At 40.0% G+C, this 72,089-nt stretch overlaps 3 protein-coding genes across 7 annotated transcripts in view; 2 read left to right on the plus strand and 1 right to left on the minus strand.

Annotated features, from left to right (window-relative positions):
* Nucleotides 1-8,415: 8,415 nt before the first annotated feature.
* Nucleotides 8,416-37,926, minus strand: LOC111864764 (mediator of RNA polymerase II transcription subunit 16). Of its 2 annotated transcripts, none has more exons than XM_023852273.2 (15): nucleotides 37,669-37,926; nucleotides 36,438-36,584; nucleotides 34,087-34,285; nucleotides 31,446-31,701; nucleotides 30,349-30,504; nucleotides 28,247-28,428; nucleotides 27,635-27,793; nucleotides 24,683-24,860; nucleotides 22,722-22,929; nucleotides 20,944-21,083; nucleotides 18,932-19,113; nucleotides 18,457-18,652; nucleotides 12,101-12,210; nucleotides 9,599-9,744; nucleotides 8,416-8,687 (listed from the first exon to the last, which is right to left on the minus strand). In XM_023852273.2, exons 1-15 carry the CDS (start codon nucleotides 37,737-37,739, stop codon nucleotides 8,567-8,569), a joined length of 2,451 nt encoding a protein of 816 aa, XP_023708041.1. In that variant the 5' UTR covers nucleotides 37,740-37,926; the 3' UTR covers nucleotides 8,416-8,566. The 2 variants fall into 2 exon arrangements, with proteins under 2 accessions (XP_023708041.1, XP_023708040.1); XM_023852272.2 differs by having other exon boundaries at nucleotides 37,663-37,926.
* A 180-nt stretch (nucleotides 37,927-38,106) lies between these two features.
* Nucleotides 38,107-57,866, plus strand: LOC111864766 (ATP-dependent zinc metalloprotease YME1L). Of its 2 annotated transcripts, none has more exons than XM_023852277.2 (14): nucleotides 38,107-38,311; nucleotides 38,464-38,622; nucleotides 38,698-38,998; nucleotides 41,760-41,963; nucleotides 43,126-43,305; nucleotides 45,098-45,192; nucleotides 46,057-46,300; nucleotides 50,002-50,134; nucleotides 50,502-50,604; nucleotides 51,240-51,465; nucleotides 52,132-52,283; nucleotides 53,764-53,910; nucleotides 55,978-56,139; nucleotides 57,589-57,866. In XM_023852277.2, the coding sequence occupies exons 1-14, from the start codon at nucleotides 38,285-38,287 to the stop codon at nucleotides 57,742-57,744; spliced, it is 2,289 nt and encodes a 762-aa protein (XP_023708045.1). In that variant the 5' UTR covers nucleotides 38,107-38,284; the 3' UTR covers nucleotides 57,745-57,866. The 2 variants fall into 2 exon arrangements, with proteins under 2 accessions (XP_023708045.1, XP_023708046.1); XM_023852278.2 differs by having other exon boundaries at nucleotides 43,138-43,305.
* Nucleotides 57,867-65,577: 7,711 nt separating this feature from the next.
* LOC111864762 (bone morphogenetic protein receptor type-2) overlaps nucleotides 65,578-72,089 on the plus strand; it is a 45,213-nt gene continuing 38,701 nt past the window's right edge. The window contains exons 1-3 of one of the 3 annotated variants that reach the window (XM_033751572.1): nucleotides 65,578-65,847; nucleotides 66,844-67,075; nucleotides 71,297-71,450. In XM_033751572.1, coding sequence (XP_033607463.1) covers nucleotides 71,399-71,450 — 52 coding nt within the window. In that variant the 5' untranslated portion in view covers nucleotides 65,578-65,847; nucleotides 66,844-67,075; nucleotides 71,297-71,398. The remainder of the gene's footprint in view (nucleotides 65,848-66,843; nucleotides 67,076-71,296; nucleotides 71,451-72,089) is intronic. The other 2 variants (XM_023852265.2, XM_023852266.2) reach the window with 2 other exon arrangements.

Genomic DNA, 72,089 nt, shown 5'->3' on the forward strand with positions numbered 1-72,089 from the left:
TTCATGCCTTAGAAAGCGCGGCCATTGTGATCGGCTGGAAGAGGCAGTAGTGCCCCTTAATTGTTGGTCTTTATATGATCCAGAGTGACAGATGCAGCTTTTGTTAAGGCATTTGCTTAAATGTAGGAAGATAAAGCTATCCTTATACTAGGCTCTGAAGGTCCATAGGGTTGTGAGACATCGAGGTTCCCACATTTTTGCTAGACAATAGGTTCACAGATGGCGATAAGTTTGTCAGCCCTATGCGCCGGCCGCCCTTTACCCCCTGGAAGATTCCTGGTACTCATTTCTGTTAGAGGCTGAATCTGCCCCAGGGCCATAGTGCGGCTGGAAGTATTAGGTCAATTGTAAATCCAATGACCTCATGGGGAATCGAATCTGCGAACTTCCGGCTTGTAGCACGATGCCTCAACCAACTACGCTACCGACTGGCGTATGTTTCATGAACAAGAAATTATAAACTCACGAGCAAATCGGTGGTCCAGATGTAGTCATCTGCCTAATTCAAGGAAAAGGTGACTAAGGACACACAGATACTGCGAATTTGGTGGCTCCAAAGCATTGACTTTCCCCTTCCATGAACTGTTTAAGATTGAAAGGTGTACCGCAATTTGGAGTATTCCTATTTCACAGAAGCCTTCACTGACCTTAATTTTTACTTATTACAAAATGGCGTTCTCTCAGCGGGACAAAAGTTTTCTGCGCCTCCTCCTCCTTGTTCTTATTCGTCTTCTTCAAGGCTATGAAATGCTCAACCTCGCCGATTCAAGTCTAGCTAAGAATATATCTCGGAAATACAGATGTGATTTGGCATTGAATTAACTCTTTAAATCACTAATGTTGCTATATATACTATGTGTTTTAACGTTAAAGAATATCTATACTTTTATCACAGAATATTACGTGGCTTTTATAGTTTTCTATAATAAATAACTACAATTTTTCTAGTCAAAAGTAACCACTTCTGTTTTTGTAAGAAGGAGCAGTGTTTTTTTCAGTCTGCTGTCAAAAATCATAAAGATTAGAATATACAAAACTATAATTTTTCCCGTGATTCTGTATGGGTGTGAAACTTGGTCTCTGATATTAAGGGAGGAACATATTGAGAATAGGGTGTTGAGGAGAATTTTTGGACGGAAGAGAGATGAAGTGACACGAGGTTGGAGAAAACTGCATAATTATAGCTTCATAACTTGTACTCTTCTCCAAGAATAATTAGAATGATCGAGTCAAGGAGGATGAGGTGGGCAGGGCATGTAGCACGAATGGGGAGACAAGGAATGTGTATAGGATATTGGTAGGAAAGCCAGAAGGAAAGACACCACTGGGAAGACCAAGGCGTAGAAGGGTGGACAATATTAAAATGGATCATAAAGGGATAGGATGGGATGGTATGGATTAGATTGACCTGGCTCAGGATAGGGAGCAGTGGAGGGCTCTTGTGAACACGGTAATGAACATTCAGGTTCTATAAAATGCTTGAAAATTCTTGAGTAGCTGCAGATTTGGCTCCTCCTCAAGAAGGGCTCAGCCCCATAAGTAAGTAAGTAAGTAAGTAGGGATCGAATTAAAGAACAAATTCTGGGAAAGACAAGCCACCTGCTGTCCATGTTTCTATCTTGCCCGTTATCAGCAGAATGCGCAGTGAAGTTGGCCGTGGCTACTAAGGTGTGTATGGGCTATAACAGGGGCTTAGTTACGGTGCGTCACCCTCTATCCCTCCCACAATATCTGTGCAACCACTGCCCCGCTACTTCTTGCGATAATTCTCTCGTGGAACCAACAGACCAAGTATGAAAATACAGCCCATATCCCGCGAATATATTTCAATTTAAATAGAGCGCTGAGCACTGAGTCGTATAATTAGGCAGTTACGTAACACGGCAATCTTCGTACAAACTTACAAACTTTAAACACGCGAACTTGGCCAAACATAACACTAGCTGCCTTGACTTCTAAATATTATTTAACGTGATATTCTTGCTTCAGAGCTAAAAACAGGGACATCTGTATATATGTAAGTGTACATATAAAACGTAACAAACACACTAGACCATCATTTTCCACATTTTAAAGGGAGGACGGCTTTCATATGCGTTTTATCGAAATTCGTGCATGGATCCTCACGCATTTCACGGTCTGGAAGCGTAGGCAACTCATTTCACACCACGNTTTTGTTCCTCATAGCATGTTGAAAATTGAATCTAGGAAGTTTCTGAAGATGACTAAACAATCTACGCCAATATGTAATGATGACGCAACCACGAAGGTGTTTTAGACTCACAATATGAGATCACCACGCTGTCACCCCATTTTAATTTTTGAACAAACTAAACGATTTTAATGAAATTTTGTATGAACTTTGTACCATTAGACACCAGACTAATGTCATACTTTTTGATAGCCTGCAATCAGCAATAACATGACGAAGGCATACAATTTTGAGGTAGAAGCGGAACTAAATTAAGGGCCCAAAATGATATTTGTTAACAGACATTCGCAAAATATGCAAATTTATTAAGATAATATTTTGCAGAGCGTGAAATTTTAAATTTATTTCCCTTTGGTGGACCACGCAGTTCAAAGGCTGGCTTGTGCTGCAGAGGCCCGAGTGATTTCAAGTGAGATTCGTGGAGGACCAAGCGGTACTTGAGTGGGTCCTACCCTGCTACCATCACTACGCCGTTTTTACATACTTATCTGTCACCGTCCGCTGAACAGTGCACTGAAGTGGCAGCACGTTATCAAAACTTGATTCAGGAGGAAATTAAGAGGAGACTGAACACGGGTAATGCTTGCTACTATTCAGTCCAGAACCTTTTGTCTTCTCCTCTGCTGTCCAAGAACATAAAAAGTAGAATATACAAAACTATAATTTTGCCTGCGGTTTTGTATGGGTGTAAAATTTGGTCTCTGACATTAATGGAGAAACATAGACTGAGGGTGTTTGATACTGAGGAGAATATTTGGACCGAAGAGAGATGAAGTGAGAGGAGGTTGGAGAAAACTGCATAATGAGGAGCTTCATAACTTGTACTCGTCTCCAAGTATAATTAGAATGATCAAGTCAAGGAGGATGAGGTTCACAGGGCATGTAGCACGAATAGGAGAGAAGAGGAATGCATATAGGGTATTGGTGGGAAAGCCAGAAGGAAAGAGACCACTGGGATGACCAAGGCATAGGTGGGTGAACAATATTAAAATAGATCTTACATAGGACGGGATGGTATGAATTGGATTGATGTGGCTCAGGATAGGTATCATGGCTCTTGTGAACACGGTAATGAACCTTCTGGTTCCATAAAATGCTGGGAAATTCTTGAGTACCTACACAATTGGCGGCTTCTCAAGAAGGTCTCAGCTTCATGAGTGATTGATTGAGTGATTGATTCGCTTTTGACCTGACCTTTGGCTGGTACAGGATGAGGAAGCTGGTATATTTTTGAAAGCATTAACTAATGCACCACTGAAGTTCACATGTGAAATTTAATACAGACATATATCAGGCAGCCACCTCTAAACTCCATACAAGCACTCTCATGTGTCGGTGTTTATAAAAACCACAACAGTATTGAGCTAGGAAACAGCCTGACAAATTTAACACTGTGAGGCTCTATTGGAAACTATGCACAAAGATTAATCACTAAATGACAGTAATTGATATTATTATACCTTGACCCCCAGAACTGGAAGCATCTTCACTGGTGATGTTAATCATATTGCATTTCGGCCTCACATGACAAATCCTCTTGATTGTTACATATTCATAAGAAGTTATGGGGAGCACCATGCTCCAAGCCGGAAGGTCGCGGGTTCGAGTTCCGATGAGGTGAATTTCTTCAATTGACGTAATCCTTCCAGCCGAACTATGGCCCTGGGGTCGACTCAGCCTTTAACAGAAATGAGTACCAGGAATCTTCGTGGGGACAAAGGGCGGCCGGCGCTTAAGGCTAACATCCTTACCGCCATCTGTGAGACGATTGTCTAGAAAATGTGGGAGCCTCAACATCTCACAACCCTATGGGCCTCCATGGCCTGTTACAGGGATACTTTTACCTGTACCTTTTTTTTACGAGAAGTTATTGAAAAGGAAATGGGTGTATTTACCTATGGTTAAAAAGCTGTTATTTCCTCTTACTGTATTTCTCTTGAATTGATTACCATTCAGTTGAATAGAAACTGAAAAAAAGTCAGTTCTCGTGAATTCCTGTGCCATCTGTCGGCCTGTGAGCGTATATACGACACACGTAGCTTCAGGTACTAGTAGAGTCATGAACTGCGTAACTCATTTTTATTGGATCTGAGTTTCTCACAGCAGTGACTATGAAGAGTACTGCCACATAGTTCAGAGAAATTCTGACGTTTCAGAGGAACATAGTGCCTCCAGCTTCAGGGTCAAAGATTAAGCGAAGCATAAAACCAGTGGGAAGCAGGCGGTAAGCTGATCTCGTTATTTGCTCGGTCTGATCTTCAATCCTGAAGACGGAGGCAATCCTATTCCTCCAGAATGTCAGGTTGTGGACTATACGGTGCCACACATTTATGAATGTGCCCATACTGACACACGTATTTAGCTTTGGCAGTGTGACTAGGCTAAGGGCTGAATGACCAAGGAATCATGGTTTGATTCCTGATAGGTGGAAGATTTTTCTCTTCTCCACAGCTTTGAGGCCAGCTCTGGGGCTCAACAATTCTCTTATCAAAGGGATACCAGGGGCTATTGCCCTGGGGATAAAGTGACCAAGGCATGAAGCTAACCACTTACTCCCATATAGTGCTAAGGTTAAAAATTCATGGAGCTGTACATCCACTCCCTCATACATCTTTATGTGATGGTGCTTAATTAAGCTTACTCACTCACTCCTGGAGCTGAGTCCTTCTGGAGGATATGCCAATTCTGCAGCTACTCAAGAACTTCTGAACATTTTATGGAACCCTAAGGTCCATTACCGTGTTCACTCCACCGGTCCCTATCCTGAGCCAGATCAATCCAATCAATACCATCCAATCCTATCTCTCTAAGATCCATTTTAAGTGCTAAATTAAGCACAGAGATAAATTTACTTCACTTTACTAGTATCACCAAACATTAGCACAATAGACCACATATCTAGCAGTACAACGCACAGAGTCACAAGGGAAGGACACAACACAGCACACAATATATACAAGAATATAGGAAGAGTACTCCCATAGGAGAAGATCAACATAACTTGTGAATTTTAAGTGCGACATATAGATGATAAATCTAATTTTATATAGGAGACATGATGGCATACAGTGCAATGGTTTGACGTAAATAAAACCACACCTTAAGATGGCACATTAGTGCCGAAACATGTAGTGAGGAGAAAAGTGAAATTGTGTGCACTGTAAGATGGTTGGTACAAATACACATCATGGACCACTGTAGGTGGTGGTGCAAGGGCCGAGAAGGCCTACCCCTTGTACATTCATTCATTCATTCATTCATCATCACTTAACAAAATTTAAATGAAGCAAATGCACACTGTAATAGGAGTAGCTGGGAAGCTGTATGTAGTTACATGAATGGAGAAGTCCCAATGAAATTCAACGGGAGAAACATTTCCTCTGTTTTCTCCTGCCCTCTCTCTCCTTTCATAACTCTAATCTGTGTTATGTTCAATTCTTTTATAGACCATCAAAACACAACAAATAGAAAAAGCCAGGGCTTCGCTACATGTTTCAGCCACTAACAGCCATCATCAGGCAAACACATATCAACTAACATACACTATTGAACTGCTGTACAATAGATTGGATACAATGTTAAAATACTTTGTGTAAAAATACAATAAGTCAGATTATATAAAAAACTGAAAGTTATTGTATAAAACAAGATAAAACTTAATTAATGTTATACAACATTGAATCCGTCATTGATTTTTTACTTTCCACATGTTTCTATGGACCAATTGGAAGTTCGATATTTCATTTATATAAGAATGTATATGAGGCCCATGATGTTGCAAATTAATTAATTGTGTAGTCGGTGCCTCATCTTATGAAGAATTGTCCGTACTGTATGGAAAGTCCTGCGTTACGGGGCGTCACAAACCTCTTCCCAGTTACAGATTTATCTTCTGCTCCTCCGGTCCCCTGCAGCCACCTGACAGATCTCTCACAGATCCCTCATGAAGGATCCTGTCATAAAAACAGAGTTTCAGATCCCCATTCAACTGATGGTTCAGCCAGTACGTTGCCTGCTCCCTACGTGTCCTGGCACACCCGAGGTTTACCCTGCTGGGCTGCAGGCAGTCCCACATTAACTGGGACTCTCAGGTTATAGGATCACAGCCCTGCTATGCAGCATCTACACAGCCATTAGAGTGGTAAGGGACTGGATAGGCAGAAGATACTTGGAAAATTTCTGCAAAAAGGTGGCTTTATGTAGGATACATGTTTACTGAATCCATTTATTTCCTCTGGGTCTCCCTGGTTCATTGAAGGTAATTATAATTATTCTTCCAATTCTTGTACATTTCACATTACTAAGCTGTCTGAGCTGCATCATCGAGTCTCCTCAGGTTTGGTTGAGTGTTGAAAAAAAAACCTCATGGCCCGAATGACAGCTGCTTGTCGGCGAAGTTAGCGCCAACTTTTGTGGATAGAGGTTGTCATGTGTCGGCACAACAAATCCCCACGGCCGTTAATCTGTTTTCTAGACCGGAGTCGCTACTTCCTTGAAATAGCACCTCAATTATCCTCACGAGGATGAGTGGACCTTGTTCCAGACCATTACTTCTCAGAAAATGTGGTAGCGCCGGGAATAGAATTCATGATTGACTTCCTATGCACGTCACAGCTTCATCAGAGCCCATTTAGCAATTTTTAGGGTTCTTGTCACAAGGGAGACATTAATAGATGAGAGACAGACAGACAGAGAGACGGTATATGAAATGAAAAAAGTAGAACTTAATGATGTATACATCTGAAGATAAATTAAAAGAAATAAGTAAATGGCATGGGCATGTTTCATGAATGAATGATGAGAGAATCCTTAGGCATGAAAATAAAAGAAAAACAACCATGAAGAACATGACAAAAATGAGGAAAAAAAAAAAACAAATTAGGAATAATGACACACATAAAAGAAGCACAATGGGATGCAATTTTAGGGAGACCAAGATATACGCAGAGACTTGGTTTTCAGACAATGCACATAAAAGTGGAAAAATGAAGGAACATAAAGTAAGATGAGGATAATGGGTACAGTGTTGTCTTTTAGTGAGTTGCCTTCATTTTTTTTTATTTTTAAGGATTGCATCCTGTTGCATACATACAATTTAATACAATACAATATATAATATATAATACAATATAATTTTTACCATCAATGCAACAATACTTTTTTATTTATTTATTTATATAGCATGTACATGTTTCGACCTTAAATGGGTCATCTTCAGGTGCTGCAAGTTTCTCACATACTATTGACAAACTGTAATGCTAAAATTCTCATTTTTATAAATAGTTCATACCACTTAAGTTTCTATTCAATTCAAAATCTAAACAAAACTTAGACTAAACTTTGGTTAAAATTAACAATAAGATGAGAATAAAAATTGTACACATGATAAAGCCGTATACATAACAAAAGGTTAAAACTAATTTAATAATTAGGTAATCCTAAATCCGCAATTTGATATTTAAAAATGATATTTAAAAATGTTATAAGCTGCAAGTAGCCTTGTGTTTGAAGATGACCCATTTTAGGTCGAAACATGTATTGCGTGCTATATAAATAAATAAATAAATAATAAATTATAGTTTCATTAATGGTAAAAATTATATATGTTCACTGCTTTTATTATGTTGGTTCTGGGGATTTCACAGCAGCATTAACTGTGAAGAGCGCAGTGTTCTGGGACGTGATGTTACATAATCCAGCAGAAGTCTCGGCGCGCTGAAGATCAAGGCCGCACATTCCTCTGCGCTGTAGGTACACTTCTATACTGCATGGCTTCACATCACAGGAGATGCAACTCTTCATTGCCCTTATTAATTCTAACACCTAATATCATTCCAGACAAGGAATAATAATGGGGGGTGTAGTCCAGCTGGGCATGGCAGCCACTGATTGGCCTATTGTATCTACCCTGGGTGATTATGATGATGGAGAATTTGGTAGAATGATGACTGGCAGGGGAAATCGAAGTACTCGGAGAAACCCTGCCCCAGTGCCACTTTGCCCACCACAAATTTCACTTGACCAGGCCTGGGCTCAAACCTGGGCCACCATAGTGGGAAGCCAGCGACTAACCGCTTGAGCTATGGTGGGGCCTCATCCAGACAAAGATCGATCTTGGCCCTGAGGTCAGGTTTACCTTCTGATGCCCACAGCTGTGAATATACAGAATGTTGCACAACCCAAAATTAAAAAACCTCACAGAGTTTAGTTGAGTAGGAAGTTGTATTCATGTACCATTTACTACAAACTACACAGATACAGCATTCATTTCTATGGTAACTGATGGGAATGATTTACATGATTCATCTCAACAAAATCTGACCAAATTGTTCGAATTTTGTCACTGTCGCTGAGTCAGAGAAACCTGTGTATCCTCCAGTGACCTCCACATCTGCATGCCCGTGCCCATCGCTGGTCCCATGCGCGTATGGCAGCTGTACGTGTCATGCTTTGCACCTGAGCCTTACACCCACACCTGAAAACACATTAGCACTGGATTTGCACTGTGTGTACCCTGTTTATTGTATGTACTCTGTTTTATATTGTTCCCTTTATGTATAGCCTTTCCTTGTCTGTATCAGTGTAAGATCTACTGCCACTAGGTGAACACCCAATTGCAGTAAAAACAAACTAATAATAATAATAGACCATGGTCTTAAATTTCCAAATTAACATACTCCTGATGCTGATGGGACAAAAAAAGTATTACCGAGCAAATATATATACATATATATATAAGAATTATGTCAAGTTGTGGCTCCAATAGTAAGGCTTCTGACATGCATCTGGGGCAAGCTCTGAGACATTGACTTTTTCGTTGAGGTCTTCCATGGTTTTTCTGGGTCCCTAAAACCAAATCTCAGGATAGTAAAAAGGTAAAGTTATCCCTGTAACTGGCCATGGAGGCCCATAGGGTTGTGAGATGTTCAAGCTCCCACATCTTCTAGACAATCGGCTCACAGATCACGGTAAGGTTGTCAGCCTTATGCGCCTGCCGCTCTTCACCCCCAGGAAGATTCCTGGTACTCATTTCTGTTAGAGGCTGAGTTGACCCCAGGGTGTGGCTGGAAGGATTAGGTCAATTGAAAAAAATTCACCGCATCGGGACTCAAAAACCCGCGACCTTCCAGCTTGTAGCATAGTGCCCCAACCAACTACGCTACCGCATGCCTTAGAATTAGGCTATTATCATTTCGTTCCAGATCCTTTCAAAGTTTTTATTCACTGATCATCTTGCCATCTGATGCTGTACAGTCTGAACTACTGACAGCGTTGTGAAATAAACCAAATATTAATAAATAGAATGAAGATGCTGCTAGAGAAGAAACCATAAGATCTGCTTATACCTGAATATTCTGCAACATTTCAGATACACACAGTGGTTACCTGCTGCACTGTTTCACCACGAGGGGCTGTCTTCCCAAGTAGATGTGCCGGATGCTGTCTACTGTCTGCTCTGTCTGCATGGCGCCCTCCACGGGGCTCAGCTCTGGCACAAAGTACAGGGACTCAGGTTCTACTCCAAACTCAAGCTGCAATGTATCAGAACAAACAGCCTTACATTTATGGTAAAGGAAGGTATTATTATTTTTTATTGCTAGTGGGGTGGGACTAAGTCCCTTGTAATGCGGCCACTTCTGGCCTATTGTACAAGCCCCAGATGATAGGTGAGGGTGATTGTGGAGCAATTGGTGGAATGAAGATTGGCAGGGGAAACCGAAGTACTCGGGGAAAACCTGCCCCAGCACCACTTTGTCCACCACAAATCCCACTTCACCAGACCCGGGATGGAACACGGGCCACCACGGTGGGAAGCCAGTGACTAACCGCTTGAGCTATGGCACGGCCTAAAGGAAGGTAAGTGACATAACTTTCTCTAAATATACGCAATGTCTTTGGTTGAAATTTCGAACAGTGTTTTATGCGAAACTCATAATATTAACCATGCGATGCATACCACGGGATGCACTACAGTAACTAAGGTTATGGTAACATAAAAGAAAATGAAGTTTTAAAATTAATTCTGTTGCTCTGATTCCAAATCTAGACACACAAATTTTCCATCACATTACAGTTTTGTGCATTAAATTCTAAGGCCAAAACAGACTGTTTCAAATTTTGTATTTTTGTCATATTTTTTTTTGAGAAACGTTTTATCAATGAATAAAAAAACATCATTATATCAAACTGTGTAATATGTGGTATGTATGTTCATGTCTCACATATGTAAAACATAGGACAACTAAATTACTGTACATGTTATGTGTCATATATATTATAACTGTTGTTTATTTCACATTATTAAAAAATAAAATGATAAAATTTATTATGCTGTGTTATCAAACATGTCCTTCACTTGCCTTAGATGTCTGTAGAAATTCTGATTTCATATTCCAGTTTGGAAAGATAAGTAGTAGTTATGGAAATATGGTTAATATAATTATACAGCGTAGACATACATTTCTGTCCATAATTTTTGCTCATACAGATTCATGATTTTAAAAATTTGTGAGATATATTATTGAAACTTCATACTAACCCTTGTTTTAATTTTTAACAAAGACTAACACTGCAGGTGATTACTATCTGTCTCCAGTCAGGTCTTCACCTGCCTAGTTGTACAGGTTCATTTGTTACGACCATCAAATTTCAAGCAAAGTATAAGCTTTACATGGCAGTCTTATTGTTATAACACACTATACACAGCAGCAAACTCAGCAGATCTCACAATTCTGTATTACTCTTGCTCCAACCTCTTGGGTTCTCAGAGACTTTTCTGTTTGTATTACCAATGGCAGGAAACTAAGAAATACAAAGGAGGGTACCAAGTTTCATGAAAATCAGTTAGTTGAAGAAAGCAGTCTTCTGGGATTTGGCACCGTGTATATGTGGTGTTAACCGACGTTTCGGAGGAACGTATCGCCTCCATCTTCAGGGTAGAAGAAAAAGTATAAGAAATCTGTAAGCGACAAGACCGTGAGAACGGTAAAAGCAGACCGGTCTGCTTTTACCATTCTCACGGTCTTGTCGCTTACAGATTTCTTATACTTTTTCTTCTACCCTGAAGATGGAGGCGATACGTTCCTCCGAAACGTCGGTTAACACCACATATACACGGTGCCAAATCCCAGAAGACTGCTTTCTTCATAGTCACCGCCGTGAAAGCCTCAAATCTTACATCAGTTAGTTGGTTTGAAAGTTACTATAGGTCAGATGGGCCACGCCATAGCTCAAGCGATTAGTCGCTGGCTTCCCACCGTGGCAGTCCGGGCTCGATCCCGGGTCTGGTCAAGAGGGATTTGTGGTGGACAAAGTGGTGGTGGGGCAGGTTTTCTCCGAGTACTTCGGTTTCCCCTGCCAATCTTTATTCCACCAATTGCTCCACAATCACCCTCACCTATCATTTTGGGCTGATACAAGAGGCCAGAAGTGGCTGCAGTACAAGGACTTAGTCCCACCCCACTAGCAATAAAAAAAATACTATAGGTCAAAGTGACAGGTGCCTGGAGACAACTGCATAATGAGAAGTTTCATAATTTGTAATTCTCCACCATGTACTATTTGGATGATGAAATGAAGGATGAGATGGGTGGGTCATGTAGTACGTGTAGGAGAGAAGAGCATGCAGACAACTAGGAAGATTTGGGCATGCATGAGGGGATAATATTAAAATAGATCTTAAAGCAGCTGGAATGTGAAGCTAATGCCAAGAATGAGAATGTGTGGAGCTATAGCTCCACTCTCCTATATATCTTCATGGTGGGGTGCTTAATTAAGCACAGGAACTCCTTCTGTCTTTACCTTTATGGGCAGTATCACTGAAAGTATAAGCCTCATAAAACAAGTATATTTTTAATGCTGGATCCTTCACCACATTGTGATACCCACCTGTATTGGCAGCGACTGATAGAATAGTGCAGGAGAGGCCACTGCAACGATCTTGGTGGATGGGTTCAGCTGGGGAATCATTACCTGACTCGGAAGCAGGCAGCATTCGTCTGTAAACATGTGAGTGTTTTATTCGATGTTTAGAAACAATTACACATCTTATCTTGTTTTATTTTCAGTGATGCTGTGTGCAAAATTAAATTTCCTGTGTCAATTTTCCCACACTGGGCTGGCCATGCTATGGCTCATGTGGTTAGTTGCCAGCTTCCCACTGTGGCAGCCCCGGTTCAATCCCATGTCAGGTCATGTAGATTCTGCTGTGGTCACAGTGGCTGTGGGGCAGGTTTTCTCTGAGTTCTTCAGTTTCCCCTGCCAGATCTCATTCTGTTGACTGCTCCATGTGGATGTGCATCACTGACTACATATAGTCTCATTATTGACACTGTCACAAAATAACAAAGATGCAAACTCGCACTAGGCTGTAATAAAGCTCATATTACAGGTTTTAGGCTTTCACAGTATTTCAGACATTATGCTGGTTGTGCTCTTGGGTCTTTGATTGTAGGCAGAGCCACGGATATTTTGGAAGTACATGCTACAGTCATCTTCAGAGTTGAAGGGACTGTTAAACCCTGAAGATGGAATCAGAATGTACCTCTGAAGGTTTATTAATGTATTTACAACAATATCCTTAGCCATAAGAATCCAATCCACCTTAAGTAAATTGATCAAAAGTTATATATAGTAACACTCATGTCATATAAGTGACTTAACATAAATTTTATCAAATCCTGTTGAAAGAGTCAGCTCTATTTAAACACTTAAAATGATCAAACCGAAATACAGTAACCCCTTGTTATAATGGACTAACAGGGGGGACAGAGTGTCTGTTATTGCCAGTATCTGCCATAACTGAATGAAGGGGTATTCATGGAAGTCCACTATGGAATATATAACCAATACATGCCGTAAACACAGAAACACACAATGTGATTGATTAGATAGAAGTTTTAATATTAGGGTTCTCTTTCATTCTAATAGTTTTATAACTATAAAACCTTCTTAGTGGCTCAACATCTCTTAAAAATTCACAACTGTACACAACTATATTTTGCCCACTATATCCAAAATTCATTATAATGAGAGTTTACTGTACAATCAAAATGGCTCGGAAATTCTGAGTTAAACTCCACTGCGATAAGTGTGATTAAAATTGGTCAGTGGTCAGTTTGGATCCTGTTGCATACTGGCAGATGAACAGTAAAACAGCACAACATGACAGAACTTATATAAGTGCTTTTCAATTTTCTCTGCCCCTCAAAAATACATCCAAAATTTTGAGCCAGGTACATTCCACATACAAACCTGATGTGCTATTGCTAATCATTGTGCCAACCTGTTCAGTTACACAAGCAGACAGTGGCAAATATATATAAACAAATAACATAATTTTAATTTACAGCTGCTCTTGTTCAGATGTCAGCATCTACAAGAAAGCAGGCATCCTATAGGTTGAGAGATTTGAGGCTTTCATGGTAATAACTTTCTCTTCTGTAATCTGACACCATGTAGTGTGTGTATATTCAGAAAGAACATGCGTCCTTCATCTTCATGGTAGAAGTTCTCCCTCTCCATTTTTTTTTTCCTTGGCACTACAGCCCCAGTGGGCCTAGGCCTACCTCCATCAACTTCTCCGTTCACTTCAGTTATTCTAGATCTTACACGTTCGGTAGGACTCCTTGGGCAGGTGATCAGCTTGTCGCAAGGCCTCTACCTGTACACAAACACAGAAAAACGCACACACACAAACTAAACATCCATGCCCTGAGTGGGATTTGAACCCACGATCCCGGTTTCCAAGTGAGTGAAGACAGTACATGCCTTAGACCGCTTGGCTACCGTGACCACCCCTCTCCGTATATCCATACTATATGTTCCAAGATCAGCTTACTCTTCTATCCTGAAGATGGAAGTGGCAGTTTCCTCCAAAACAGCAGTAATGATCTACCAGATTACACACAGCATTACATCCTACAGTTCCTACCACAGAACTTGGTTATGGGTGATAACAACAGCACATAACGACATATCTTTATTTATCTCATGATCACAACATATCGGCGGGCCTAACAAAACCCTCCACATCAGTCACATTTGTCACCATCAACATAGACATTTTCTGGAACTACTGTTTGTATTATTTCTTCTTTTTCTTGACAGCAACATCATCTTCAAACACACAGTCATCACTCAAATAATCATCATCATGTGAATCACCAACCACCAGATCCCACTGAACAGCAGTGCCCGGTTCCACTGCTTTATCACCATCTTCCCCAATGTTTAGGTACATTTCCGACGTGACGCTCTTGTTACGAGTAACATTTGCTATGAAGTACTCTCCTGCAGAATCATCTTTGCCATTCACGGTGTCTGCAGTCTCTGCGACTGTCCTGCCTTCTTCAGGATGTAAGCCTACTGGGTCAATGCACTCCCATTCTGTATTCTTCTCAGACCTCTTCAAATTGCTCTGTAGTTCATCACTGGTGACTTCACGAGCTGCCTCGCTATCTGTGACAGACATTGGGTCTTTGTTGTCCAAATGGCAACCTGCTGCAGATGGCATACTGGGTACATCTGCAGTAGACGAGGGACTGTTGATCAGGTACAGATAGAGGGGCATGCTCTTCCGGTTCTCTGAAGTGGACTTACTCCTTGGTACAACCTCATCTCCTGTGCTCCTTCTGATGCCTGGTGATCTCTCATTTTCTTCTGCTTGCTTGATCAGATCAATGAAGAACAGTTCTCGTGGTGTCAGGCCAGAAGAGTTCGGACATGTTACTTCGGTGGGCGGTGACATAGGAGTATCAACTGTAGTGAGATGCAAATATCCATCAAATGAGTTCATTTCCGGCAGGCCGCAAAATGAGTCACTGCTACAGAGTCTTGGAAAGTGAGAGTTGTTCACAGCTTCAATTGAGGGGTCTGGCACGTCAATATTCTGAGTGTCATGCTCTATTATGGCTGTTTCCACAGCAATGGTGCCACCACATCCTGGTGAATCCCCCTTCTCTCCCTCAGAGTCTGTGGAAGAGATTTTCCTGCATACCCTCTTCCCTGCTGAGTTGGACTTCTTCACCATCAAGATGCCTGTTCCCTTAGTTGAAGAACTGTTGGTTGCATCTGGAATAGACACATTACTGCTATCTGTATAACCTGGCTCAAAGCTCTGCCGTCCAGTCTTGGCATTGTAGAGGGACGGAGTGTTCTCGAGCTGGAGAGGATAGCTGCTGAGCGATATGGTAGTCAGGTCCTTCTCCGAGCCTGAATGCAGCCTATTGAGGCTACAGCGTTCCTTGTATGAGATGGGGGTATCTAACGGCTGAACCATTTTAGTTATGGTCGGGAATGGCGGAGATTCACTACCGTTACTCGCGCTGTCGACAGAGTCTTTCTTCACGATGGACACAAGGTCTTTGACTGCCTTTTCCTTACATGGTTTATCAGACCGCCTCTTGAACCACCAAATACACATGAAAAGTCCCACAAATACACACCAGAAAATTGCCATTGCCATCATGAAAATACCAAATGTCTCAGAGTCATCGTCTATATTGAGTGCATTCCACAAAATTGGAGTCAAGATGAACCAGTAGACGAAAGTGAATATGCCACACGCTATTGGAATGGTCCAGGCATATTTTCTGGATTCCTCTTCATGATGTTCCAAGTCGGACCCGGACACCATCTTGAACTGTTGTTACACTTTCTTACAAAGGCATTTAGCTACTAATCTGGACACCCCTCTATGGGTCAATGCAGTGAAACACAGTGAAAACTTGCAACTGAAAGCACTTGTGAGAATGAAATCCACACACCTCAAAACTGGAAACAGTTGATACCACATATGCTAGTCACTGCAGTTTGTGCAAGAGTGGCACAAAGTGCATGCAGTGGTACCTCTCCTCATGCTTCACACTTCTGTGAGAATCGCTGTTTCCTCACTCATACCACTGCTTCAAAGGAGGCAAAAAAGTATTTCTTTCACACCTTCATCTGTTGGGAAATCCCGGAACACTTCAGCTGTTTTTGTTAGCAGTCCATAGTTCATTTTATGTTAATGCTAGTAATTCAGACTATATCGCAATAAATCACTGGTAAGATAAAGCTATGCCTGTGCTTAATTAATTAAGCACCATGCCATGAAGACATATAGGGGATAGAGGTGTAGTTCCACCATTTTTCACCTTTGCACTAGATGGAGGGGAGTGGTCAGCTTCATGCTGCTTCTCCTTTACTCCCAACGAAACAGTCCCTGGTACCAACTGTACAGGAGGCTGGATGGGCCCCAGAGCCAATATGGACATTATGGAGAAATGAAAAATCTCTTGCCCCACTGGGAATCAAACCCCTATTCCTTGGCCATCTAGCCCGTAGCCAACATGCTATTCTTGGCCCCACTGAAAAACCTAATTTAAGGTACTATCCCATCATTTACAGTTGAGAGACTGAGGAAAACTGTAAAATAGTCTTTGGCCTGATTGAACTGTATTCCATGGAGTTTAACAGAAGATTCTGATATGAAGTAATATTCAGAATTCCCTGTAAGTTTTGAGTGCAGGGACCTGATGACTGGTGAAAAGGCAAAAATAGCTTGCGTCTGGGACTGGGCCGATTAACGCAGATTGGCAGATTGTGCCCTGTATGTTCTCCTTGTCTCATCTGTCAGCATCAGATTTTAATGTGACATTCTGAAATACATTCTTCTATTTTTTCCTGTGATAAAAATTATAATAAATTGTGTCAATGTGAAACATTAATGTTATGTAATGACCTCCAAGAAGTACATTGCTGTAGCCTCCTACTGGAACACTGCACTAAGATAGATGTATAATTACGAGTTCATAATTCCCATTAACTTCTCTATATGGATTAGATATTCTGAAGGGAAGTCAATATCATTAGTTTTTCACAGAACTTCTTGATTTGACACTGTATCATAATTTTAGAGAAGTGACATTATTCCACCCTGAAGATGGAGGCAGTAGGTTATCTGAAACACTGGTAATGATCTACCAGACTCCATGGTGCCACATAAAACACTAATCTTGAGATAACTCGCTATGTACGTATTTAGGAGGTAATCAGTCTGAATCCCAGGTAGGACAGGTTTTCTGTAGTTTTTGCCTGTCTTACCAGGCAAATGTCAAAAATAGCATCTCCATTATGCTATGGTAGCTCCTTCCAAATCCCTTCCAACTCATCAGTCATCTAAACATAGTCTTGATTCTCAAAGTGTCACTAAATAACCCCCCCCCCCAAAGAAATCCACAGTACCACATCCCAGAAGACATTAATAATCTTCATGATAGAACACTGGTATGCATTTCAGAAAGCCAAATCAACATATCTTACAGCAAATGTTAAAGGCTGACAATAACAAGAAGTTCCATAGTCCAGTGATGCACGGAATGATGCAGGATGTGACTTAACATTATCTCCACAGTTTCCTGTGTGACCACATCCTTACGAACACGTGACAATTGTTATAATCAGACTCTGCACATCAAAATATACATAGTGCGTTTAAGATCTGGGTCATAATAATAAGAACAGTTTCCTCAGTAAAGCAGAGATTCCCAAGACTGTTCTACAGGGTTCCAAGGGATCATTACAATTAGCAGTGCAAAAACATAATTTCCTATGCACTGATAAATGACCAAACAAATGGGTTAATTTTATAAATTGCACTTTTGAACATTACTTGAAAGCTGTACTGAATTCTTGAAAATAATTACCAACTCAAACAACAGATGTGTATATTCCAGCTTGGAGAACAGGGTTTTACAATTTGTTTTCTGTATTTTATACACATCTTCAGATGAATTTGGAGGCAGCAGGTTCCTCAGAACCATATATTACATAAAATCACACATCAGAAGACCATATTCTTAAGTTTATTCATGGTCACAATAAAACACACATAAAGGTAAAGTTGTCCCTGTGCTCAATTAATTAAGCTTTATGCCATACAGATATACATGTATAAGGAGTGGAGGTAAAGTGCCACCATACTGACCTCAGCACTAGATGGAGGTAAGTGGTCACCTTCATGCCCCTCCCATTTTACCCCGAGGGAAAGAGTCCCCAGTACCTATTGGACCGAAGGCTGGGTGGGCCCCACTGCCAGTCTGGACATTGTGGAGATGAGAAAAATCTTGCCCCTACTGGGATTTGAACCCCTGCTCTCCAGTCTGCAGCTCACTGATACACCGATTGAGCCATCCCAACTATAACACACACAAGAAAATAAGAATATTTTGTCATGCAACATAGCGTTAGAGCGGCAAGATTACCTAGGAGATTTTCATCAGGTTCTGAAGTCTGTATAAGGCGTGAAAGAAGTTTGAACAGAAGAGCCAACACGTCAAGATTCTCAGCACTGCGGACGAACACGGGCAGACAGCTCTGACGCAGCAGGCCCCAAATCCGGATAATGACCAGGAGCTCTCGAAGTGTATTGAGAGCCTTATAATCGCGTAGCAACTCATACTGTGAAATTTAGGGAATGCTCTTAGTACAGGGAGTTCAAACAAGAAGAAAATGCAGTAACATTGTGAACACTACTGATGCTTTGTCTGTGACCGCAGCGTAACCTGCCAATATGAAGAATCATCTGCACGGCCAATATTCTACCAGACTATACGGTATCACATCCCAGACAACCCTTGATTCTGTTACTGTTCCACATGATATGTTTTGCATAAATTTTTCTGAACAAATTTAACAGTATCAATTATGTGACTATTAATAATGGAATGTGTGTCTCACCCCAGAGCTCTTGCCAGGCTGCCGTTGCTCTGGCAGTCTCGCCAACAGATTGAGAGCCAGATCTGCCACCCACTGGATCAGCTGTTGCAGTGACTGAAGAGTGCTTGGCTCCACTGTGAACTCCTTTGCCTCCAGGTGGAACAGCACCTTGTCCACGTCTGTCAGAGAGTCCATCATCACCGCTACGACAGTGTCTCATGTAAGTAGATGTTCAGGAGAACAAGCAGCTCATTACGCTACTTTTGCATATTGTTTCAAAGCTTCACTTCAATTATTTACGCCTCTTTTCTGCAGCATTTAAGACGCCACATTGATATTGATATTTCAGCATCCTGTTACATTGAGGTATTATTCAGTTATGTGTACACAGTCAATAATGCAACAACGATATTTAAAATAAAAAAAAAAGTAAAACTATCCCAGTAACAGGCTGTGAAGGCCCATAGGGTTGTGAGACGTTGAGGGTCCCACATTATCTAGACAATCAGCTCAAAGATGGTGGTAAGGTTGTCAGCCTTACGCGCCAGCCGCGCTTTACTCCCCAGGAAAATTATATAAAATAAAAGACACCTAAAATACATTCTTCACTAAAAATGTAGTTTTTATACTTTAAAATGTTATTAAGACACTACGTGTATATCATTTACACTAAAAGTGACTATTAAATACTCTAGAATTTCTTCAATTTATTTCATATTGTAACGTGTTTAGTTACTGAAGACGCCGTTCGGATTGTCAATTGGTTTATTTAACAACCTACCAGCCTCGGCTACAATTAATTACAACACTGTTGCGGGTTTCCACAGTTTACAAACCCTATGCACTAATCAATTCACTCTGTCCTCAGTAGTCTACACGTATTAATTACGATATGGGAGCTATACAAGTGTCACTGTATCACACACTCCCAATTATTACTCAGTTATCACATACACATCCGGTTCTTCTTTCTGTGATGGCTGCTATATTCCAACTCAACTCTAACGGCTCACTGTTGGCTAGATTCCAACTCAACTCGTAGGCTGCTGCCTTGAGAACTCTGTCTTCGGCAGCTGTGTAGTTCCCTTATAAACCCTCAGCCGGATAACGGGAAAGCAGTTACATAATAGGCACCACTGTTGTCTGACGCCATGTTTGCCTGTTACATAATGGGTACCGCTGTTATTACCGCCGTCTCTAGCAACCGCTGTTTACTCACTTTGCTTAGCAACCGGTGTTTATTCGCTTTGCATAGCGACCAGCCTGCTAGGACTCAGCTCACTTCGGCTCTGCTCAGCACGTCACGGCTGACGAGGAGGGAGGGGCGTCATCCACAGTGCAACACGTCACAATATGTTCTTCTAATTCACAACATGCTTTGGCCACATATGTGAGAAGACTGCACTAAAGACAGACATACTAGAGAAAACAACATACAAAACTGTGACAGCCACAAAAAGAAGACAATGACGGAGTTCTAGATATGACACAACAAAAAGTGAAATGCCGGAGATCATGGAAGACAAGCGAACAGTACAGTGGTCTCCTCACCAATAAAAAGTTTGCTTGATGATGGCCCATGTGTGGCTGAAGCAAGTTGAAAATTAGAACATATGATATAAATTGGAGACATTCTAGAGTGGTTAATAGTCACTTTTAGTGTAAACAATATACATGTAGTGTCTTAATGGTATTTTATAATATTTAATAGCATTTTAAAGTATAAAAACTACACTTTTAGTGAAGAATATGTTTTATGTGTCTTTTATTTTATTTATTTCAAATATCATTGTTTCATTATTGACGGGGTGTACATATAACTGAATAACACACTGATAAACTGTATTCTTCTGACTTGTATCTTGGAGGTCAAAACACCAGATACCATGAGATTTTTCGTCTTTCTCAGTCCCTGCAGGAGAATTCTGGGACACGCTCCATTATTCAGTGCTATATATAGTTCGTGGGACTGGAAGCACTGTAAAATAAAGCATAAAGAAATTCATGGTATCTTCACGTTACAAAGTACTTACCGGCCAGACTTTCGGCAGGTCCCTTGTCATGACTTGAGAGGTCCGAAGGTCGTAGCAGGGATTTGAATGCTGTTGCTACAGAATGCAACATGAGGAGAGATGTTAGGTCTGCTGCTTTGGACTGTCCATTCACTGTCAGTCTGGAAAACAAAGCCAAATAACTTGTCACACCCCGGCCTTATTAGGCCTCTCCACTCATTCTTCTGGGCAGCCTCACCACAACAGTTCTGCACTGTTACACTGTTACAGTGTAAGATACAAATATTAGCATTAGTGTAAATGTAGCTATTAACCCCTTGTAAGTCATGGGCTGATTACATCAGCTCAATATAAAACGGTAAAGATGTCCCTGTGCTTAACTAATTAAGCACTACACCATGGAGACACATGGGCGAGTGGATGTATCAATACATATTTTCTTGATGTCTGCACTAGTTGGAGTGAGTGGTAAGCTTCACGCCCTGGCCATTTTACCCCCCAGAAAGAGCCCCTGGTACCCACTGGATAGGAGGCTGGGTAGGCCCCAGAGTAAGTGTGGATGATGCGGAGAAGAGAAAATTCTTGATCCTACCGGGACTTGAACTCCAACCCGCTACACTGACCGCACTATCCCTAGATCAGCTCGACATACCTGCATCAAAACTGCCTGAGCTGAAGAGACTGGCTTGGCATTGATCACTTAGTACAGAATTTCCATCAACACAAGGCATTAATCAAGTGTTACTACTGTTGTGTACAGGGGATAACAGGCTTTCAGGCTATCTAAATCTGTGGTCGTTCAAAGATCATCTGCAGAAGTCATGTATGGTTGTGTCGAATGGCATTTATTCAAAAGTGGTCCTGGCATTTTCTAGCAGGTAGTTCTATGGTAAGGATTCACAGACAAAGGGTTCAGATTGTGATCTTCTGAGTTGAAATTTTGGAGCAACGTGCTGCCTCCATCTTCAGGGTTGAAGTGTGTATGCTCAGGAATACTTTTGGTTATGTAGGCAAACTATAAGGCAGGTGACCTAATTTCACTTTCCTCCTAAAAACAGTACTGCATACCTGGAAAGGTCTATCCTCCCTCGCTGTCCTGTTTCCTAATCTGGCTAAGATTAGGTTCCTTTCTTTATGCCTTCCTTGTAACTCACCTATTCCTGAATCTGCACACATCATTCCTGAAGACAGAGGCGCTCCAAAACACTTGTATCCACCCACAAAACTACAGTGTCACACCTGAGAAGGTTACAATCTTAATAATCACAGCCATTAAAATGTCAAGCCTTATATGAATTTAGCTGTGTTTTCAGAACTTATCAAGGTATTGACATTACACAGCTTTTAAGGAGTTAATTCTTGATAATTTTCCATTAAGATTCCAACAAGCTTTATGCTAGTTCTGTTATGTAATAAACTCATTACAATGGGAAGTGTTTTAGGACTTCTCAACCACATGCAGTGACAGTCACTTAACTGGGAAATATAAGAATGGTAAAGTCCTAATGGCCGGTCACGGTAGCCGAGCGGTCTAAGGCATGCACTGTCTTCGCTCGCTCGGAAGCCGGGATCGTGGGTTCAAATCCCACTCAGGGCATGGATGTTTGTGTGCGTTTTTCTGTGTTTGTCTACAGGTTGAGGCCTTGCGACGAGCTGATCACTCGCCCAAGGAGTCCTACTGAATGTGTAAGATCTAGAAAAACCGAAGTGAACGGAGAAATTCATGGAGGTAGGCCTAGGCCCACTGGGGTTGTAGTGCCAAGGAAAAAAATGTCCTAATGAGGATTGAACTTTGGCACCTGTACAGTGATGTCTTGATGTTGAGGAACTGAACGTAGTGGAACTGTTGTACGTGTTGCAGCTGCCGATTGAAACTTTCTGTGAAACGTTCACACACCGTATCCATCATGGAAGGACGTAATGACACAAGGAGGTCCCACCAGTCTAGTCCTGTCACTAGACAGTACTCCAGAAGTGTACAAGCATATGGAACTGTCATAGGGCCTCCTGCAAACACAGCAACCCAACAAACCCTGGGTAAGAGAGGGAATATCACTTATGGGGGCACAGCTATGCCGACCCATAGATACACAGGCTGCAGAAGCATAAAACATGTAGTATTTCTGAGTCAAATGCATGCGACTACAACCGTTAAAGAAAATAGTTTTCTTACATGGCATTTTAACCCTTTCAATATTAAATATCTTGTTGGCTGTGTATGCTGTCCATATTTTGCTTTCTGAATATGTATCTGGGTTGTGTATAGCATCTACTTCAATAGCTGCTCCAGTGGCAATACCACAAGAGTTGTCCAGAAAGTAAAGACCATTTGCTCGTAGCATTTGCATTTTGCCTTGAACATTTCTTTCTCATCCCCGCCTCCAGTCTGATTTTCATTTCTTAAAATAATCGAAGCAGTTTATGGGTAGTGATGTGGAGGTGAAGAAGACAGTTAAAAGACAGGTTCAATGGACTGGTGGCAGATTTCTATGATATAAGCAACCAGAAACTTGTGTCACACGAATATAAGTGCCTCAGTCTTCATGCAGATTATGTAGAAAAATGATTTATGGTCTGCAGTAATGATGTAAAATATTTTTTATTTCATTCATGTATTTCTTTTTACTCACCAGAAGGTCTCTACTTTCTGGACGACCTACATATATGAACACCCCATCTAAATTCTAACTTCCTCACTCTGTAACCAGCCAAGCACTGGGTTAGAGACGAAGCCCCAGACTTAGAGAACCAGAATGTGATGTGCTGCCTTGTAAGGTTATCACATCTCGGAGGTTGGTTACAGATGATTATGGAGCACTGGTGGAATGATCACATGGAGAAATGAGAAGAAATTAAGAGAAAACACTGCTCCAGTGTCACTTCAGCCACCATGAATCTCATATGAAACTTCTGAGCTATGGGACAGCCCTCATATGCTATTTAACTGTCTGTAAGGAGGTGGAGTGAATAAAGAATGATTAAATATTTACAAGCTGTGTGTATCACCTGTGACATATGCTATGCCAGGGTTCAAGTGGTTAGTCACTGGCTTCCCACTGCGGTGGCCCGGGTTTGACCTCGGGTCTGGTCAAGTGGGATTTCTGGTGGACAAAGTGGCGCTGGTGCAGGTTTTCTCAGAGTACTTCGGTTTCCCCTGACAATCTTCATTCCACCAATTGCTCCACAATAACCCTCGCCTATCATCTGGGGCTGGTGCAATAGGCCAGAAGTGGCCACAGTACAAGGGACTTAGTCCCACCCCACTAGCAATAAAAAAAAATAATATGCTATGCCAGACTGTAGCACTGAAAAGGTTAAGCATCTGATTTGAGGTTATCTTAAATTCATGTACATAGGGTAATATTCCCTCATGGTGTTTTCAATGAAAATTACTGTAGATGCCATATAGTCTGGTAGATGGTTAGCAACATCTTGAAGGAACCTCCTGCTTCTGTCTTCAGGGCAGAAGACTCAACCTATAGCATGAAAAAAGACTTGTCTTCTGTCCTGAAGATAGCTGTAATGCTTGTAGGAACCTACATGATCACATAGGGTCACATCAAAGAAGAGAGTAATGTTCATAAACACTTACATGAGAACTTCAAATCTGACAAAAATATCTGAGTTTTTATTTACTTCTGCTATGGATCACACTAAGATATGATAAATGATACTATAAAATATCTTTTACTGCCTGAAGCAATTACAGAAAGTGTCACATTGCAGGCCTTGAGACATGACTAGTCCAGTTGTGTGGTACCTGGTTCTGCAATGGGTAAGAGACGATAAAGGTAGAGCTGCCCCTGTGTGTCTGCAGCCACCAGTATACAGCCCAACCAACTCATGTCGAGGTGCGATATCCTTAAGCCAAGCCGTTGCTGCTTTGAAGTTGGGGCTTCCTCTTGTCTCCATGCTTGGTTCAGTGATGCTGTGGCAACCTGAGGACAACAATCAAAAACATAAAGGAATAGGTAAATTTGTTCTGTGCTTAATTAAGCATCACAACATGAAGATGTATGGGGGAACGCTCCACGCAACTCCACGAGTTGCTCCACACTTCCTTAACCTCAGCACTAGATGGAGGTGAATGGTCAGCCTGAAGCCCTGGTGACTTTACTCCCAGTGAATAGGAGACTGGGTGGGTTCTGGCACCATCGTAGACACTGTGAAGAAGAGAAAAATTTCTTGCCCCTTCTGGGAATTGAACCCTGATCCCTTGGTTGTTTAACAGTATTAACTATGTACTCACTGGTCACTAAACACTGCATCAACTCTACATCAACCAAGATAACGGGATGATTATATATAGGGTAATTTATTAAATCCCTCCAGAACTTCTGAACTGCAGGGCTCAGAAATCCTGTAGGAACTTATGAATTACCCTGTATAGAGTGAATTGGAAATGAAGAGGCTGTATCCTATATCACAGTATCACATTCAACTGACTATACAATAACATTCATTTCACAAAATGCGGCAGGGTCATTCTTATATTTGTAAATAAAGAATTTGTGTAAAAAACAGACAATACCTTATAAGAAAATACATATCTCAAGCACCCATACACAGTATTACAGCGTTCTGTATATAATGCCTCCTATTTTTTTAAAGAAAACTACAACAGATACAGAAAGCATAATAATGCAGTTAAATATAGCAGGATTTCAGCTACTTACAATTATTTTTCCACATAATCACCACCATTCATTATGCACTTTTGCCAGCGATTAACAAGAGCCTGTATGCTGCGCCCGTAAAAGTATGTGCCAGCAGAGGCTAGCCACTTTCTTACAGCTGCAATGACAGCATCACTGTCTGGAAAATGTTGCCCACGTAGTCCGTCTTTCATAGGCCCAGAGAGATGGAAGTCTGAAGGTGCTAAATCGGGGCTATAAGGTGGATGTGGTAGGGCAGTCCAGCAAAACTTTGCAATGTGCGCGGTGGTCACCAAACTGGTATGGGGTCTAGCGTTATCATGTTGTAAGCGAAAGGTTGTCTGCTCCTCTGGCCTGACTCGGGAAATGTGGGCTTTCAGCTTAGTCAGTGTCGTCTTGTAGCGTTCAGAATTGACAGTCCCTGGTCGTTATGTGCTGATCTGTACGGATGAGGTGCTGTTCATTGTGAGGGGTGGCAGCTGAGCAGGGACGCCCAGGGCGTGGCTTGTCGTGCACTTTACTTTCGCCACTGTTGAAACGCGCTACCCACCGCCTCACTGTGCTGACATCCACTGTATTGTCTCCATACACCTTTAGCAAGTGTCGATGGTTGTCAGTGGGTACAATTTGTTCGGCAGTGAGAAATTCAATAACACATCTGTGTTTCATATGCACTTCTATGTCAGACACAATTTGGTAGACTGCTCTGCTGTCGCTATCTGTCGCACGACAACCAAACTAACAGTAGATTGGCGGGAAGGTTCAACCTTTACTACAACACCACCAACATCCATGTCAGACATTACATATTAGCACAAAAACATAGGAGGCACTATTTCCTGAACGCCCTACGTAATATCAATGTGAATATGTTTCTAAAAGAGTAATTATTAGATTTTAGATATCATTACTATTGTACTCTAATGTAAATTATACAAAAAATCCATCAGATATGAGTATAGATACGCAACATCTTTGCCACTGCTCAACTAGAATGAGAAGCTTCACATGGATGTCACTTAACTTGCAGACAGAGATACTTTATCCTGGCTGCTGAGATCCGATTCAAGGTATGGTATGTGGTACTAGTATTAAATTTTTGACATTTATGCATAATTCATGTTGTAAGGTATGAGGTCCTCACAGTGATAACTCTGAAGAGTACTGTCTTTCCAGATGTAACACTATGTAGTCTGCAGAACTTTACCAGGGGTTCTGAGAATGTATAACCTCTGGCTTTATGGCCAAGAAGTAAACCAATCAAGTAGCCAGTAACATTCCAAAAGATCTTTTTTTTTTGCAACTAATCTCTATATGTAAAAGAAAGTAATGTAAAGGTGAGATGAAAGATTTGAAATTACAAAATCTCAGGTTAGCATAACAATGGATTATTGGGTGTTAATATGTTGCATAAACATAATATATTATAGCAAGTATGCCCGTTGCCTGACAATGCCCACAACACACACACGACCAACAGTATGGGAACAGTGCTTTCTTCGTCCACAGATAGGCTGTCGCTATGCAATAGCCACGCTGTGATGTCACACAACAGTATGTGGCTGTCATGTGACATATTTCGTATGCAATGCATTGCAGTGTCATTGATGCTTGGATGATGCAACAGTGCTGTCTGATTCAAAGTTACATAACAAGGGTCAGACCAGGTGAAAACAAGTAGCAGAACAGAGTATAATATGTAGCAGGACACAAATAAGAAAGCAGTCTTTTGTTTCAGTGTATTGTGTCTAATTCTTTGAGTGCTGATAACACTCATATTATGAGTGTTATAATAATATTATAATATATTATAATTATATATTATAATATATAATAATAATATTATTCATATTATGAAAGCTCATATAATTAATAATGAGACTTCCTACTGAATTCTCAACAGATGTTATGCTCCTTGTACCTACAAAATAAAAGTTTCAGGCTAGAAAGCCTGGCCGAAGAAGTGGCCATCAAAAAAGACGGAGGTAAAGGCCATATAAGGTGAGAAGCGGAACCACAAAAATTCTTATTAACTCTGATACATTTCTCTTGTTCACCTGTTTGAGTGAATCCCTGTACAGACAGTGAATCGAGCCGTCTGCAAGTGCCACCATCACGTAACATGGGGGAGGCATCGCTGTGGTGATAGACAGTTTGGACGTTGTTATGCACACTACAGGAGACGAGGACATAAAGTGTGACTGATGTTGCCACAACTGCAGAAAGAAATAACATGAAACTTAGACAAATAATCATGACACACATTCATGTGTGATGACTAAGAATGATCAATCTCCACATACTTTACTGACTGAACTGGCTGTGATGTCAATATGTGACAGTGTAACAGCAGTTCAGCCCACTGACTGTCAATCTCTGTCACAGATGAGACCCCTTGGGGGTAAATATAGTTGCACATAAAATCCACAATGCTTCCTCAAATGACCTTCTAATGATAATTGGTGTAGATCAAGTGAAAGCCTGTTTCTTCCTCAAAACATTGGTATGCCACATCTGAAGCCATCTGTTGACAGAAATGCTGTACCAATTGATTAACAATGAGTTGATCTCTTTGGTTGTGGCAATTTTAACGTGTCTCAAGCCAATTTGTCCATGGCATGCAGCGGGTTAAGAAAACAGGTTAAAACCTGTGTCAATGCATAACTTACTACAGTCTTGAATGGTTCTGGCTGGGAAGAGTGAGACTTCGGCTGGAAGAGTTTGTGTATTGGCATAGGCTTTTCCCGCAATTCCCAGATTTCAACGAGGCAGCCACTATCACCATTTGCAGCCACAACCAATGAATCAGCATCCTCCCGCACAACAAACTTCAGTTGCACAACATGGCGATCTGAGAATAGAGAAGCACAACAGAAGTGAGCCCAGATGAAAAGGGAAATCACAAGAAATGCAGCCTCTGCTAAACATGGAAGTCATTAGTCATTCCCTATTCATGAACAAGAAATTGTAACCCTTAAATTAAATTACTGGCACCAATGCCATAATAAAGCAACATACATGTCTGGGTCAATAATGTGAGAACATGCGACTTCACCATTTGGTGGCTGAAAGATTACTAGATGCAGCTGCCCAATAGCGGGCCAGCTACGATGCGTGAGCATCTATAGACAGGGGTGATCCAGCGATCTGTGAGTTCTATTGGTGACAAAGTCAAAGCCTACATTCCTAACTGAAAAAAAAAATGCTAAATTTCAGTTAGAGGTTATTGAAAATAATTATTTAATTCTTTCTCCCATCCCAGTTCACAGACCTTGTGCGGGGTCTGTGAACCCCAGACCTAGATCTGAGAAAAACAACAGAATTCAGTCATGAGATCCAGTGCCTAAGCTGAGAATCAAAGTGAGTTTCTCCTGAACACAAGCTACAAGCTGTGTAAAACTACCCGATCACTTACACAGACTAAAATTCGTTTCTAAAAAGAAAGAAAAAAACAGAAGAGAAGGAAGAGGAGGAGGGAGCAAAATAAAAAAGAGCAAGGAACAGAGAAGAAAACAAAACAATGGGCAAAATTGAATTTTGTATAGTTTGGGGTTTATGTCTTTTGTAAGTAAATTTGAAATTAGAAATATACATGTAGAGTGGAAACCCCATTCAATTAACATTCAAGTTAGGGTTCTCTCCCATTTCATATTCAGTTTCCCTGACCTCAAGTCAATAATCTCACTACTGAACTCCCTCTCTTTAAGACTGCCCCCAATTTAGTGCTCAAACCTTCTACTCCCCAGAGAAACCTTAAATGGGAGATTTAACTAAGTTCAGAGTAGAAAATAAGTGATGTATACTCAACCACTCTAACACTGTGGACATATACAAACCAATGCAGCATATAATAATGATGATAACAACATCCATAAGAACTAAACTAAGTAACATGCAAACCAGAGATGATGCAGGAGGAAACCAGCGCGAGAAAACATAACGATGAATAAAGCGTTTAAACAAATATCTTTTATGAATGGATAAGGACAATTGGAACGACACTGATATATTCTAATTTTTTTTTAATTGCTAGTGGGGTGGGACTAAGTCCCTTGTACTGCGGCCTCTTCTGGCCTATTGTACCAGCCCCAGATGATAGGTGAGGGTGATTGTGGAGCAATTGGTGGAATGAAGATTGGCAGAGGAAACCAAAATACTCGGAGAAAACCTGCACCAGGGCCACTTTTTCCACCACAAATCCCACTTGATCAGACTCGGGATCGAACCTGGGCCGCCACGGTGAGAAGCTAGTGACTAACCACTTGAGCTATGGTGCGGTCTCATATTATAATTTGGAACTCATTCAATTTAAATACAGCGGAAAATACGTTGTAACGGTTTTAGCATGATAAACAGTTGCTGACAGTGGCCTGGTACAGTCAACACAAGTAGCAAAGAGGAAGAGTAAATGAAAAATAAAGTTGCATTTGAGACAGAAGTATGTGTGTGTACAAGGGCTGTGCCACAGCTCAAGTGCTTAGTCGCTGGCTTCCCACCACGGCGGCCTGGGTTCAATCCCGAGTCTAGTCAAGTGGGATTTGTGGTGGACAAAGTGGCGCTGGGGCAGGTTTTTTCCGAAGGACTTTGGTTTCCCCTGCCAATCTTCATTCCACCAATTGCTCCACAATCACCCTCACCTACCATCTGGGGCTGGTACAATAGGCCAGAAGTGGCCGCAATACAAGGGACCTGTCCCACCCCACTAGCAATAAAAAAAATTGTGTGTATAAGTGATAAGTTAGTGCAACAGGAAGATGAAGTGTATACACACACTGGTTCTCCTTGATAGGACTGGACTGAAGAAAGAAGCTTGGCAAAGCCTGAGACATGATGATACACTTGTCATCACTCTGCTTCACTGACACTCGGAAACACTGGATGGGAAGACTCACACTGCCGCTGCTGACTGCCACCAGGAAGTGTCCATCTACAAAACATAACAAGATACTTGAAATTAACTCATAATTTAATGATACACATTTTGAAACACCCATTACTTATGTATTCATCTGAATTTCCATAATTAAAACTTAGGCAGCATTACCATCATATCCATAGTGGTGAAAATGAAATGACACTAAACCAAGTCATGATGGTATGACCATCACATATAGTGCAGTGGAAATACCAAAACTATGTCTAGGTTAATTCAGTGTCTAATGTTAAGAGCACTGACTTGGTTCATCCTGGTCCGCCAGACTAGTAACAGTATAAAAGATTATCAACTCCGTCAACTGTGACTGATAAATGTTTCTTTCTCCTTCTTAATCTTTCATCCTTGACATGTTTCAGTTGAAGCGACCATCTTCATACTACATAATATATTTGAAGAATCCTATTCGTCAAAAAATGGAAGCACAACCCACCAGCAGGGAGTGCCAGGCTGACGGATGTTCCTGCTTTGTGCTTCATCTAACAACTACTTGAACGCCATAAATTATGTTGTATATATCGCAAGATGAAGGTCTAGGCTATCATTTGGTGTGTGTATTAGTTGGACTTCCCTTTGAGTAAATATTCTTGGAAATGTCAACTTTAATTCAGTTGTTAGACATTTCACTGGATGGTAAACATTAATCAAAGTTAATATTGAATATATTTAGAATGTATAATTTTTTTCCTTATTCTTAAGACAGTGATTCTGATTCTCGTGACAAGGAAAGAAACAGAGATGTTAGTAACTGGTGTTATTTGGCAAGTCTAAATCTGAATCCCCACTTGAAACTTCTCCTGCAGTGAGATAGGAGCTGGGATTTAAATCTTCCATGCATCAGGGTTAATGAATCCCGGGGGGGGGGGGGGAAGGAAGATCAATAACAAGTGACAATGTGAAATAAAAACTATGTCTTATTGCTGAAAGATGCTGACTTTTCCCATAACAAATGTCAACAGCAGTGATTCGGTGCCTCGTTGATCCCAGACTGTCACTTGTTATGATAAGCTGTGGAGATCCCTGGTGGCCTTCTCGTGATGCTATCACAACCCCAACCATTCCTGTGGTACTGATCACAAGACAGCCTTCCATTGGTCGTCCTCCAAAGTAGCGAACAGAGGGTGGAAACCGCAGGTGGGTGAACTTCTCATTGTAGAAAATGTTATCCTTCTTCTCAGAGACCAGACTAATCTGTAACAGGACCAAAGTAACAAAAATTATATATAAAGAGAGAGAGAAGACTGGAAACAGTGTACTCCATAGTGCAGCGCACAAAATTTCTGGTCAGCCTACCTGAGGTTCATAAAATGTTATTATATTAAAGACATGATGTACAAGGCAGAAACTTTTTATTAACTTCATTATGGGTTAATATGGCTGCAAATCAGAGAAATTAACTTTGTGCAACAGATCAAACATAAAACTTTACAAAAACCGATGCAGTTGTTCTGAAGTCATGAGACAAAACAACTGAAGAATTTCTTTTGTTTCATTATCTCAAAATCTGTATGCCTTATGGAAAGGGTGTAATGACATAAAATGCATTTCATTTGTATATGAGATTTTAAACCACCATCCAGTGTGAGTGACAAAAGTTGTGTTTTTAATTTTTCATCCTTTACATGTTTCGGTCAAAACGAACATCTTCAGAAGGATATTATCAACACATATGGAAACTACTATTACCATGTCACACATATAAATATCTTTTAACTAATATTAAGATGTATATTGATTTGTTAAAATATTTAAAAATTATTACAATTACTCTGTTTACAAAGTAATGTTCAATATTTGTTCTAATCTAGAACCAATTTGCTTCTCCTTAATGGAAGATGGTTATATTCCACAGTGCGGTATTGTTGTCTGATGATGAATGCTCTTTGATATCGTGATCCAGTTATTCAGGGTACACCGTTTGTTATCGTGGTTAAAAATCTTATACACAGTTAGTAGTGTGATGGACCAGGATGAACCAAGTTATGCATTTCATTTGTCTTCACAACTTTTGTTTGAAACATTTTTCTTTCTAGTAACCAAGATCCTTCTATGTTCTTAGGGTTGTATCGCACCAGGATGCCATGGCGTCCAGCTGCCAGATGGCTGGAAATGAATTTCAATTATAAATCTTTCGGTGTCATAATTGGACGTTTTTGAAGGAAACAGAAATACACACAAGCACATATACATGCACAGTGAATGGACTGACCTCAGACTGCCATGTGATGTTGATTTGGCCTTTGCCTTTGTGGCAGCAATGCCAGCAGCATTAGCACTTGGCATTTTGGTTGGCAGCGATGCCAAGTTGGAAGCGCTTCCAGACAGATGCCGTGTGCGATATATGACAACTAAATTAATAAACTGATAATCCTGTATTTCAGCACCCTGTTGCACATCTTTAATTAAACGTCTGTGTATCACAATCCATCAATAATGCAACAATAATTAAAATATTGAACATTTAACACTTAACACAACACTCCACACTGCTACACTGCTTTGATGCGCACAAAAGTCACGTGTTCCAGTCCACTTAAAATAACATAAATAATCACTTAAAATTCATTAAATTTTTTTTTTTACTAAGATCTTTCGTAGAATCATTTTCCACCTCATAAGGGGCATCGTCCACTTCTTTGAAACTATGTGATATTCCAGAAGGTTTATTTTAGCAGCTTGTTTTCCTGTTTCGTTACAGACTGCAGACGTAGCAAAACAATGGGCTAAGTGAAACAGGAAAACAAGCTACTGAAACAAACCTTCTGGAATATCACATAGCTTCAAACAAGTGGACAATGCCCCTTATGAGGTGGAATAGTATTTTAAGAAAGATCTTAATAGAAAAAAAAAATTAATGGATTTTAAGTAATTATTTATGTTATTTTAAGTGGACTGGAATGTGTGATTATAGCACGCATCAAAGCAGTATAGCAGTGTGGGTGCGTTGAAACACCTGAAGACGGTCATGTATGGACAACACATGTTGTGTTAAGTGTTAAATGGTGAATATTTTAATTATTGTTGCATTATTGATGGACTGTGATACACAGACAGTTATTATACTGAGTTTGACTGAGATGCTGGCAGCTGCGCCATGGCCTCCCGTTGGCATCCTAGTGCAATACAGCCCTTACTCTCTTCTGTGTGACATCTTCCCTAACGTGTACCTCCCTTCTTCATCCTGACCCTCTTTATGGGCATTTTCCTTTTAGTCACATGTTGAAAACCTTCTTTATTATTCTATCTTCATTCATTCATAAAACATATTTATTAATTTATCTTCCACTTCATATGCACTATTATTTTGAAACAAGCTGAGAACAACTCCATCCTCCACCACATGTTGTGTTGCTGAATATCAAGCTAACAAGACATAGAGTATGTGCCTTATCCATTGTATGTGTCTGGTTAACTCACCAAATACTATTCATTTCTATTGCAAAATGGATAAATGAATGGATCTCGAATTGCAAGGGGAGAAGCCCCATACAGAGAACCATACGGATGATGGACAGGTGGGCTGTCTCATCACATTTTGTATCAAAATGCTAACAAAAATGGAATGAAGCCACTTGCCTTCTTGCCATTATGGAAAAATGCTGCCCCAAGGATGTGTTCACCAGGAAAAGAGGCTGTCCCAAGGCACAGCCAGTCATTGAGGATATGGTCCCTGAAGCTCCACAACTGCACATTTCCAGCTGTATCAGCCAACAGGAGCTTGTCCCCTGGCATGTCCCATTCTAGTGCTGTCACGCCAGCTTTATTTGAAACAACCCTAAAATATGCAGTTATAGAAAGAAATCACTTGTCAAGTCTCATGCCAAAATAACGCAACTTATATGTACTAATAATGTACTATGTTTACATCCCCTACGAGGGACCAGGACAGTTCAGTCGGGACTGCTGGGGTTCAATTCCTGGCAGGGGCAAGATTTTTTTCTTCCCCATTAACATCCAGACCTGCTCTGATGCCCACCCAGCCTCCAATTCAAAGGGTACTGGAGGCAATTTCCCCAGGGGTATAGCAGCTGGAGCATGAAGCTGACTATTCACCTCCAACTAGTGCCGAGATCAAGAATGGTGGAGCTATAACTCCATTCTCCCATACGTCTTCATGGCATAGTGCTTAATTTACAAGGGCCATGCATACTTCTGCCATGACGAGTACATGGAAACTGTTGAGATCCCACAGCGGCAAATTAAGTACCAGCAGACAGTTGCGTCGGAATATCCGTGGTAATGAATTGTCGAAACAGCGGGAATAATGCATTTCCGTGTTAACAAGCACAGAACATGTGAAATCAAACCCTGGGAGAATGTGCTCTCTACTGCGTCTGGAACCAGGTTATAAAAGTCCAGCTTCGAAGCGACCAGAGAGTGACCCGTGTGGAGATGGGTTCGAATACCTCCACCGTGACCCTGCAAGTCGTAGGAGGCGACAAGAAGTCTCAAATTTGAGAGAGTAATACAATGGTCTTGAGTACCAAGGGACTAGGACCCGAGAAGGACTGCACTGGCAAGGACCACCAGCATATACAAAAGACAGACCCTTCCTCTTGTCAGTGAGGGCATCCACACACAAAAAGAAAAAAAACAAGACCATAACTGTCAATCAGTAATAAATATCTGGTTGCAAGCCCCAGATTGGTTCTTTATGCCACGAAAGACTGGCCAACTGACCGTTGGTCGTAAAATGAAACTCAGACTCAGACCAGAGAGTTAGTCCCTTCGATGTCAAAGTCATAGTCACATTGCAACTGACGGTCAATCAGTAAATCTTGGTGTCAATCCTCATCTGGGGCTCATGACCAGATATTTATTACATTTATGGTCTTGTTTTTTGTGGGGTGCCCTCTCTGATAAGAGGACGGGTCTGTCTTTTATATATGCTGCTGTCCCTTGAGACTTGCGACCGTATTTTACTCTCAGATTTGAGACTTCCCTTTTCGTCTCCTCCTATGACTCGCAGGGTCACGGTGGAGGTATTCAACCCCACCTCCACATAGGTAGTCCCTAGGTAGCCTTTGATGCTGGACTTTTATAACCTGGTCCAAGATGCAATAGAGAGCACCTTCTCCCAGGGTTAGATTTCACGTGTTCTATGCTTGTTACCTTGGAAATGCATTATTCCTGCTGTTTCAATAATTTGTTGCCATGGATATTCCTACACAACAGTCTACTGGTACTCAATTTGTTGCTGTGGGAACTCAACAATTTCCATGTATTCATTGTTGTGGAAGTATGCGTTCCCATTATAGCCATTGTGCAGCGATGGACGTCATATAGTACATCACAATATAATCCAACAGCCTCTGTGGTCTAGTGGTCAGAGTTCATGGCTACAGATCCAGATTCCCGGCGCTACCAGATTTTCTGAGTAGTGGGTCTGGAATGAGGTCCACCTAGCCTCATGAAGATAACTGAGGAGCTATTTCAAGGAAATAGCAGCTCCGGTCTAGAAGACCGAGATTAACGGCTGTGGAGATCTGTTGCACTGACCATGCTACACCATCTATCCACTAAGTTGGCACTAACTTCGCTGACAAGCAGCAGTCCCTTGGTCGGTATAGTTTGCTTGCGGACTCAAGCCACGGAGTTTTTTTTTAAGTCAAAGTCACATTGCTACTGACGGTCAGTCAGTCAGTAAGTCTTGGTGTCGAATGGTCTTGTTTCTGTGGGCGCCCTCTCTGACAAGAAGACGGGTCTGTCTTTTGTATATGCTGCTGGCCCTTACCAGCGCATTCTTTCGCGGGTCCGAGTCCCTTGGAACTCGCGACCATATTTTACTATCTCAGATTTGAGACTTCCCTTTTCGTCGCCTCCTACGACTCGCCTACGACACCCCTTGCATACGGGTATTAGTTTTAAATTTAATTTATATATATATATATATATATATATATATATCATCCTCTGTTCCTACTTACTTGTGACTGTGCCAGGGTGTGTTCAGATCTGCAACATACACATGAGAGCCCCATGTTTTCCCACTGATGTCTTCAAGTTCTGTAGTTGTTGTAAAGGCAACGATATTCTGGCTTGAAACTGAACACAGTGTGTGGCCCTCATGCAAACTGAAACACAAACAATGTCATATCTGTGCTCCTTGGAAAGCTTTACAGAAACTATAAACAATTTTGAACCTTAACTGAAATTGATATATTTCAGTTATTATATACAAGGAAGTTAAATACTGTGACATATGCCTGAAAGACAGAACAGTGGAACCAGAAGAGACAGCCATTGCTAGGCAATGGCACTGCAAAACATGCTTCCACACCAACAAATATACCTGCAACAAGAGAACTGTAGCAAGCAGTGGTTTCTGTGGAGGCCATGCTAAGGAATCTCCACTGTTTGGAATCATTACCTAGCAATGACTAGTGACTATATACAAGGAAGTTAAATACTGTGACATATGCCTGAAAGACAGAACAGTGGAACCAGAAGAGACAGCCATTGCTAGGCAATGGCACTGCAAAACATGCTTCCACACCAACAAATATACCTGCAACAAGAGAACTGTAGCAAGCAGTGGTTTCTGTGGAGGCCACGCTAAGGAATCTCCACTGTTTGGAATCATTACCTAGCAATGATTAGTGAAGACATAACAGATTGAGAAGGCTTAGTGTGTGCATGTTAGTGACAATATAATTATTTGTAGTTATGGCTTATAAGTACTCAAGAAATGCAGCATCAATCCAACTTCCCTGTTCAGTCACTAAAATATGGCCGTATACTACCCTCAAGATGAAAGAGGTAAGGGATCATTACGTCACACTGCGGCTTTGTATTTTCCTTTTTCTCCCGCCTTAACTTTTGAAAAAGGTACCTTTAGCAAAGAAAACCCAAGTACACTATATACAAGTTACTAAAATTACTGAACCTGTCTTAGATATCAACTCCCTGGCCTCTATTAATTAGGGATTACACGTATGTATCAACTAGGGTGCATGTCGTTAATGTTAAGTTCGTTTCAGAAATTAATTTTCCATTGCTTTGGTTGCTTTTGGAAATGTATCACAAATGCGTAATATGGGAAACTTGTACTGGGCTTGATACTTTTACTCACACAGATGCTGTATGCTAACTCGCGCAATTACAAAACCAAATGTGAGGTTATCTTACGTTTAAATAAAATACAAAACTTACGTGTACCATTCGTAATTCTGGAGAGATTTCGCAGAATTCGTTGTATGTTTGCGAAATAAGGCGTAGATCAGATCCATATTACTTCTGAAAATCTCGTATTCATGTTATCAATATATCTCGCACTAAGGAAACAGTGTATCATTAAACTCAGCACACCACCATCAACTCTTCCTGTCACAACGGTCACAACCAGTCAGAACATTTCTTGCGCCGTAACGCAGTTCTCGTATAGTACGTGACGTTTGTCGCCGGCATTCTGTCTTTTGGTCATATTGGTTGCATTGGGTACGGCCATCCGGCAGTACAGTACTACCATATTCTCCCAACACAATGGTACGTGAAGGTAGCTGAACTCCAACAGGAATGTTCTCTAGCATGTTGGAGGCACTGAAGGAGGAGTCCCAAATCCGCAGGTTCGCCAGTTAAATTCTATTAATTTATAGGGTTGTCTGTTGCTGGGAGTACTTGCACAGATCAGAAGACAAAAGAAGTGACAAATGCGAAGCAACCATAAGTGACGAAAGCGTTGGATGTATGAGTGTTATTACTTTGTTACACGTTATATTTGGGTAGTTTTAAATAGTATACAAATATACTATATTTTGCTAAGTAGTACTGATCGATGTTTACCCTGCAGAATAATAATCAGGTAAGCATGAATATTAAATTTTATGTGACGTATAATGGACCTTTTAACCTTGTGAGATTTGAGCTAGTCACCCAAGTTTACATCACTCGTCATAAAATTATCCACATTGGACTTGCTGGGCCTTCAATACGAGTGGTTTCCGATGTTTTCAGGTGTTATTTCACCTTACACAGTTAACTTCAGCTGCTCTTAATCCAAGAAGACCATGTTCACCCCTAGCTTCAGGGACAAAATCCAGTCGGCCACAACAGGGGGCAGCCCCACAAACAGACGGAGATGTTGATATAATTTGTTCACATAGTTTAAATACAGTGAGTATATTTATAGGATGTTCTTGAGATGACAACATTAGGAGACCAGCATGTGATTTTTTTTTCTGCTTTCAGGCAGTCAACAACTGCAGTGAATTTATTTTTAAACATTTACCAAAAATTAATGGCGGGTGTGCAGATGGGTTAGTACCATGTCTCTTCTGGAACCAGCTGACAACTCAGCCACTATTAAAAACTAAGTTAACCTCACCTTGGCAAATAAATTACTCTTCATCGGAATCATTTTTCGAAAACAAACATGGCTTTCCTCAGGGGCAACCGACGTGTTGCGGTTCATCAACATCCATCGTTTTGTCAAACAAATGTACCAGAAGACTGCTGCACAGTATGCTTGTTGGACGACCATTTTTATTTGGTAAGTTTTTTTACTACGTTTCTTGAGTTGCTGTTATGCATAGAATGCAGACTCCTTTCTCACCTTTATCTTTTCTTTGTTGTTATTGTGACATCTCCCTCAGACAAAGTAATCATCTTGCTTCTACGCCATGTTCAGAGTGCAGGCTAATTGGACAGTGATTTTACCGTCGGCCTTGTGGCCGGTACAGGTAGTACACATTGTGACATCTTTTGTTAATTATTAATCAAATATAGTAATTATTATTGTACTCGCCATCATACAAAATGTTCAAAATGTCTGCAATCTGTCTTCCCACCAGAACGGACATAGACATGTAAAATCATGTACCGGTTAAACAATAAATACTAAATAATATTGCACCAATACCACGGACCTCCAATTAGTTAACCATTCCATATGTGTACAAGGCAAGAATAATACCACTATATGTCCGCTGGAATATGACAATACAGTTACAACAATTGACTTCATAATATGAAATATTACTTGAACATAATATGAAATATTACATGAATATTTTTAATTGTATAATTTTCGTTTTTATGATTCTTTTATAATTTTATTGTATCTTTATACTTTGTTTTATTATAGTGTAGCATAATTGGCAAGTATCCAGCTCTATTGTACCATCATATTGCAATGCAGTTCAGTAGTTTGTGAGTGTAATAACTACAGCATATGTTTTTGCCTGAGGATGGCTTTAAAAGCTGAAGGTAATATTGACCTTGACCATCTCGTGTTGCGACGGATTCTATTAAAGAGTTTTGTATGATAAACATAACAGGATGCACCCAATGAAAAGAAAAAATCAAAACTGATGACATATCTTGAACCACAGAAAGCCTGTGTGCATTTAGAAACTCAGAACAAAATATTTACCTTGGAGTAAATAATTCTTGTGTACTAGTTGTCTACATGTGCTGAGTATCATGGCGTCCATTTTAATTGTACTGTTTTGGCTCAGCACTGTGCTTAGAATAGAAGGTTCAAGGGGTTAATACTGTGACGTGTTGTGCTATGGAGGACACCCCCTCCTTCCCCAGCGGTGATATGGCGGCATCGGAGCGCTGTCGTTACTACAGTAATAGGCAAGTCAACACTCCTTCCCCTACCCCGCCAGCGGTGACGTAACAGTTTCAGAGTGTTGCCGTTGCTACAGTAATAGGCCAGTCAACACCCCTTTCCCTGCGGTGACGTAACACAGGATGCCGCAGTTGCTACGTAGCAGTAAACAACTCTAGACAGTACTGCGCAGCAACACCAGTAAACAGGCGACTAGGCAACAAGGGAGCAAGGCGTTTTCCCATTGTCCGGCTGAGGGTTTATAAGATAACTACACTGCCTACGAAGCGAGTCAAGAGAGTGACATGGAAATTACACATAGAAATGATCGAAGCCAAGGCCTTCAGAACATTCATTAGAGTATATTCCCTATTTAAAAGTGAGTGATTGAGCGCTAACATTAAACTGACCCTCCATAAAGCTCTTATTAGATCCGTAATGACTTATGCTAGTCCCGCCTGGGAGTTTGCGGCAGACACCCATCTAGTTAAATTGCAGCGCCTGCAAAACAAGGTTCTCCGCACCATTGGCAATTTTCCAAGGTGCACACCGGTCCGCGAGTTGCACATGACATTCAACATTCCATACGTATATGATTACATAACAAAATTATGCAGGCAACAAGCAGAAGTCATACAAAATCATGATAATGAGAATGTTCGCAACATTGGACAAGGTGAAGCCAGCCACAGAAAGTATAAGAGGCTTAAACTTGGCGGCGGTCAGGCATACGACAGTTCAAGTGACTAGACTGCCGTGATAGCGATTACTACTAGAAATAGGGCATAATCTGCTCTACAATGCCTGGATTGACAGAGGCCGTGTATATGTTGTACATAGAAGGTATAAGTGTGGATTTGTAAATTATGTAAATACAGACAGTGGACTTATTAATACAGACTGACTGACAAATGACAGACCCAACCTCTCATCAGAGAGGATGCCCCAAATGGACAGGACAGCAACTTTCACAAAGAAGAAAACATCTGACAGACTGACTGACCGTCAGTTGTAACATGACTTTGACTATGATGAAGCGAGTCAAAATGTAGTAGCCGCCAAAGACAGTTGGAATCTAGCAGCGGTAGCGGAAAGAAGAATACCTGAACATGTGATTAGAAGTGATAGCGTGAGAAGCAGATGCTTGGCTCACAAGAGAAGTAATTGGGAGTGTGTGACACAGTGACATTGGAATAGCTCCCGTACTGTGAATACGTGTAGACTACTGAGGACAGAGTGGACAGATTTGTGTGTAGGGTTTGTAAAGTGTGTAAACCTGTAACATTGTTGTAATTAATTGTAGCCGAGACTTGTAGGTTGTTAAATAAACCAATTAACAATCCAAACGGCGTCTTCAGTGGCAAAACACATTACAATACTCTCATCCTTATGTTGGATTTGATGCTGTCAGAGTGGTAACTGTGAAGATTATTCTCTTGAGATGTGATCCCGTGTAGTCTAGTAGAATGTTACCAGCATTTCAGAGGAACCAGCTTTCTCTCTCTTCTACCCTGATGATAGATTGAGCAGGTTCATACAAAGCATTTAATGTTCTACTGGTCTACACAGTGTTACATGCCAGAATGCAGTACCCATCAGAGTCCATGATACTTCTAAGAGTAGCAACGTATGAATATTTCTGTTTTTTGTAATTTGTAACGTGGCTGGAGGCAGTTATAGAATTTGTGTGTTATAGATATCCATGTACGAGGATTCAAGACAGAACGCAGCATTATGGCAGAACGGATCCGAAACCCAACAATCGGCATGCGTCTACGTCAGGCATTTGGGCTCTCATATACAGGCGGTAGTCCACTAGGACACCCGGGCATAAGTAGTACCAGTGTGGGCAAAGTTGGTAGTTTTAATCAGCCTGAAGTGGAAGCAGAGAAATTAAAAGGCAAGATTTTAGTTGCATTTTGTGTGTGTATGTGCGTGTGTGCATGTGTGGAGTCATATTTTGCTCATAATCATAAATTATTTTTTCAAAATTTTAGGATTGCCCTCATTTAGAAATTAATTTTTTGAATCAAACTCAAGTATCTGAATTTCAGATGTTACACCATTACAGTTAAATTCTTATGACAGATAAATGTAAAACAAATATTTCTCCTTATTTGAAATACATAGTTGATATATCATGTAACATTCTTAATGGCATATGTGCTAAATATGTTTATTTTTAACATTGTAATGTCCAGTGTAAAAGTAAGTAAAGGTTTCCCTGTAACAGGCCATGAAGGTCAATAGGGTTGTGAGATGCTGATGCTCCCACATTTTCTAGACCATCGGTTCACAGATGGTGGTGAGGTTGTCAGCCTTAAGCACCAGCCGCCCTTTACCCGCAGGAATATTCCTGGTAGTCATTTCTGTTAGAGGCTGAGTCAACCCCAGAACCATAGTGCGGCTGGAAAGATTAGGTCAATTGAAAATTTCCACCTCATTGGGATTCAATCCTGCGACCTTCCGGCTTGTAGCATATTGCCTCAACCAACCACCCTACCACGTGCCCCAATGTTCAGTGTAACATATTTTATTGTTTTAAACCTCAGGAGCCAGTATTAATTAAATTAAAACAAACGTAAATTTGTTACAGTGAAAATCTTGATTAAATGAATCCTTCATGTGTGACATCCTGTCACTTTAACGTGGTATATGCCGTTTCCCCTTGATGTTGCTGTGAACACTTAGTTACCAAGCAAGTTTGCTAAAGTGACAGTACTTCTAACTTATATTCAGGAGGTCCCTGTTCAAATCTCAGCTGAGTATCAGACCATCATATTCATATCCCAGCCACCGAAAGGTCTATCATATTTAAATGTCATTTAGCAAACATACTATCCTGACTAAGGTTATTAGTTTCTCTCAGTCCCTCCAGGAATATGCTGGGGTAGTGCCTTGGCTTGGGCCATGACATCTTCCTTCCACATCCTTTCTAATTCATTATTACTATCACCACCTTAATCTGTAGTATATAGTCAGAGTTACTGGCTGACTTGTTTAATAAACTACAAACAAATAAATAACAAGACGTTTGATTTCAGTTTTTGTTTTCTACTTAGCGCTTATTACAGATGAAACAATGAGCACGGAAGAGCAGCATCGCATGAAAGTGGCATTTGCAGAGGGCTACTTGGAAGGGTCTGGCCAGAAGGCCCCTGGACGGACAATGAAGTGGTTGAAGGTCATCCAGCAACTACTGATAATTGTCATCTTCCTGGCGATATTCGTATCCTTCATGGGTAAGACAGCAGTGAGGCATACCAGAAGTAAGGGCATTATCACAACACAGACCCTCTAAACCACCAATCTACTTCATTTTTCTTTTCCTTTGTAAAATTCTTTTCAGTATTGATCCAGATTGTATGGATATAAAAGCACTTTAGTACCCAGGATCCTGAAGGGAGTATTTTAAATGAAACATAATCTGTTTAAACAAGTGATGTCTTTATCTTTATCCATTTATTTAGCATTTTAAACTTGCCTCAAACCAAACACATCATCATTGTTGTTATTCAAGAAGCCAATAATATTTTACATTTTCATGGCAGTGGGCATTCAAATTATCTGTCTGAGTGATCACCCTTTTTGCATCCAGCATACAAAACCTGATTGCTTCTTACCCCAGTCACTTCAACTCTGTAGATGGTGGCTGCAGGCTCCTCCAAAATGTTGCTCTCCACTTCCAATACTACCTGGTGTCTCGACCCAGAAAACTGCTATCTGAATTCTTAAAAAGAAAAAAGTAAAAAAAGTAAAGCTATCCCTGTACCTGGCCGTGAAGGCCCATAGGGTTGTGAGATGTTGAAGGTCCCACATTATCTAGACAGTCGGCTCAAAGATGGCGGTAAGGTTGTCAGCCTTATGCGCCGGCCGCGCTTTACTTCCCAGGAAAATTATTTAATTAATTCCTGGTACTCATTTCTGTTAAGAGGCTGAGTCAACCCTAGAGCCATAGTGTGGCTGGAAGGATTAGGTTAGTTGAAAAAAATCCAGTGCCCTCATCGGGACTTGAACCCGCGACCTTCCGGCTTGTGCCATAGCACCTCAACCAACTATCTGAATTCTTAATGCCAGTTTAAACTTCACTTTGTTTCTAGTTCAGAATTGCTACTTGGAATAACTGAGGCACACGGTAGCATAGTTGGTCGAGGCACTATACTACAAGCTGGACGGTCGCGGGTTCGAATCCCAGTGAGGTGGATTTTTTTTTTTTTTCGATTTACCTAATCCTTCCAGCTGCACTATGGCCCTGTGGTTGACTCAGCATCTAACAGAAATGAATACTAGAAATCTACCTAGGGGGTAAAAGGTGGCTGGTGCATAAGGCTGACAACCTCACTGCCATCTTTGAGCTGATTGTCTAACAACTGTTGGAGCCTCAACCTCTGACAACTCTGTTGGCCTCCACTTCCTGTTAAAGGGTAGCTTTACCTTTCTTTACCTTTTATCTTGGAATAATTGTCTAAGTAGTACTCATTAGACATTTACAAAAAAATTATTACTAAATTATTACTGCTATCACCACCACCATCAACATCAACAACACTACCATTAATTATGCTGTGGCTGCTGGAACAACTAGATTTGTATTGTGGGAAAATTATGCAAATAAATTCAGTACTAACATACAGTACATTTGTTTTTTATATATTATTTTATTTCTAATTTTTCAGTAATATGTTGTGCATAAACGATTTTGAAGAGAAACAGTTTGATTTTCAATGCATGAAGCCCATATAAATAATATTTTAAAATTGTTTATACCTCACAGAAAAGACGCTACAAGTGATTAATACTGTTTAGGGAAATACTGTCTGTTATTGCTAAAAATCACATAAAAATTATAAGTGTACTCTGGCAGATTTCAGTTTATATTTTAGCGTTAAAGCCAGTTGTGCTCAGATAGGTTAATTTTGGTTGAGCAAGTGAAGAGTCACGGGGAAGTGCCACCTTGTTCTCCTCTCTTTGTCAGTTGGTAATCATATGGTGAAATTTTGAAAAGGTTGGTACTGACTGATGTTATGTTTTCAGCAAGCGCAAGTGGCTCCGTCTTCCGCATCCAGCTTGGCAACCAGGTTGAAGTTGATCCAGAAGAAATCCACGTGACATTTGAGGATGTAAAAGGTGTAAGTGAAATCTCTCATTAATTAAGTGCCGCAAATACAGGGCATTCAGTCATCAAGAAAACCAGGGGAGTGGCATGGGTCAGATACAATATTTCTTACAGATTGTTGATGTAACTGCCGAAAGCAGAATGAGTCATCACCGCTGATAAATGTGCGCCCTCTCGCTAGCGTAGAGTGGATGAATCATTTCTCCATGACTATTGTGCCCTTCCTCGCTAGTGAGAGTGCAGTCATGTTGCTGATTCCCTCACATCAGTATCTGTACATGCACACATTTATAGGAATACTGTAAAAAGATAACACAAACTTACTGTGCTTTACAAGCACAATAGATCACTGCAGGTTGCAATGCAAGGGCTGACAAGACCCACCCGTTATACATTCAATCATTCATACTGTGCTTTATAACAGGTGTTGGAAGTGATCCCCTTCTGCTTGCAAACTTTTCTCGCATTGCATAAATAAATCATGCGACACTTTCTGAAGATCATTGAAGATCGCAGTGTGAGGGCTGTATTTTATGGCCCACCACTTACAGACATAGACACATACATAATGCATTTGAAGTTCAAAGTAAGCCCTCTGATCACAGTAGGAAGTTGGTTTTTGTAAACATTTGTAGTAGATCCCTTATTTATGGTTCCTGATTGAAGTGTTTATCCTGTTTAACCTTGTTTCAGTGATCCTGAGTCAGTATTTTGAATGTTCATTTGCTTGCAATTAAGACTCCCCAGTTTAACACTGATATCCACTAGTCCACAAAGAAACCCAATATACTGGGTTTGCTGTATTACTTTTGCAGCAGCTTGAAAGGAATGGGAATATCACACAGCCTGCTACAAGTGGGTTCTCTTTGTTATGTAGGTAGATGAGGCAAAGCAAGAGCTGAAGGATGTGGTGGAGTTCCTCAAAAATCCAGAGAAATTTTCTGCACTGGGTGGCAAGCTGCCCAAAGGTGTGTTATTGGTTGGCCCTCCTGGCACAGGAAAGACGCTCCTGGCTCGTGCAGTTGCTGGAGAAGCTGGCGTCCCATTCTTCCATGCTGCTGGGTCAGAGTTCGATGAGATTCTAGTGGGGCAGGGTGCCAGAAGAGTACGGGACTTGTTCAGTGAGTTAATTTCTTAATTGAGAATAGTAGTTCACCCCATCAACTGCTGAACCCTGCCATAGAACGTCCTTCTAGAAACACCAAGGTTGCTTGGGGGTAAATGCGCTTGCATAGAATAACCAATGATACTTTCTGAAATAGCAACGGGTATAGATCATGTGAAAGCCTGTTCTTTCCTCTGGATATCTGTATGTCACACTTGATGCTATCTCTTGGCAGAAATGCTATACTAATTGATTTACAAGGCAATCTTTTTAGTTGAGGCACTCTTAATTCAAGTAGCCTGAATTGATCTAATTGGCTCATGACATGCCAAGTGTTATACAATCTTTGTGCAAGCTATATAATGCAAATGGATAATCAAGAGGTTATGTGTATTGATTGTCCATCCACATGTTTTATCTCCTAAACCACTTGGCATATTTTGATAAAATTTGGTACTGGAAGTTTGCAGCTGTTCTGGTCTAGAAAACTGGCCATTGGGACTAATTGCACTGACCACGTGACACCCTCTATCTGCTAAAGTTGACACTAACTTCGCCGACAAGCGGCAGTTGCTTGGTCGGTATAGCTCACTTGCGGACTAAATCCTCAGAGTTCATTCGGGAGTTTTCAGTTGAAGTTCTTATGTGAATGAATTTGATCCGTGTGAATTAGATTTTACATAAAGCTCACCTTAAACTTTTATCAAATTTGTCAGAAATGACTTATGTCACAAGACACTCTTCATGATCTGACAAGATGTTTTGGGAAGAACAAATAGTCTACTTTCCTTTGATATGACATGAATTTCATAGAAAACTGAAAAAAAAAATTACGGGGGATATACAGATAGCAAGATGATTCAAAACCCTCATTTTATTTCTTAAAAAAAAGGAATGTATGCTAAAAAATGGATTACATGAACCTTTTAAAACATCTTTGATATGGTATCTATATAAATAAAAATGTAAATGTTGGTTTGTTAATCCTCGAAGATCTCCGAAAGTTCTTCACTGATTGCTTCCAAATTTTGACACAACATTGCATTCGAACACGCGCATTTTTTTATATATCTACTATCCGTACCCGGCCACGCATGAATCCGGAAAGTATAGTTTCATGGAAACGCAGTAACAGTTGCATAGGAATTGCTGAAACAACAAACGCGTTTCCCCGGAGATTAAAGGATAAGAGGTTCCCTTGCATAACAACGGATAAACCAGAAAGTATACTTCCATGGAAACGCAATAACAGTGGGCCGTTGCATAGGAATTGCCGAAACAACAAACGCGTTTCCCCGGAGATGAGAGGATAAGAGGTTCCGTTGCGTAACAACGGATGAAACCAAACACTTCTACAAGGTGTTCTGTGTTAGCATGTCCTAAGTAACAGATGAAACTAACTCTTCGATAAGGTATTCCCTATCCTGTCCAAACGCTGGCTATATGTATAAGAGAGTGTAGCTCCGGCAACTGTTCAGTATCACGAGGTCACAAGTATCACAAGAGATTCCGAGTGAAATCACAGCAGAGATCCTGAGTTTGCACTCAGAGTTTTGGATTCGACTCTGGCAGCGTTTCCCCGGTGATAGACAACAGAAGGCTCATTGTATAGCATCAGCCGAGGTATAAATAGTCCAGTTTTCATTTCGTTTTCTTAACTGTTCTCCTTCTTTTTCAGTGAAGTTGGCGGTGGGATTGAGCTGTGTCGATTGATCTGCGTTTGAATTTAAATATTTCGTTAGTATTTTTTATTTTTATTTTGTTTCTTTGTTTTCCAGTTCGTGTTCTTTACTTTTTTAATGTTTTGCAATTTTGTATGTTTTTGTTATAACTTTCTTTCTTCTTCAGTGCAATCAATCTGCTTTAGTGCATCCAAATAATGCCTCGCGGAAGATCAAACTTAGGTTGTTGTACTCGCGGAGCGGAAGCATGGCGTCAAGTAATTGCAAATCAAACTTGAGAAGAACGGGCATCAGCAAACGAGCGAATGAGACAAAGAATGGCTCAAATACGTGCCGAGGAAGCAGCAGAGCGACATGCAGCCAGACTTGAGGATGCACGGTTGTGAGCACGGGGATCGCGTTCTGCAGCCTCAGATCTGCTTCGTTCTCAACAGAATGAAGGCGACAGGCTGAGAGTGGCTGAAAGACATCAACGAGAAACAGCAGATCAGCGTCAAACATGACTCCGTGCTCAGCAATAACGCGATTACAATCGCCTTGCATTCCGGTACAGCCCAGCTGAGGATTATAGTTTGAGCCGGCATGTTCTCATCAGCACTATGACTGAAGTGTGTCCTTATTGCAAGGCTCTGAAATTTAATGGAGAAACGAGGGGAATGTGTTGTGCCGCAGGAAAAATTAAACTGCCTCCACTTGGAGAACCGCCAGAGCCATTAAAATCTTTGCTTGCCGGATATACCGACGAATCAAGGCATTTCCTATCTAACATCAGGAAATACAACTCATGCTTCCAAATGACGTCGTTCAGCGCAGAAATCGTAACAGTTCAAGTCATGCCAACTTTCAAAGTGAAAGGACAAATTTATCATAAAGCTGGCTCCCTGCTTCTGTTCCCAGATGGTCAACATAAGTTCCTACAAATGTATTTCATCGGAGATGGCAATGATGAATTAAATGCACGCTGCGGAATTTCTACCAGCATAAAAAGGTGCATCGTTTCCCAACTGCAAGAGCATCTTCATGAAAAAAACAATTTAGTGCGTTTGTTCAAAACAGCACTTGACATGATGCCGTCTGATACACACAAGATTGTTACTCATGCTGACAAAACGCCTGCTGGACAACATGTGCGAAGATTCAATGCTCCAACTATAGACGAAGTCTACAAGGTGTTCTGTGCTAGCATTTCCTAAGCAACAGATGAAACTAACTGTTCGATGAGGTATTCCCTATCCCGTCCGAACACTGGCTATATGTATAAGAGAGTGTAGCTTCGGCGACTGTTCAGTATCACGAGTGTCTCGAGTATCACGAGGTAACAAGTATCACAAGAGATTCTGAGTGAAATCACAACAGAGATCCTGAGTTTGCACCCAGAGTTTTGGATTCGACTCTGGCAGCGTTTCCCCGGTGATAGACAACAGAAGGCTCATTGTATAGCATCCGCCGAGGTATAAATAGTCCAGCTTGGACAAGAAGCAGTCAGTCTTGGAGCAGATGCCGAGAGATACAGAAGAGAGTCTGGAAGTGACCGCCGAAGCAGTCAGTCTTGGGATAGCTACCACCGAATATAAACGGTTTTGATTTATTTTCATTTTGATTTAATTATTTCGTGTGACATTGCATTGGAATTGGGCTGTGTCGTTTACCATAGTGTTCATTTCGTGAGTACAGTTTATTTTTCATTGTTTTTCATTTCGTTTTCTTAACTGTTTTCCTTATTTTTCAGTGCAGTTGGCGGTGGGATTGAGCTGTGTTGATTGATCTGCGTTTGAATTGAAATATTTCGTTAGACTGAGCCACAGCAACGCATGGCCGGGTATAGCTAGTATATAATAAAATAGAATTACAAAGTTGTTTGTATATCTATGCATGTAATATCTGTACTGTTGATGAATTCCCAGTGAGACTTCCGTAGCAAAGATATGTTCTTATGCTCACTGTGTTTCTGCAGTATTTGAAATTGCTGCTGGCAGTACACTTCGTCTGTTAAACTTAGTAGTGGCTTCAACTCTGATATTGTTTTGTTCCACAGGGGCAGCAAAGGACAGAGCTCCGTGTGTGATTTTTATTGATGAGATTGATTCTGTCGGAGCAAAGAGAACTAACTCAGTGCTGCATCCGTATGCTAACCAGACCATCAACCAGCTCCTTTCAGAAATGGATGGGTAAATGTTGGCTCAGAATGCATTAATTATGTAGAGGTTAAAGTGAAATTTTCAATAAAGATTTGTGTCTTCTGGGATGTGGCACCATTTAGTTTGATAGGGCGGTAAATATATTTCATAGCAACCTGCTTCCTCCATCTTCAGAGTGGAAGAGTAATAATATTCTGTCTCATTGGAGGGACATTTTCCATGCATGTATTTTAAATGAATACAGTTGAATTTGATCAAAAATATGTCATTGAATTTTTAACAGTGCTGTCATACAAATGCATATTGGTAAGGATTTCATCTCATGATCAATTTCCTGTTCAACTGTGTCTACCTTTATGTTGGTCACTGTTTTCAAAACTGCTTTGTTGTGTTTCAGCTTCCATCAGAATGAGGGTGTGATTGTTCTTGGAGCAACCAATAGGAGAGATGACTTGGATAAAGCTTTACTCAGACCCGGAAGATTTGATGTAGAAGTAACTGTAAGTGTCTCAGTACCAGGACTGAAGATTCTGCTGTGATGCACAGCCATATTACATCATAGTGTAATGACAACATACCTTTATATCTAGGTTTTAATCTGAGCCTATAAGGCAGCTTACCCTGAATGAGGGCTTCTGCAGTAGGTATCCTGAGCCCATGTAACAAATGAAATATGAGGATATTATAGAAAGCAGGACACTGCATGCCCCTCAAGTAGATGTTATCATTCATTGCCATATTAGCTCATGACAAAGTGTCAGTAACCTTTTAGGAATGAAATTTTTCTTACATTTTCCTCTTTGTGCTTAGGAATTGTTTTCTGGAATACTCTGTGTGTGCACTTGTACATATGTGTGTTTGTGCGCACACACAGTAATCAGACTATGTTGCATTGAATGATTGAATGATAGCAAATGATGTGGAAGGAGGTGATAGTGGTGATCCTGGCATTAGCCTGGAGAGACTGGATGAAACCACAAAAATCTCAGGATAGTATTCTGACTTAGATTTGAGGATACCTCCTGAATACAGGTCATATGCATTATCCTTTACAACTGACTTGCTTAGCCTCTTAGCTCTGCTATCAACAGGTGTGTAAGATGGATGTCGAGTACTAGTGAGTTCTGTCCTGTAGGTTCCAACACCTGACTATGTAGGCCGCAAGGAGATCTTGGACCTGTACCTGGGGAAAGTCCTCAGTAAGGATATAGATGTTGAGATATTGGCACGAGGGACAACAGGCTTTACAGGTGCCGATCTGGAGAGTATGGTGAACCAGGCAGCTCTGCGGGCAGCCATCGATGGTGCTGACTCTGTCACTATGAAATATCTGGAGAATGCCCGGGACAAAGTTCTCATGGGTATGCGCAGTTGATAAGTGAGACTTGTACCAAACTCTTATCAGAAACATTGTACATATGTTGCATGACTTCAGCTTCTTTAGAATAATCAGAATTGGTAGAAAACAGGATTTGAGTTCCTCACAAGTGATGGTTATGAGTAATTCTATCTTCTGGGATGTCTCCTTGCTACTTGCTTCATGCTGGTTTCCTGTTTGGCTTATTATTTGACCCTGAAGGTGGAGGTGACATGTTCCTTTAAAATATCAGTTGTTTTAATGGATTACATGGCATTACATCCCAGAAGACAACTCTTCAAACATGAACAACAGTGACTATATGTTGACTCCTTGAACCATCATCAAGCTCACATTAAAGTTTCACTGCACTTAAGTGATATACATCCATAGGCAGTGCTTGAGGTGGAATGAAAATAGAACCGGGATGCCATCCCGCCGCATCCCGCCTGAGTCAAAGCCCTGTCTATAGGAGATGATAATGTATGCATACACATTGCCAATGACCCGTCATTTAGCAGAAGCTACACTGTCACATAGTCAAATTCAGCCCATAAGGTGTTAGGATTGGCAGTAACTATGTTAATGCAAAGTTGCATCTGAGTTCAGATATTTTCATGTAAGGGACTTAGCCCACTGCTAGCTCAAGTAACAATATTTATGTTGGCAGGACCTGAAAGGAAAGGAAGAATTCCAGACGAAGAGGCAAATATGATCACTGCATACCACGAGGGAGGCCATGCTGTTGTGGCATACTTTACTAAGGATTCTCATCCCCTTCATAAAGTTACAATAATACCAAGAGGTCCTTCTTTAGGACATGTAAGTAACAATCCCACCACAAATGTAGACATATTTGTTTAGCATGTGCTTTTAGTGATGCTGTATCAATTGTTGATGTTTTTTAACATCAAATGATTATCATAGTGCTGTGAATGTTGAATTGGGATGGCTGTGGAAGGAGTCATTCATGGTTTATTTTTAGATATTGTCCTGACATTTGCCTGAAGGAAGTGACAAGTGTCACAAAATCCTTAGTCAGAATAGAAGCCTGTTTGCTCTAAGGTATTGAAACACGTTAGGAAATGTAAACATACTATAACAATTCTGGCATACTCACACCTTCCATTTATTTCAGAAACCGTAAGAATTACGTGGCACTTGGTAGCTTAGTCAGTTGAGGCACTGTGCTACAAGCCAAAAGGTCCTGGGTTCGATTCCACAGAGGTCATTGGATTATTCAATTGACCTAATCCTTTCAGTCATACTATGGCCCTGGGGTTGACTCAGCCTGTAACAGAAATGAGTAGCAGGAATCTTCTTGGGTGTAAAGGGCGCTCAGCACGTAAGGCTGACAACCTCTCCACCATCTATGTGCCGATTGTCTAGAAAATGTGGGAGACTCAACATCTCACAACCCTTACTAATGTTATATTTTAGCGTCCTGTTGCACTGATTTAAGTCCATGATTTATTTAATCCGTCTTGCAGTGCATACACTCATTTTTCTCCTTCTCTCCCTCGCACTACATGTTTCGGCATAATAATGCCATCTTCAGGTGCTTACTTATCCACGTCAAACCAGTTCATTGCATGCCATGTTCACACATTAAAATAACCAAAATATGTATCCATCATATACATTGTCCAACGTTAAAAATATTAAAATTGTTCAGGATACCACATCGCTACGTCGCCCCTCACTACGTCAGTCACGCCCATTCTCCTTTGTTGGAGCACTCCTTCACTATCTTGTGTGTTGTGGTTTTGTTGTGTCGTGCTCCTGCGACTGCGTGTGTTATACTGTTGGGCTTCCTGGGTATNGCATGCAATGAACTGGTTTGACGTGGATAAGTAAGCACCTGAAGATGGCATTATTATGCCGAAACATGTAGTGCGAGGGAGAGAAGGAGAAAAATGAGTGTATGCACTGCAAGACGGATTAAATAAATCATGGATCTCACAACCCTATGGGCCTCTGCTCCTTTGCCCTGAACAGCCTCTGAACACGTGTCATTTGAACAGTCCTCAGAGTTCGTTGGTTGGTTGGTTTCCAGTGGCTGCTTTTGGGATTATTTAACCCATTTTGCTTCTTGCTTCTGAGTAGAGAGCACTCAAATTCTTTTGGGAAGCTTTGCCAGGCTTGTTGCTCATTTTGCACTACCCTGGGGGCCCCTATGACTTAAAGAATATCATGGATGTGAGCAACTTTGTCCCCCAGTCCTCAGAGTATGAAGGAAAAAAGGGTGTTTGAGGTTGTTTCCTGAGTCTCACCCTGAATTTTTCTCTATTCTGTGTTACAGACGGCTTACATACCCGAGAAGGAGCGATACCATGTTACAAAGTCTCAGCTGCTGGCCATGATGGATACTATGATGGGTGGCCGGGCTGCTGAGGAACTTGTGTTTGGTCCAGAGAAGATCACATCTGGAGCTTCTAGTGATCTGAAGGTGGTTAAAACATGACAGAGTGGTGAGATAAAGTCAGGATGAGGGTGAGAGTGCCCTGAGCTGCCCAACATGTCAGCCACTGACCTCTGTGTTGCTTTGTCTATGTTACTACCAAAAATTGTAGAGGTCTCTTATTGTGTAATCAGCCAAGTGCTGGGTCAGAGACAAACCCCCAGAGTTAATGATCTAGGATATGATAATGTGCTGGTCAGGGCTACACTGCTTTGGATCATAGTATATTACTATGAAACAGTAATGGAATGATGGTTAGGAAGGAATAACTGAAGAACCTCGGAGGCAAATCTGCTCCAGTACTCACTTCATCCACCATGACTCGCCCAGGATTCAACCTTAGCCTCCAGGTTGAAATCTGGCACCTACCAACCTGAACTGTCATGACTTTCACCATGATATATTTATATTAAATTTCCCTTTTTGTTTTTGCATGCATGCAGCAGTTAATCACCGCTCATACAGTGTTGTTTTCATTGTGTTTGGCAGAATAGAGCATTAAGTTTAAATTGCTCCAAATTGCTCCATTGCATCAATTCATCTTTTAACTCAGCACTCGAAACACCAGTCACAACATTGTAGCTCACCAGTTTTTCTGATGCATGAAGTCATAATGATATCCCCTACTCAAAAATTTTAACTGACAAGAATGTGTTTTACACATGGAAAGTGTATTGAGCTGGCTTGAGATTCTAGGTTTTTTATCGGTGATTATAAAGATTATTGTCTTCTGGGATATAATGCCATGTGGTTTGGTTGAAGTTTACTGACATGTTGTAGGAACATGCTGTCACTATCTTCAAGGGGAAGGTGAGCTGAGGGTGGGGTCAGCATTTTTTTTTAGAAATGTCGGGTAAACTTCCACAAATCTACACTGTGTCATGACCCAAAAGACAGTAGTCTGCTTTTGAGACATATTCATTGCATCTGATGGCATTAGCTCCACAGAATGCAAAGTATTGTTACATTCAAACTCCAACATATGATTTTTGTATTCATTAGATTTAGTTGTATCATTTTGTGTATACACATACATCATTGAAGAATGTTTGAAAACCATTGGAGATATTTATTATAGGAGGGAGAGTTAGGTAGAATATGCAGGTAGTCAGCGTTTTTGGAAGGCACTGTCTACTTTGACTTCCACCGTGTGTCTCAGAGACTGTGTGTCTCCATCATCACATCCATGATTCATGTAATTTATGATATGACAGGACATCACTGACCATCTGACTTGACCCACTCCCTCCCCATGCAGTTTGATAGGATGATAGTCTTATACAGGGTGATTCACGAGGACTTACTGCCACTTATGGAGCTCATCTCTGAAGACATTTTGAGCAAAAAGTGTCATATATACCTGAGTCCTATTCTCAATATTTACAGAGTTACATTCATAATTTGAAGGTTTCTAAATTTTGATTTTAATTTTAAATACAAAATTACATTATATTTTAATGCCTTTATTGTCACAAAAACAAAGTAATTGTGTGGACTTGATTCTCTATAGTTCAATTTTGCAAAGTCTTACAGAGATTACAACATATTTTCAAAAATGCCGCCCTCCACTTTGATACACTTGTCCGCACATTTGTGAACTGCCCACATTGCTCTACATAGGTGCACACTGTTATCTCTGATTTCCATAGCAGCATTGTAACACAACATTCACAACCAAAGGCAACCATCAGACTACATGAGCACTAACTGCGTCTACCCTAATAACCGGCTGCAGACACATCACGTGCTTACATTGGCGAAGACCACTTGCAGTTCACAGTAGTGAGTTTCCAATTACGAATGTAACTCTCTAAATATTGAGTATAGGACCTAGGTTTATATGACACTTTTTGCTCAAAATGCCTTCAGAAATGATCTACATAAGTGGCTGTAACTCCTCATGAATCACTCTGTATATAAATATAGCACAGATACAGCTGATTTCCTGAAGAGAACTTTGTTCACTGTTTGATATTAATGCCTGCAGAGTTTTTGTGAGCTTACTGAACAAGATTAATATATTGCTTGTGTTGTGGTGTTACTCTGTGTTTTCAGCAAGCCACTGCAATTGCCATTCACATGGTCAAGGACTGGGGAATGTCTGAAAGAGTGGGGCTGCGGACTCATGATGGAAACAACTCGGGCTTTGTGGTGGTGAACGAGCTCAGTCCAGGCACTAACGAACTGATTGACTCAGAGATAAAAAGGATAATGACAGTAAGTATTGCAGTGTTTATACACAGTCAGCCTACTTCCCTTATTTTGAAAAAATAAAAGGAGACTGATGGGATCTCCCCCTCCAATTTTTGTCTGTTTTTCGTGTCATATCATGGGAAAGTAAAGGGTAAAACGGTAAAGATAATCCTATAATGGGCCATGGAGGTCCATAGGGTTGTGAGACATCGAGGCTTCTACATTTTCTAGACAGTCAACTCACAGATGGCGGTGAGGTTTTCAGCCTTACATGTTGTCCGTCCTTTGCCCTCAGGAAGATTCCTGGTACTCATTTCTGTTAGAGGCTGAGTCAATCCCAGGGCCATAGTGCTACTGGAAGGATTAGGTCAATTGAAAAATCCATTGACCTCATCAGGAATCAAGCCCATGACCTTCTGGCTTGTAGCATAGTGCCTCAACCAGCTATGCTACCACATGCCCTATCATAGGAAAGTAGGTGATTGTTTTGAAAAAATGAAAGGGGGCTTATGAGATCAGTGGAAATGTATTAATTAGTGACTGCTTGTATGTAAAAGTGGCGCATCATGCAGCTACCAAGCAAGGAGGCTCATACGGTACCAGTTTTGACTTATATTCCTGAGGTTCCCAGTTTGAATCTGGGTTTGGGTTCCAGCTATCCTGACTTAGGTTTCCTTAGTCCCTTTTTGAAGATGCCAGTGTAATACCTTAAATTATTTCATGCTGGCTTCCTTGGATAGTGTTTAAAACTCAGTATTTCCTCTTATCCTGTCAGTGAATGGTAAATATTGTTGGGTTATAGACAGCTTCATCTTAAACTACAAGAAAATGAAGTAAATAATATGTTGCTGTGAAGGGGTTGTAAAGTAGTGTAGTTTGGACAGAGCCAAACATTTTGAAAGAACGTCTTGCCACCATCTTCAAGATTGAAGAGTAAGTCCAGCAAGAAATTAGCAGAAGAATGTGTCTAGCTAAGATCTAAAAGTCTCTGGCGATGGTACATTGGTACAATTATTATTATTTTGGGCATTATCCGTCATGTCTGTATCTATAAAAGAGTCCTGTTTATTTTTCAAAACTCAACGTTTCAGAGACTGGATTCTGTACCCATCTTCAGGTAAAACCTGAACCTCTCCAGATATAGAGACTAGCTCTATCTGCTATGCCCAACTGAGTAGGTTTTGCTTGAAGACAGAGACAGAAACCAGTCTCCGAAACGTTGCGTTTTGAAAATAAACAGGACGGTTTTTTAGATATAGACAAGACGATGGATAATGTCCAAAAACATAATAAATGTTTCTAGCTGTCTCCAAACTACACAGCCTTACAACCCAGATTACTCTTCATAATGACCACCATGAAAACGTTGAATCCAATATGTTTCTACTTTGTTATGACTTTGAAATCAATTTACATTTAAACTTTGTATGTGAGAACTTCATGTCTGAACTACCTCCGAGTGTTTATTTTCAGGAATCTTATGAGCGAGCAAAGAACATTCTTAAGACACATCAGCGTGAGCACAAGATGCTGGCCGAAGCGCTGCTCAAGTATGAAACTCTGGATGCTGAAGATATCAAGTCAATCATGGCAGGCAAACAGACTCCAGACAAGACACACCCAGTATGACTGCACCTGTACTTAATGTGACTGACCTTTAGCATGTAGGAGAGTTTGTTAGGTACATGACAGATAATGGAGCAGCACGATACCTTCTCAATTCATGTATTATGAAGATATTAAACATTATAGAACACTGATAAAATTTATGTTTGAATTAGCTCATAAATTATAGTAAAAGGTAAAATGCTATCCCTGTAACAGGCTGTGCAGGCCCATAGGGTTGTGAGATGTTGAGGCTCCACATTTTCTGTAGACATTCGGCTCACAGATGGCTGCAAGGTTATCAATGTTATGTGCTGGGCGCCCTTTATCCCCCAGGAAGATTCCTAGTACTCCCTTCTGTTAGAGGTGGAGTTGACCCCAGGGCCATAGTATAGCTGGAAGGATTAGGTCAATTGAAAAAATCCAAAAGGTTTGATTTGTTTCATTCTGGTCCATCACACCAATTATATTACAAAAGTTAATTAATTCCGTTCAGTGTGACTGATGAAGTTTTTTCCTTTTTAATCTTTTATCTTTTACATGTTTCTGTCCTGCAGACTGAAGATGACCCGTAGGACTGAAACATGTAAAGGATAAAAGATTAAAAAGCAAAAAACTTCATCAGTCACACTGAATGGAATTAATTAAACTTTTGTAATCCAGAAGGTTATATGCAGTTTCAGTTCTTCACAAAACTTTAAAGCAGTTTATTTATATATATTTATTTTTTGTATTTCAAATTGTGTAGCTATGAAGTTATTATATTAGAATTCAGCTCACAAATTTAAGAATCCTTTTAAGTATGTTATTTAATGATTATGACAGTATATAGACAATATAGCATCAATGATAGGATGTTAATGAATGTGGAACAGTTAGTGGAATTAGAATATGCAAGGGTAACCAGAATGCTCAGAGAAAACCCACCCCAGTGCAATTTTGTCTGCTGCAAATCCCACATGACCTGACCTTTTAATGAATAAGCGTTATGATTTGGCCATAAATTAATTGTGTGAACTCAATATTCAGGGTTCCCACTGCAGTGACGTATGAAGACTGCTGTCTTCTGGGATGTGATGACGTAGTCTGGTTTATCATCATTGTTCCACAGGATCCTGCATCTTCTGTCTTCTGTCCTGAAGATGAGGACAACAGGGTCCTCTGCGACACTGCAGGGCAATACATCCCAGAAGACAATAATTGGTAGTTTGCAATCTCTGAGAACCATGAAGTAAGTTGTGATATAACTTAAGTAGGACATTCCAGAATTGATATGAATTTTATTGTTGTTACATGGATTCAGAGTTGCGTTGCTGCCATCTGTCTGTCATGTCGTTAATAAATTGATTGCCTACATTTCTGCATATGTGCAGTGAGATGCACCATTCCAGTGTGCCATCACATCCAGCATGGACTAGGGGATGCACCCACTTCAGCGACTGGGTTTCATGTCCCATCTCTTGCCATTTTCAGACATGAATCTGACTCCCATGTATTCACTATATAAATGTTAACAGTTTCCTCCGAGTTAGGTATATATTTTTATTTATTGATCATTCATTTAATGATGCCTTCAGTTCACTAATATTATACAGTGTTGAATATTGAGGTGACTAGTGAATAGTGAATTGGAAAGGATTTGGAAGGAACTGGGTGTGGCATAATTCAAGAACTACCCAGGTATTTATCTGGAGGGACTGAGAGAAGTCACAGAGAACCTCATTTATGATAGCTTCTCTCCCTGAAATTTGAACTGAAATATGAAGCATGTGTGGCAACAATTGAACTATGACATTTGGTATTTTGTAGTTACATTAATAGAGGTGAGAACTTTATAATGAATTGTATAGATCCTCATTTCAGATTGAATAAATACAACAGAAATCTCCATTTTCATAGTAATTGTATAGTGTTGTTTGTTATGCCTTCTGTTGAACTTTGCATCAGACAGTCCTTATGCCAGCTGTGGATATGCAACAGTATTATTTATTCTCCTGAAAACATCCTGAATATATAATAGAACTCCTATTTAATGTTCCTTGATTTAAGGTTCTCCTTGTTTGACATTCAGTTTCAGTGATTCTGAGTCATAAATGTCAGTAATAAATTTCCTACCTTTAAGATCCTCAACATAATGTTTAAATAGGCCATGCTGTAGCTCAAGTGGTTAGTCGCTGGCTTCCCACCGCAATGGCGCAGGTTTGATCCCGGGTCTGGTCAAGTGGGATTTATGGTGGACAAAGTGGCGCCGGGGCGGGTTCTCTCCAAGTACTTCAGTTTACCCTGCCAATCTTCATTCCACCAAATTCTCCATCATCATAATCATCTGGGGCAGGCTACAATAGGCCAATGAGTGGCTGCTGTGCCGAGTGGACCCAGTTGGACTCCACCCCCCACTAAGCGAAAGGTCCATTATAATATTGTCCATCCACATATGCCTTGGTCTTCCCAGTAGTCTCTTTCCTTCTGGCTTTCCCACCAATATCCTATATGCATTCATCGTCTCTCCCATTCATGCTACATGCCCTGCCCACCTCATCCTCCTTGATATGGAGGAAATTTAACAATAAAATTATTGACTTGGATGATTGAAATTTAATGTTAAATGAGGGGAAAATTTTAAATTAAGGAAGAGTAAATGGTGGTTCTAGTATATTAAATTTTGTTGCCAAGTTCTGAAGTCCTAGTATAACATCACTCCTGTTTTATGTGCATTGGTAGTCTGTGATCTCTTCGGTAGTCCCATAGACTTTTTTCTTTATTTCTTGCCAGCTCCGCACTCTCTTCTTGGTATGTACTAGTTCATGGTCAAACTGTCGTATCCATGGTTATCCCATACATCTCTTTCCTTTAAATTTTAATTCTAGTATCCTCTGTATTTTTGTTCTATCCATTCTTCTTATGTGTCCAAACCATTGTAATAATTACAGTTCTAACTTCATTAACAAATGTTGAATTCCAGCTTCTTCAAAAATTTCAATTCAGTTACCTGTTAATTAGGATTATGAATTTCTTTCAAATCTTTATTTCAGAATTGTATTTTACAGCAGTTTAGCATGATGGTCCTTTGAACTAAGGCTTTTTATGCATATGTCACCATCACTTTATTTTGTACTGTGTATTCATGGATACGGTTAAAACTCTCATATGAAACAGTGTTGTCAGATCCTTAGAACCAGTATTGTACTATGAAAATGTAACCTTTCATAAGCTTGCTTCAGCCTGCTTACATCAGTGTAATTGTTCCACTTCTTGCCTGTTGTGGTTCCAAGACTGAAAATGGTGGATCTCTTGATCAAACATTGTTATGATCTTCGTTACAAAGCTTATACACTCCGTTTTTTGCAGCTAATGAAGTGGGTGAATCCTCTTATATTGCATGAAATTTGTGCTTCCAGTGTGAAAAGCAACCACTGAGTAGTAATCTCTGCACTCTGTGAATCATTTGGTACAAGTAACTGTAGTTTCACCAGAATATTTAGTTGTATCATGAGTAATGACGAAGTACGAATTAGTTTGTAAGTCTTCAGAACTCTGTAGCCCTGAGAATGGTGACACTGGCAGGGACAGTGGTACAGATATGCTCTTTCTCACGGCTGTGGGCTTTGTCATACATTTTGGTGTGTCACCCTCCAAAAACCTAATGCTTGTGACACATTTAGGACATCAGTACAAAGCATTTGTCTTCTGCTGGCCCAGTGACCAGTGCAAGGCATACAAATTCTATTTGATCAAAATTAGTAGATATAACACAATGTAATGCTGTGTATAATGACTATTATGAGATAAATAATTTCTGCAAGTGCAGACATAAAATGCATACAGATTGTTTGTGGTTAAAACTCTTGGAAAGTACATGTGGTCTTAGGTTTTTGTGGTGCTCCATATTCATTGTAGATTATTTTTCACTGCATCACCATTGTCAAATGGTAAAAAGTACCCTCTTTTCAGATGAGTTTTTATAATTTCTACCACTTGAGGATGCAAGATGGAGGCAGCGAGTTCCTCCTAAATGTTGGTAACTTTCTACCCATTCACATGGTGTCACATTGTAGCAGACAGTAACCCTCATGATTTCAGATGTTTGGTAATAATTTGCTAATGCAAACATGTTAATACTTTCCAAATGCGTGTCACTACCAGCGTTACTATAAATTTGACAGTAATCCTTAAAAGTGGGAATATTTGCAGTGTACATCTTTTACTGGCCTAGAAGGGGTCTCGTTTATATCTGACAATGGAGAGTGTGTCGTTGTATTTTCTCTCCGCTACTCTTTCCCTTTTCTCCCCTGCCCTGCCCTTTGACTTAACCTCTGTTAGTGCCTAATCTTTACTCCCATTCACTCTGTCCTTAGAAAACGGCCCTTTAAAGGGCAAATGATTTTTACCTGTTGTTCTTACTCCTAGAAGCTGGGATAGGGTAGTCGGTATGGCAATTATCTACGAGTATGTACTGGATAGCCAGGGGGTTTCAGAGTTCGAGTCCCAGTATGGTCAAGAATTTTCTCATCTCCAAGTTGTCCAGACCAGCTCTATGGTCCACCCAGCCTCCTATCCAATGGATACTGGGGGCTCTTTACCAGGGGGTAAAGCGGCCGGGACGTGAAACTGTCCACTAAACTCCAGCTAGTGCTGAGGTCAAGAAAATGTGGATCTATACATCCACTCCCCCATACGCCTTCATGGCATAGTGCTTAATTATTTAAGTACAGGGACAGTTTTACCAACTTTACCTGTGGTTACTCCTCTTAGTTTGCCAGGCCCCCACCCCAGTTTCATGTCTTTGTATATCTGTACCATTTTTTCCACATGTGGCTTATTCTTCTGTCCTGAAGATGGAGGCAGCAGGCTCTTCAGAAATATTGCTAATGGTGTACCAGACTACATACTCTCACTTCCCAGAAGACACAGTTCTTCCTTATGTTTCTAGTAAATGAACAAAGGAAAAGGATTTTTAATAATACTTGTATGTTTTTGAAATTTATTTTTTGAAAGTTCAATAACAAGTCTACCCCCCCCCCCCACCAAGGATTCATTTTCGTATTACCCTTCCATAACCTTCTCAGTCCCTGAGCTTAAAATACGGATATATGTTTTTACTATGTTTTGAAGAAACTTTTGTTAGTGCTCCATTTGGTGGCCATATGGCAGCATCAAGTAGAATTGTGAGAAAAGTCTTTATACTGCCATGCGATGGTTTTCAGTAGTGCAACTGTCCATCTCAATTCCAAATGATGACAAAGTGTGTATTTGTTACAATGAAATTACAAATCACAGGATGTCTCACAGGATGTCTTTCCAACACAGTAACCTAAGCTGTTTACTGCCATAGCTTGTGTACTTTGTACTTTTATGAATTAGGCCATAATTAATATCATTTATTTTGTCATATATAGTGTATTCCCACAGGCTCTGTTTTATGATTACTGTGCCATGTTTAAGATTTTCTTTTTATATCCAGTGCATGGAATTTACTTCCAACAGTTTAGAATAATGTTTTCCTTTTCTTAGCGTTATTTGAGTTGTCAGTATTTCCTTTAAGGGTGATAAGACACATTCCTGAAATAAAATTAATCATGACAAGTTGGATTTGAGGGTTTCACAGTGGTGATTATGAAGATCTGATTGAATGTGAAGTTGTGTAGTCTGGTAGAAGTTTGCTAACTTTTCAAGGGAACACATTGTCTTCGTCATTAGAACTGAAAATTAAGCTGAGCAGGCAACAACCAGAGTGTTGTTTGCTCTTTCACCCTCAAGAAAGAGGCAGTATGTTGCTTTGAAAGATCAGCGAACATGTACCAGGCTACATAGCATCACATCGCAGCTTACAGTACATTGTAAACATTACAAGATTTCATGTGCCAATGTAAATAATTTTCTCATATTATTTCTTTGTGCACTAACAGCAAGCAAGGAGACACAGACACACTTCTTCAGTTCCTTAATGGAATTGGGCATGGAGCAAAACTCGAAATTTTCTTGTTCAAAGTGGTCTTTCTGGATATCATGAATTAGGTCCATTTCATGCTCTTGCCTGACTTTTATAAATACTTATAAAGAAATGTTTATAGATTTGTAACAAATAAAAGAAATGCACTCATATTCCATAATTAAATAGTATCTTACCAAAGTCAGTACTTATCTAAGCCAGTGAAGCAATAAGCTTATTCTTGCAGTTGCTTGTTTTGGTGTCAGTGTTGAAAGAGCTGTCATTATAAGAAATGCTTGCTTGAGCGAACAGAATTACTGAAACCAAGCTGACTGCTATAATGCAGCTTCTGTTACTGATCATAAGTCTCATACAGAAGCTGAATGATGCAGTTTATAGGTTAGCACTCCATATGGTGGAGGTCCTGGATTCAAATCTTCATCCAGGGAACAGCTGTCCTAATTGAGGTTTTCATAGTAACTTTTTAAGCAGACTATGGTTACTTATATACCTTTCCCTATTAGTGACATCCTGCAATTTGACATAAACTGTTACATTAATAATGAATTGGTAAATAAATGAACAAGAAAAATTGTTACTTATGCTTGCATTCTGTTTTGTCCTTTATCATCAAAGTTTAACTGTTGTATTATGATCTGACATAATGGGTTTTGAACTGCTAAGTCCATTTAAAAAGGTAAGTACTCTAATTTATATATTCTTTAGGTGGGATGACCCTGGTGTTCAACACCCAAGATAAAATGGTTTTCTTTTAAAATTAGCCTACACTCCTGGCTTACTGTTATAAAGTTGGAACTTGAAGAACTGCTGATAATAGTTGCACCTGTATGAATTTTAAGTGAATGTTAGGATTAAGGTCTAATGAGAAGTGTTGCACAGGCAACATTAATAAGTATCTGTGTGTTGGAAGTTCATCGTGAGCCATCAAAGATAAGGTAGCATGGCATGTTCCAGTTCAGAATAAATTTTGAAGTGGCAAATTCCGTTACCCTTGAATTACCAGTGGGGACTCTTTTATACCTCAGCTACATTCTGATAAATTTTAGCAATGTTTTTCGTGTTAGGATGCTGATATTTTTATATACTTCAAAACCCTGAAAAGGAAAGCGATTTTCTGTCAGTTTACAATTCTCACAAAATAATGTAAAGAAATTGAGGACCAAACTGGATGCAGTGTGGTAAATGGTCAAAAAGAAAGTGACATGATCGTGAGAACAGCAGAAAGTATAGTTGATTGCAAGGGTAGATCCAAGCAACACTTGCTGGCAAGATCAGGCAAGCAAAAATTGGTGTTCCTAGTGTAGAGAATTAAGAAATTTTAAGTTCCACATTGTGGTTTGTTGTACAACCATCAAAAATGTTGTATGAATGAGACGATTTTACTTATAAGCCATATAAGCTAAATATACAACTGTACTTCATTCAGTAATACAGATTACTATTTTCCTATTGTAATTTGAGGGTTAAACATTTGGCATAACTCCTGGACAGGCTAATATTTTTTACTAATTACCGTATTTATCTGGGGAAATGTGACCTAATGCTTCATTTAAGCATTTCAAATGTTAACATCTTATTGGTGTGGGGTTCTTCCATGTTCTGGATAGTTAACACAAAATGAGATGTAATTATTGTGGGTTCTCATCTGGGAGCAATGCCCGACTTGTATAGAAGGCGGAGTATATGGTCATCATTAGCTTCTCAAGGTTTTCTCAAGGACTCTGCTCCGCGAATTCGATTACTCAGTAGGTATATTTGTTTTAATATGTTGGTGGAATTTGCCATGCTACTTTTTATTATTGCACCTTGATCATGACATTTGTTCCACTGCCTTCTTTATTTCACGCCTACTATTGAAACAAACGAAGTGATCAGTTGCAAAAGGCAGCGGCGCCGACCAATGCAGACATCACGTGACCTGTCCGACGGCTCCGTGCTGTGGAAGCGTTCATTTCATCTCGTTAAGGGGGTGGGATTCGATTCGACAGGTCTCGGTAGTGGATGCAAGGAGTTTCGTCGTTTATAGGTCTGTTGTTGTGTGTTGTGGTGGGAATAGGTATTCAAGTTCATTTTTTTTGTGCGGTCGTTTCACTTTAAATGTTTTGATCGCGCGAGTGCAGTTCTCGCAGTTAACTTTTGTGTGTCAAGACCATGCAACTACTGTAACAATTCGTGTAGTAAGTTGGCTTCTTTTGTGATCATTTTAGTTAAGAATGAAATAAATGCACTGAAAGGGCCGTCTTATAAGTTGTGAACGATCTTTGCTTGACAGTCGGTTATTTTGAACCTGTATCTTGTATTGTTCTTTCGCAGGAAAATTTGAAACCTGCGTGCGATAGCCTACTTCTTGGTATGTAGGCTTGCCGTATTCAGTAAATTAATCAACAGCATGCCATTTCACGGCGGTTTAGCTTGTTCCTTGTAGTAACAACCCAGAAAAATATAGCTGTATGGCGAGTTTACCTTACAAGTGCATTATTTTCAAATGTGTTTAGGTTTAGCATTGTTAAGTCTGTCGAATATCTTGTGTTTCTTAGGCCTATACATAGAAGTACGTACTGTAGTTGCGGAGCTGTCACAGTATAGGCCTGCTAAGCGTAATTTGATTTATGTCAGTGAATTGAATATGTTGTCACATCACCACATTCTCTGTGTGTACGTTTTTAAATCGGCGTTTCTTCACGTACGCTCTCATGACAGGATTTCATTCCACCCCTTTGCCACAGTTACTTGTATGTTGTAATGGATTTCAGTTAAACATTTTGTTGGCCGAGGTACTGTATTCATATTTTTATTGCTTCCAGAAATCCACATTTTGCAATACAGCCTCCAGATATAGAACAAGTCAAATTATTTGTATAAAAGTCAACAGTACTATAATATTTAACTACACAAATTGTGTACATGTCCAACATACCATATAAAACTATATTAAAAATTTAAGACAACATAAATTCCCCAACAGAGTAACCAATTCAATCCATTTCACAGTGAATGAGATTTTAATCTGTTGTGGCACAGTGCATGTAAGACTTTACGTAGATTAATTTTCTGGGGATGGAATTATGCTGCTTGCAATGGTGGGGAATGAAAATATGGCACCTGTTGTACAGTTCAGATAAATTGCCTTGAGAGTTTAATAATTATATGCCATTTACTATTTTCCTGTTTAGAATTCTGACCGTTGGATAATTATCCAGGGAATTACAGTTTTACATGAAGAAATGTGAAAATTAAAACTCCAGTACTGTCCCAGCATTTGAGTGAAGGAATTGAGGAAGACCATCAGTAATCTCAGAATGGCATTTGTCACAACAGAGAATCGAACTTCAGCCTAAAGAAACAAATTCTTAGGGAGCTTTGTTTTTCTTTTCCTGAAGAATACAATTTTGAACAGTTAACGTGGTAAGACAACAGTACCTCACATATCATCAACTAATGCACTGGAGAACTGTTGGGAGCTTGGACATGCTGTATGTATTATATCTAGTCAAAATTTGGTGCAGGATATAATACATGGATCATGGTAAAGGGAATGTAAAGTCTCATATTATTAATGTATATTCGCACTGACCAGTCTTGTATCATCTGGTGCCAGAGCATGTGATATTGATTATGGATTCAGCAATTTCAAAGAAGCGAAACCATTTATAATGCTGTTTATATAATACATTGTATAAATTAATTGATTATAATCTGATATTTGTTTATATATTTAAGCTATAGTCTCAATCAGCTATTACTCAAGTTGATGAGTCCTACATGACTTGACATTATGTCAGTGAATTATTTATAATTGTTGTTCCTTTTATGAATTTTGTTGGAAGGTGACTAGTTCTGTGTTTAGAAGTAATGTTCTATATCTAATGGCTTTGGTAGCCAGTAAGGATCTATAGAATTGAGATAAAGATACAGATACAGACACAGACATAAATCTCTTTATGCATTATAAAATTCTTTTATGATAATCTGGCAACCAGACTTGAGATAGAGGAGTGTAGAGCATTGTAAATGTGGGTTTGGTATGTAAGACTAGCATGAAACCCCTCAGAATTCCAATTGGAAATTGCTGCAGTTATCAACATCACACATGGCCCCACCATACTCATTTGACTGTGGTCCACCCTTGCACATTACAGCCCTTGAGGGATACTCTGAAATTATTATTTCAGAAAATATACTCATTGTGAACTTTAAAAGTTCTCAGCAAACAGCCAGATTTGTACTAAAGTACAGGACTTGATAGAACAGCAGTATACATTAAATGGTGCTGCTGTCTAGAGGTACCCTTTCAATGTGGCCATCTTTTGCTCCTGGTCATGACCACTTGCTTACATACATGATGACAGAACAGTAAGTGTTGATGTTCTGTATGTTCATATGGGTATGTTAGCTTGGCTAGACCATTTGTTTAACAGAAAATTAGAACCAAACCACAGAAAGAAATTTTATATTAGGTGGCTGTGTCTTCTAAGTCAAATTGATTGAAAATTGGGGGGCCAACCTTTTCAATTACCATTTTTTTTTTTGGTATGTTGATTTCTATTTTTTGTAATGCTTTGTGCCCACCTGACAAGTGTGAAAGATGTGGCTGGATTCCATTTGCTCCCAAAGATAGGGCATGCGTTGGTGTTTCCAACAATAATGGATGTAATGGGATATTTCTTGAATTGTGAACAGTCTAGGCAGTTTAGGAACCTCATGGACCATAGCGTTACTCATAGAGCAGTCATTCTGCTGCAAAGCAACAGTCATTTGGTTTTCACTTCAGGAACCAGTGGTTACTGGGATGTGGCCAGACTTAACATGTGCAACATCATTGAGGCTTGCTGTACGGATGGTAGAAGAGGTTTTGCATCTGGATGCATGCACTGTTCAGGAAGAGAGCCTAATTTTACATGTCCTCCAGTTTGATATGCTGCAGGGATGTAATACATTGTTATGTGATACTAGTCAGTACAACTGTTTCTTTATTTATGGTTCATTTAATGATGCTGTCAATACTGGAAGCTATATAGTATTAAATGTTAGGATTATTCGTGAGTAATTAATTGGATTCGATATGCAAAGAAATAGCCGTGGCACAATTGAAGGGACTGTATCAGCGTTTATCTTGAGGAGGTGACAAAAACCATGAAAACTATTGCTGAGATTAATTAGTGTACCATCTGAGATTCAATCTGGGCACTTCCGAAATGCCAGGTCAACTTGCGTGATGACGCATTGTTAGAGGAAAAATTATGTTGTGGTTCCAGATGGTTAACAAGACAGGAAAGGGGTTCTCCAGTTTGGAGTATGTACAGAGATAACTGTCTTGGAGTACACGTATTTTCCTTACATATAACTTACATTTGTAATCAATCCCTTGCCCAGGGAACGTTTCCAGACAGATTGAAATTTGCGGTGGTTAAGCCAATTTTCAAAAGTGGCAATAAATATGAACCAGCCAACTATAGGCATATTTCATTGTTGTCAGCATTTTCTGAGATGTTGAAAGGGTTATATATAATAAATTGTATGAACATATAGACAGTAATCATATATTGGACAATAATCAATATGCAACTCTTTTATAGACCGTCAAAACACAACAAATAGAAAAAATCAGGGCTTCACTATGTGTTTCTGCCACTAACGGCCATCATCAGGCAAACACATATCAACAAACATACACTATTGAACTGCTGTACAATAGATTGGATACAGTGTTAAAATAAAAATACAATAAAATACAATAAAAAAGGGAAAAAATAATAATCATTATCATTTTAGACCTAATTCATATACAGAAAAAGCACCCTTAAAATCGGTAGAGGAAATACTAAAAGCAATGAATAATAAACAGTTTGTTGGAGGAATATTTTGTGACTTACACAAAGCCTTTGATTGTGTCAGTCATGATATACTTATCAGAAAATTAGAGTTTTATGGAATAACTGGCAAGTTTGGTGCCTTAATTAAATCTTACTTGAATGGAAGATATCAAAGAGTAACCCTTGGCTCTAACAGTTCTATTTAATAGCTCGTCTAGTTGGGCAGAAGTAAAATTTGGTGTACCCCAAGGTTCAATTCTTGGCCCACTCATTTTCCTCTTGTATATAAATGACATAACTAAGGTTTCAATTAATGGAACAAACATATTCTTATATGCAGACGATACAAGTGTAATAGTGACTAATCCGGAATACGCCGACTACAAATCAACCATGACCAGAATATTTTGCAGTATTAATACATGGTTCAGAACCAATCTGTTAAAATTAAATATTCATAAAACCCACACTCTCCAGTTCACTTAAATGAACTATGAGGATCATAATATGCATAATAATATTGATCAAAATTTACCGACTAACTTAGAGTGTATCAAATTTTTAGGCCTAAATATTGATAACAGGCTGTGTTGGAAGAATCATATTGATTGCCTTGTTACTAAATTGAGTTCGTCTTGCTTTATCATGAGAACACTTAAGCCTGTGATATCATTTAGTAGCTTAAGAATGATTAGTTTGCTTATATACATTCTGTGATGACATATGGAATTATCTTCTGGGGCAGTTATTCATACATGACAAAACTTTTTATGATCCACAAGAAAGTTATAAGGATTATGATGGGATTAAAGAAAAGAGATTCATGTAGAGACTCTTTTAAAGAAATGAAAATTCTACCTTTGTGTTCTCAATACATATATTCCTTGATGCAACATACTATAAATAACATACATCTGTTTACAAGAAATATGGAGGTACATAATATTGGTACCAGACAGAATGTTAACCTATTTCCACCGAGTACTTCAGTTACTAAAGTTCAGAAGGGTGCATATTACAAGGGTGGTTTAAAAAAGATTTTGTTAAAATTTTTAGAACCATTTTGGTTCATGTCCTTTATATTGCGCACTCTCTTTGAAGAAAGTTGAGAGTCTACTATCTTGTGGTTCCTCTGTTTGATGAATAGCACTCTTTAGTGTCTCCTGTTGTTCGGACCACACTGCGTTGTTATTGTGATGATATTGTGTGGATGTTTTGATATTGACCAAAAACATTGTAATAGTAGTTTCTGCCCATATTGATATATCCATCTGAAGATGGCCTATGAGACCGAAACATGTCAAGGATGAGAGATTAAAAAGGAAATAAAAAAACATTTTATCAGTTGAAGTTTATGGAGTTGATTAACCTTTTGTAATATTGCCAGTATGACGGACCAGGATGAACCAAATCAAATTCAGTCTATCTGTTTTAAGAAGTAATTAGTTTTAAATAAATTTTGATTGCATATGCACACATGTCAGTGATGCAAGTGGAATGGCTCATGACATGGTTGCTATCCCCATATTATTTACATAAAGAAAATGTGTTTTTGTTACCACTATGTCAGTAGAGATATGCCTCCATAACATTGCAGTCATTCAAAAAGTAGGGTTCGCATTACAGATTTTCATGATATGGACACGTTTCCAAGAACACATTCCTTCTGTAATGCAGAGGCATACTGTATTGGTTACCTTGATGAGTGAATAGTCATCATTCATGATGATGTTAATGGTGATAGTGGTCTTAGAAGTACAGCATCAATTTTGAATGATTGACCATGTAGCTAGGGCATCTCTTATGATTTCAGGCTGAACACTATTCACCAAGTGACCTCTGACCTCTAGCATTAGGAGGTCTACTTTGCACCTTAGTAATATGCAACAAGAAGACTGAAGCACTTGCACATAGGATGGACACCTCCCTCCTGGTGTTCATACTGGCCATAGCTAATCATGCTCAAGGTAATCTCTTTGAATACAACAAGTGCAGTTGTGTTTTCTACTGTTCTAGGGGAAGAACGTTGTTGGTAATCAGATATGCAAAATGGAGGCTAGTAATTGTTGAAGATTGCTGTTTTTTGGATGTATGGCCCTATAATCTGGCAGGTATTTCCACTGTTTTGGAGGAACGTGCTGTCTCCCCTGTTAGTGCTTTGCCTACCTACCCTTGTAAAGTGGCCCTTTGAAAGGTTACTATTATCTTAACTCTGTTTCTCCTGACTTTTTTCTCTCTCCTAGTGTTTCACTTGGTGTTATTTCTACCAGTTGTTTTGCTCCAGGGGAAGGTCCATTAAAGGGCCAATTTCTGTGCAGTGAGTCCTAACAACAGGGAAATATCAAGTTTAAATGAGACTTTANTAGGGGAAGGTCCATTAAAGGGCCAATTTCTGTGCAGTTTGTCCTAAACACATATGAGTGAGTCCTAACAACAGGGAAATATCAAGTTTAAATGAGACTTTAGTTGTTATAACTTAGCAGTGTGGTTGATCTTAACATCTCTAGATGTTGTACAAAATTCCCTCGTTGCTAGAAGTGATGCAGTTAGATTGTCAGAATTCGTAAAACCAACTCCTCAAAGTCAAGATTATTTTCCCTGCTTGG

Source organism: Cryptotermes secundus, unplaced genomic scaffold, assembly GCF_002891405.2.
Source record: "Cryptotermes secundus unplaced genomic scaffold, Csec_1.0 scaffold1024, whole genome shotgun sequence".
NCBI lineage: Eukaryota > Metazoa > Arthropoda > Insecta > Blattodea > Kalotermitidae > Cryptotermes > Cryptotermes secundus.

Excerpts from the sequence above, each read along its gene's own strand:
- LOC111864766 (XM_023852277.2), top strand. The coding sequence starts at position 38,285 with ATGTTTACCCTGCAGAATAATAATCAG. Across the intron at positions 38,999-41,759 it reads TGGACGACCATTTTTATTTG|ATATCCATGTACGAGGATTC; the intron begins GTAAGTTTTTTT and ends TGTGTGTTATAG. Across the intron at positions 50,135-50,501 it reads CTCCTTTCAGAAATGGATGG|CTTCCATCAGAATGAGGGTG; the intron begins GTAAATGTTGGC and ends GTTGTGTTTCAG.
- LOC111864764 (XM_023852272.2), bottom strand. The coding sequence starts at position 37,739 with ATGGATCTGATCTACGCCTTATTTCGCAAACATACAACGAATTCTGCG. Across the intron at positions 19,114-20,943 it reads ACCTGCCGAAAGTCTGGCCG|CGGTGATGATGGACTCTCTG; the intron begins GTAAGTACTTTG and ends ACACTGTCGTAG. Across the intron at positions 8,688-9,598 it reads GTGGTGAAACAGTGCAGCAG|GTGTGGGTGTAAGGCTCAGG; the intron begins GTAACCACTGTG and ends ATGTGTTTTCAG.